The sequence below is a fragment of the Hippocampus zosterae genome, chromosome 11 (assembly GCF_025434085.1).
Source record: "Hippocampus zosterae strain Florida chromosome 11, ASM2543408v3, whole genome shotgun sequence".
Classification (NCBI taxonomy): domain Eukaryota; kingdom Metazoa; phylum Chordata; class Actinopteri; order Syngnathiformes; family Syngnathidae; genus Hippocampus; species Hippocampus zosterae.
The window spans coordinates 17512148-17583753 of NC_067461.1; positions in this window are offsets into that span (position 1 = coordinate 17512148).

The window sequence follows — 71606 nt, forward strand, 5'->3', positions numbered from 1 at the left end:
GGACCGGGCCTTCACTCCGTCTCCCGGATCCCCAGACCCCCCTCCGCCGCCCAGCGGGCGAGCAGGGCCGCCACTCCGCTTGGGTTTCGCCAGAGGTCCTCCGGAGTCAGTGTGGTGGGTATGTTTGTGCAGGTGAACAGGTGTTGTGTGTCGTGCACTTGCGTGCCGCATAGCGCACAGAGTGGTGTTGGGTGTGTGTCCGGTGTAATGTTGTGTAGGTAGGAGTGGAGGGCTGGTGATTTGTTGGTTCGGAGTTGTGCTAGGAGTTGTCTGGTTCTGTGTGGTAGGTCTTGCTCTGATGGGTCTATTTCTGGTGCTGGTGCATGTATTACTTTGTTGTGTTGTCTGGTGTCCAAGTGTGTTTGTACAAAGTGGGTGTGTATGTCTTTCATGTTCTGTTTTATGGTGTCGTTGTTGGTGTCCTGTGGTGCTGTGTCTTTGTTGTGTGTGTAGTTGTTGTTGTGGAAGATTGTTTGTTTCTTTTGTCTGGGTGGTGGTGGTTGTTGAGTGAGTGGGTGTAGTGGGTGGGTTGGGTGTTGGGCTTTTTGTCTGATTTGCGATGCGTGTAGTTTTAGATGGGTGTTCAGTGGGAGAGTTTTTGTTTCCTCATGCAAGTGTTGTATGTTTGTGTCTTGTGTGCATCCTGTTGCTATTCTGAGTGCTGTGTTCTGTGTGGTCTGGAGTTTTGTCTTGTTTGTGTCCGATAGTGTTGGTGACCATATAGTGTTTGCGTATTCGAGGCGTGTGAGTGTGGTTGCTTTGTATGTGGTGAGTATAGTTTCTTTGGATTTTCCCCAGTGAGTGGTTGTTAAGGCTTTAAGTATTTTGTTTGATTGCTTGGCGCGGGTTAGAGTGTGTTGTGTGTGTTTTGAGAAGGTGAGTTTGGGGTCCCATGTTAATCCCAGTATTTTGGGTTCGCGGACTGTGGGTAGGGTGGTGTTATCTATTTGTAAAGTGAGTCTGTTGCTGTATTCTGCCGGATCCGGTGTGAACAGAGTGGTGGTGGTTTTGTCTGCGTTGAGTGTGAGTTGGTTCTGTTTTGTCCAGTTGTATATGTCGTGGAGATATTTTTGTACTTGTTGTTGTGCCTGTTGTGGTTTGACATGTGTGGATAGAATGGTGATGTCGTCTGCATATGTAACTGTGTGTACATTTGGAGGTGGTTGTGGTAAGTCTGCCATGTATATGTTGAATAGTGTTGGTGAAAGTACTCCCCCCTGTGGTACCCCCGTTTTCGTGTTTCTGTGTTCTGATGTTTCCCCCCGGTATTGAGTGTATTGTCTGCGTCCCCTTATGTAGTTGAAGATGTATTTGATGATGATGTTTGGGGTGTTAGTGTTGTTGAGTTTGTTTGTGAGTGTGTGTAGGTTTACCGTGTCAAAGGCTTTGGACATGTCTAGGGCTATGGCAACTGTTCGTTGTGGTGGTTTTTGTTGATTGAAACCTGTGGCTATGATGTTGTGTATGTGGTGTAGTGCTGTGGTTGTGGAGTGTTGTTTTCGGAAGCCGTGTTGGTGAGAGGGTAGTTGAGTGTTGTTGGTAATGAAGGGTAGTATTACCTTTTCCATTGTTTTGGCTATTGGGCTGAGTAGTGCTATTGGTCTGTAGGATGGGCCGAGTGCGTGGTTTTTGTTGGGTTTTGGTATTGGGATTATTTTTGCAGTCTTCCATATTGCGGGGATGGTGTTGGTGTTGAGTGATGTGTTGTAAGTGTGTGTGAGTAGTGTTATTGCTTTGGGGCCTAGGTGTTTCAGATGTCTGATGTTTATGTTGTCTGGGCCTGTGGAGTTGTTGCTTTTGGAGCGTTGTAGTGCTTGTTTGACTTGTTGTTCTGTGATGGTTATGGGCGTGGTGTTGAGTTTTCGTATTTTGCGTTGTAGTTGTCTGTATGTTCTGTTGGTTTTGTGTTGTATTATGTTGGTGAATTGTTTGTTGAATGCTCGTGCTTTCTGTTTGTTGGATATTGCCGTGTGTTGTCCGAACTGTATTGTGGTGTTTTCTGGTGCTTTTTGTTCTTTGTTTGATAGTCTTGTTACTGTGTTCCAGAGTATGTGTTGTTTGTGTCTGTGGTTCCATGCATCCGTTAAGTGTTCTTTCCATAGCTCTTGTTTGTGTTTTTGGATTTGTGTGTCTATTTCTTTGTTTAGGTCTGTGATGCGTGGGTCTTGGTGGTTTTGTTGTCTGATGTCGTTTCTTTGGCTGATGAGTGTTCTGATGTGTTGTGGTAGGAGAAGTGATTTGCTTTTTATTTTTCCGTGGGGTATGTGGTGTTTGTCTGCTGTAAGTATGAGGTTTGTGAGCATGGTGTTGGCTGTGTGGATGTTGTCAGGTATGGTTAAGTTCTCCAGTGCTGATTCTATTTCAGAGGTGTATCCTTCCCAGTCTGCTTTCCTGTAATTTGTGTAAGTTTGAAGGTGCTGTTGTAGGCGGAAAGGAGCACGCGTGTTGTGTGTGATTTTGATAGGAAGGTGGTCTGAACTGAGTGCGTGTATTGTGGTCCATGTTGTTCTGTTTGTGATGCTGTTGCTGGCTGTTGTGATGTCCGGTGATGTTGGTTGTTGGTTGATGTTTGTAGGTTTTCTGGTAGGTGTGTTTGCGTTTAGAGTGATTTGTTGGGAGTTCTGTAGTATGTCTGCAATGAGGGTGCCTCTGTGGTCGTCGTAGGGAGAGTGCCATTGTGTTGAGTGAGCGTTGATGTCTGCGGTTAGAAAGGTGTTGTTCAGCGAGTTTATGTATTGGAAGGTGTTGGTGATGTCTGTGTCTTCTGTGGCGTGGTCTGGTCGGGTGGTATCTCTGTGGGGTATATACATGTTGCATATGTGTAGTCTTTTGTGGTTGGTTATGTGAATCTTTACGGTTTGAATTTCTGTAGTGTTGGTGTTAATGTTGTTGGGGATGTTCATGGGAGTGAATGTGACTGATTTGTGAATGTATGTGAGCAGTCCTCCTCCTCCCTTGTGTTCTCTGTCTTTCCTAATGCTGGTGTAGTTGGTGAGACGAGGTGTGTTGTGTTGTTTTTCTAGTTTGGTTTCTTGTATGGTGATGATGTCTGCGTGCTGTTGTGAGGCGAGTTCTTCTAGTTCTGTTTTCTTGTTTTGGATGCCGTTGATGTTTATTTGTAGTATGGTCAGTGTGTGTTTGTTGTTTTTGTTGGTGGGTGTTGTTCTTTGTGGGTTGTTCGGGGGTTGTGGTGTTGGGGTGTTTGTTGTTTGCGTGTGTGTTCTGCATGTCCACGTGTTTGTGTATTGGCGGGTGGTGATGCCGGAGCAATGTCTTTGTATCCAGTGTGGGTGTGTTGAGTTGCATCTGAGTGAGGTTTGTCTGCGTGTGATGATTCTATTGCAGCTATTGCAGGTCCAGGTTTGGGGGGGTGGTCTTGTGTTTGTTGTATCTCTGTTGGAGTTGTCTGTCCGTGTTGCGTTTGAGGGTAGTGTTGGTGAGGCGCGTGTGTTGTTTTGGTCTGTTTGTGCTCTGCTGCCTGTTGGTGTCCTACGAGGTGTTGTTGTTCGTGGTGGTGTTTTGGGATGTAGTCTGCATTTCCATGTTATGTTGTATTGTCTAGTTTTTATGTTTGTGCAATGTTTGTGTACCCAGTGTGGTGTGTGGTGGTTGCATCTGAAGGATGTCTGTCTTCTTGTAATCTGTTGTGTGCAAATGTCGCATGTCCAGGTAGTTTGTTGTGTGTGTGTTTGTTGCGTGCGTGAGAGTGTCTGTGTGGGCCCCGGATTTGTCTCTATGTCCCCCGCCTGGAGCAAAAGGTCCGCCCGCCACCCTGCCAGGTTCAGGGGGCGGTTAGCCGAAAAAAAAAAAAAAACGGCCGTAAGGGCACCCCGTTCGGGGTGCAGGGATTGGTTCCTTGATTTGTCCCCCCGTTCGGGGGGAACCCTCCAACTGCGAGTAAGCCAAGGAGTTTGGAGGTACAGCAGGTTGACAGCAGTGTGATCGAGCAGATTAGATAGAGTAGAATTTGAATGGGGCTTCACTGATTTATTTCATACAATTCATATCTAAAACACAGTTGAAAAATATTTGATTGTTAAAATATTTAAATACAAGAACAATATCAAGAAATTAACAAAACATAGTTTTTTTAGTTAGGAGAAAAGTCTAAAAACATATCACAAATGACAAACGTTGTGCCTCTCCTCCTCCTGTTCTTCAATGAAGCTGATAACCCTCCAGCTCCCGTTAGAAACATCGTGCTGCTGAAGGTGTGCCGGCAGAATGGTTGTGATACAGGAGGTGCTGTGGACTCTCCCAGAAACGAGGACCTAGTTTAGTTGTAGATCCAGTAAAACATAGTGCAAATGTGACATTATTTATAATGCACAGTTACAGTCTTGTGAATATTAAAAAATGTACTTCATGTAATGCAGGAAGCGAATATTTCAAACGAACTAAGGCAGCAAACAGTAAGAGCAAAATCGTGTTCCAAACATTAACTCTTTTTTTAAATGTCAATTAGCTTGTGAGTAATAAGACAAAATGTGACTGTCAGACAGAGAACTGTCAGAGCAAACGGCAGATTTTAGAAAGTCCTGCCGAAATAAATCTGCACCCGACTGCGACTGTCAGCGTTGAACTGCCGCCATTGCTGTCAAAGTCAGACACATCTCCAAAATTGTTGGAGCAAATTTTTAAGCAGGCTTCATCTTGATAAATTGACCACGTATTTGACATTAACACCATAACGTTACCGCCTAAAATAATCGTAAAACAAAATTTTGTGTAACAGCAAGAGTAATATGTACCCCAAAAGCTTTCAAAGCGTCTGAAAGTTTTCTCCTCCGTTTTTGTTGGGGCTTGGCTCGAAATGCATCATGATTGGCCGCCCGAAGTCCACGTGTCTGTCGGACGTGCTCTCATTGGTCTACAATACCATCACGGATGAATAAATACTCAAAGGGCTTGCCAGGCAAGCCCTTTGAACCCTTTAAATACTCAATGGGCTTGCCTGGCAAGCCCTTTGAGTATTTATTCCATATTGCCCACTAGTTCACTAGTAAGGTCATTTTGACGCTTACTAGTGAACATGTAAGGCCATAAATGTGCCCACTAGTTCACTAGTAAGATCATTTTGAGGCTTACTAGTTGACATGTAAGCCACAAAACGCCCGCTAGTTCACTAGTAAGATAATTTTGAGGCTTCTAGTGAACATGTAAGCCACAGAACGCCCACTAGTTCACTAGTAAGATCATTTTGACGCTTACTAGTGAACATGTAAGCCACAAAACGCTCACTAGTTCACTAGTAAGGTCATTTTGACGCTTACTAGTGAACATGTAAACCACAAAACGCTCACTGGTTCACTAGTAAGGTAATTTTGACGCTTACTAGTGAACATGTAAGCCACAAAACGCCCACTAGTTCCCTAGTAAGATCATTTTGATGCTTATTTATGAACATGTCAGCCACAAAACGCTCACTCGTTCACTAGTAAGATCATTTTGACGCTTACTAGTGAACATGTAAGCCACAAAACGCCCACTAGTTCACTAGTAAGGTCATTCTGACGCTTACTAGTGAACATGTAAGCCACAAAACGCCCACTAGTTCACTAGTAAGATCATTTTGACGCTTACTAGTGAACATGTAAGGCCATAAATGTGCCCACTAGTTCACTAGTAAGTTCATTTTGAGGTTTACTAGTTGACATGTAAGCCACACATCGCCTACTAGTTCACTAGTAAGATCATTTTGAGGCTTACTAGTGAACATGTAAGCCACAAAACGCCCAATAGTTCACTAGTAAGATCATTTTGACGCTTACTAGTGAACATGTAAGCCACAAAACGCTCACTAGTTTACTAGTAAGGTCATTTTGACGCTTACTAGTGAACATGTAAGCCACAAAACGCTCACTAGTTCACTAGTAAGGTCATTTTGACGCTTACTAGTGAACATGTAAGCCGCAAAACGCCCACTAGTTCACTAATAAGATTATTTTGACGCTTACTACTGAACATTTAAGGCCATAAATGTGCCCACTAGTTCACTGGTAAGATGATTTTGACGCTTACTAGTGAACATGTAAGGCCATAAATGTGCCCACTTGTAGTGCTAGTGACATTACACTGTACTTGCATTAAATGCAAATAAGGATGATTACGAAAACATGTAACGGTATCCTATTGGCTGTACGTTTCAAAATAGTGTCATCCCACCAGTCAGGGCTCATGATTTTGGAAATTCTGTGCCCACTTAGTTTTTTAAAACAACAATGGCGGACAGTGTCCTGAGACGTATTCGGCGAAGGTGCAGGGCAATAGAGAGTGCCTGTCATCAAGGGTCTGCCGGTGAAAGTGAAGCACGCGCGATAAACATTTCAATTGCTAATTTAAGAAGAGTTAGTGACCAGTTTAGCGCTGATACTATTCAAAGTTTGATTCAAAGTCCAATAGATCTCCGATCTGTCATCATTGCGGGACCCACTCCTAATGGTGGACGTGTTTGTTCCCATGTGGCACATCGTTTGCACACAGGTAAAATGGCTACCATTTTTTGTCATTGGTTTTTCGTATGTATTTTTATTCAAACTACACACGGGTTTTACTGACGACTTGCTGTGACTTACCTTCTATCACCCTGTCAAACGTCGTTTTATACCAGTGGTTTTCCTGCAAATCAGTAGACTATTAAGTAACGCAATGGCTGTACACTTTTAAGCAATAACTAGTGATCTTTTAGTTATTCAATTATAAGTTTGAATTATTTTTTTCTTGAGTAAAATGGTTAGAGAAAATAGCTGCTCGTGGTTTTGAAGCTGCATATACTTTTATGTACATCTGTGTCTATATGCCTGTACTGTATACAGTATATAAAAAACACGTAGTGATTCGTTTGCTTGAATTCCTTAATCCTTTTATTTCCATACTTTAGGTAGACGAGGAAGACCAGCACTTGACATTACAAGTGATCAAATTGAACTGCTCCCCACTCAGGGCTTTACAGTGAGAGCCATCACTGAGATGTTGTGTTGTTCCTCTTCATACCTGCATAAAAAAATGAAGTTTTTTCAGATTTCAGCCAGAAATAGATTTACTCCCATTCATGATGTTGACCTGGAAGAGCATGTCAGAAGATTGCACAGCCAATTTCCCAGATCAGGCTCGGAAGCAAGTGTTCTGCTACATACTCTTGTCCCTTCATGTATATATCATTATATTCATTGTGAAAGTGTACTTTCTTTATTGTGTTGTTTTATGAACCTGTTGCAGATGATGAGGGCATACCTGCGTGCTGATGGTATTGTAGTACAAAGAAAAAGAGTTCGAGAAATCCTCAACCGTATTGAGCCAGCTGCTGCAGCCCAGAGATGGAGCCAGACTGTGGCTAGAAGAACATACTATGTGCCATTCCCCAATAGTTTATGGCACATAGATGGGCATATGCGTCTCATTCGGTAATAAGGGATCATCTTATATTTGTACTCGTGGGAGCATTAGAAAGCCATATTGTATGGACAGCACAGATTAAATTGAATTTTATCATTTGTATATCCAAGTTACACAAACTCCAAATTGCCTCCATGTAGTCTTAAGTGCACAGCAATACCTTCTCTACCGAGATGATATTTCAAACAAGATATGAAACTTGATTGTTTTCTTGTATTTAATCATTATTCTTTTCATGTTTGTTTTACAGGTGGGTGTTTGTGACACATGCCGGCATTGATGGGAATTCCAGGCTAATAACGTACCTTCAACTGGAGCACAGACAACACAGCTTTGACGGTGTTGAAATATTTTGTCCAAGCCACCTGCCTGTATGGGTTACCCTCCAGAGTAAGATCCGACCATGGTGGTGAAAACACTGGTTGCTCTTTTAATGAACCTACTGCAGGGACAAGACACCAAAATTATTTCTAGCTCCAGCCAACACCCCCTCACAATTTACTCACACCTCCCATGGCCTGATTATCCACCAACAGGGGCCCTTTTTGGATTATCATTTTGGCATAGGAACTTTCCTTTCCTATCCTAACCGAGTGAGATGAGCCGGTAGCACCTGGAGCAAAGATCGTCTAAATTTTAATAATGCTTAGGAAAGGTTCTGACCATCCTTTACGAAAGGAAAGGAGATATATTATGCAGCAGGAATATTTAAAGGGGAAGTCTTTTTTTATGTTGTTGTTGTTGTTGTTGTCGACCCCACCCGTGCCCCGACATTGGGGGACCGGGCCCTCACTCCGTCTCCCGGATCCCCAGACCCCCCTCCGCCGCCCAGCGGGCGAGCAGGGCCGCCACTCCGCTTGGGTTTCGCCAGAGGTCCTCCGGAGTCAGTGTGGTGGGTATGTTTGTGCAGGTGAACAGGTGTTGTGTGTCGTGCACTTGCGTGCCGCATAGCGCACAGAGTGGTGTTGGGTGTGTGTCCGGTGTAATGTTGTGTAGGTAGGAGTGGAGGGCTGGTGATTTGTTGGTTCGGAGTTGTGCTAGGAGTTGTCTGGTTCTGTGTGGTAGGTCTTGCTCTGATGGGTCTATTTCTGGTGCTGGTGCATGTATTACTTTGTTGTGTTGTCTGGTGTCCAAGTGTGTTTGTACAAAGTGGGTGTGTATGTCTTTCATGTTCTGTTTTATGGTGTCGTTGTTGGTGTCCTGTGGTGCTGTGTCTTTGTTGTGTGTCTAGTTGTTGTTGTGGAAGATTGTTTGTTTCTTTTGTCTGGGTGGTGGTGGTTGTTGAGTGAGTGGGTGTAGTGGGTGGGTTGGGTGTTGGGCTTTTTGTCTGATTTGCGATGCGTGTAGTTTTAGATGGGTGTTCAGTGGGAGAGTTTTTGTTTCCTCATGCAAGTGTTGTATGTTTGTGTCTTGTGTGCATCCTGTTGCTATTCTGAGTGCTGTGTTCTGTGTGGTCTGGAGTTTTGTCTTGTTTGTGTCCGATAGTGTTGGTGACCATATAGTGTTTGCGTATTCGAGGCGTGTGAGTGTGGTTGCTTTGTATGTGGTGAGTATAGTTTCTTTGGATTTTCCCCAGTGAGTGGTTGTTAAGGCTTTAAGTATTTTGTTTGATTGCTTGGCGCGGGTTAGAGTGTGTTGTGTGTGTTTTGAGAAGGTGAGTTTGGGGTCCCATGTTAATCCCAGTATTTTGGGTTCGCGGACTGTGGGTAGGGTGGTGTTATCTATTTGTAAAGTGAGTCTGTTGCTGTATTCTGCCGGATCCGGTGTGAACAGAGTGGTGGTGGTTTTGTCTGCGTTGAGTGTGAGTTGGTTCTGTTTTGTCCAGTTGTATATGTCGTGGAGATATTTTTGTACTTGTTGTTGTGCCTGTTGTGGTTTGACATGTGTGGATAGAATGGTGATGTCGTCTGCATATGTAACTGTGTGTACATTTGTAGGTGGTTGTGGTAAGTCTGCCATGTATATGTTGAATAGTGTTGGTGAAAGTACTCCCCCCTGTGGTACCCCCGTTTTCGTGTTTCTGTGTTCTGATGTTTCCCCCCGGTATTGAGTGTATTGTCTGCGTCCCCTTATGTAGTTGAAGATGTATTTGATGATGATGTTTGGGGTGTTAGTGTTGTTGAGTTTGTTTGTGAGTGTGTGTAGGTTTACCGTGTCAAAGGCTTTGGACATGTCTAGGGCTATGGCAACTGTTCGTTGTGGTGGTTTTTGTTGATTGAAACCTGTGGCTATGATGTTGTGTATGTGGTGTAGTGCTGTGGTTGTGGAGTGTTGTTTTCGGAAGCCGTGTTGGTGAGAGGGTAGTTGAGTGTTGTTGGTAATGAAGGGTAGTATTACCTTTTCCATTGTTTTGGCTATTGGGCTGAGTAGTGCTATTGGTCTGTAAGATGGGCCGAGTGCGTGGTTTTTGTTGGGTTTTGGTATTGGGATTATTTTTGCAGTCTTCCATATTGCGGGGATGGTGTTGGTGTTGAGTGATGTGTTGTAAGTGTGTGTGAGTAGTGTTATTGCTTTGGGGCCTAGGTGTTTCAGATGTCTGATGTTTATGTTGTCTGGGCCTGTGGAGTTGTTGCTTTTGGAGCGTTGTAGTGCTTGTTTGACTTGTTGTTCTGTGATGGTTATGGGCGTGGTGTTGAGTTTTCGTATTTTGCGTTGTAGTTGTCTGTATGTTCTGTTGGTTTTGTGTTGTATTATGTTGGTGAATTGTTTGTTGAATGCTCGTGCTTTCTGTTTGTTGGATATTGCCATGTGTTGTCCGAACTGTATTGTGGTGTTTTCTGGTGCTTTTTGTTCTTTGTTTGATAGTCTTGTTACTGTGTTCCAGAGTATGTGTTGTTTGTGTCTGTGGTTCCATGCATCCGTTACGTGTTCTTTCCATAACTCTTGTTTGTGTTTTTGGATTTGTGTGTCTATTTCTTTGTTTAGGTCTGTGATGCGTGGGTCTTGGTGGTTTTGTTGTCTGATGTCGTTTCTTTGGCTGATGAGTGTTCTGATGTGTTGTGGTAGGAGAAGTGATTTGCTTTTTATTTTTCCGTGGGGTATGTGGTGTTTGTCTGCTGTAAGTATGAGGTTTGTGAGCATGGTGTTGGCTGTGTGGATGTTGTCAGGTATGGTTAAGTTCTCCAGTGCTGATTCTATTTCAGAGGTGTATCCTTCCCAGTCTGCTTTCCTGTAATTTGTGTAAGTTTGAAGGTGCTGTTGTAGGCGGAAAGGAGCACGCGTGTTGTGTGTGATTTTGATAGGAAGGTGGTCTGAACTGAGTGCGTGTATTGTGGTCCATGTTGTTCTGTTTGTGATGCTGTTGCTGGCTGTTGTGATGTCCGGTGATGTTGGTTGTTGGTTGATGTTTGTAGGTTTTCTGGTAGGTGTGTTTGCGTTTAGAGTGATTTGTTGGGAGTTCTGTAGTATGTCTGCAATGAGGGTGCCTCTGTGGTCGTCGTAGGGAGAGTGCCATTGTGTTGAGTGAGCGTTGATGTCTGCGGTTAGAAAGGTGTTGTTCAGCGAGTTTATGTATTGGAAGGTGTTGGTGATGTCTGTGTCTTCTGTGGCGTGGTCTGGTCGGGTGGTATCTCTGTGGGGTATATACATGTTGCATATGTGTAGTCTTTTGTGGTTGGTTATGTGAATCTTTACGGTTTGAATTTCTGTAGTGTTGGTGTTAATGTTGTTGGGGATGTTCATGGGAGTGAATGTGACTGATTTGTGAATGTATGTGAGCAGTCCTCCTCCTCCCTTGTGTTCTCTGTCTTTCCTAATGCTGGTGTAGTTGGTGAGACGAGGTGTGTTGTGTTGTTTTTCTAGTTTGGTTTCTTGTATGGTGATGATGTCTGCGTGCTGTTGTGAGGCGAGTTCTTCTAGTTCTGTTTTCTTGTTTTGGATGCCGTTGATGTTTATTTGTAGTATGGTCAGTGTGTGTTTGTTGTTTTTGTTGGTGGGTGTTGTTCTTTGTGGGTTGTTCGGGGGTTGTGGTGTTGGGGTGTTTGTTGTTTGCGTGTGTGTTCTGCATGTCCACGTGTTTGTGTATTGGCGGTTGGTGATGCCGGAGCAATGTCTGTGTATCCAGTGTGGGTGTGTTGAGTTGCATCTGAGTGAGGTTTGTCTGCGTGTGATGATTCTATTGCAGCTATTGCAGGTCCAGGTTTGGGGGGGTGGTCTTGTGTTTGTTGTATCTCTGTTGGAGTTGTCTGTCCGTGTTGCGTTTGAGGGTAGTGTTGGTGAGGCGAGTGTGTTGTTTTGGTCTGTTTGTGCTCTGCTGCCTGTTGGTGTCCTACGATGTGTTGTTGTTCGTGGTGGTGTTTTGGGATGTAGTCTGCATTTCCATGTTATGTTGTATTGTCTAGTGTTTATGTTTGTGCAATGTTTGTGTACCCAGTGTGGTGTGTGGTGGTTGCATCTGAAGGATGTCTGTCTTCTTGTAATCTGTTGTGTGCAAATGTCGCATGTCCAGGTAGTTTGTTGTGTGTGTGTTTGTTGCGTGCGTGAGAGTGTCTGTGTGGGCCCCGGATTTGTCTCTATGTCCCCCGCCTGGAGCAAAAGGTCCGCCCGCCACCCTGCCAGGTTCAGGGGGCGGTTAGCCGAAAAAAAAAAAAAAAAACGGCCGTAAGGGCACCCCGTTCGGGGTGCAGGGATTGGTTCCTTGATTTGTCCCCCCGTTCGGGGGGAACCCTCCAACCGCGAGTAAGCCAAGGAGTTTGGAGGTACAGCAGGTTGACAGCAGTGTGATCGAGCAGATTAGATAGAGTAGAATTTGAATGGGGCTTCACTGATTTATTTCATACAATTCATATCTAAAACACAGTTGAAAAATATTTGATTGTTAAAATATTTAAATACAAGAACTATATCAAGAAATTAACAAAACATAGTTTTTTTAGTTAGGAGAAAAGTCTAAAAACATATCACAAATGACAAACGTTGTGCCTCTCCTCCTCCTGTTCTTCAATGAAGCTGATCAGCCTCCAGCTCCCGTTAGAAACATCGTGCTGCTGAAGGTGTGCCGGCAGAATGGTTGTGATACAGGAGGTGCTGTGGACTCTCCCAGAAACGAGGACCTAGTTTAGTTGTAGATCCAGTAAAACATAGTGCAAATGTGACATTATTTATAATGCACAGTTACAGTCTTGTGAATATTAAAAAATGTACTTCATGTAATGCAGGAAGCGAATATTTCAAACGAACTAAGGCAGCAAACAGTAAGAGCAAAATCGTGTTCCAAACATTAACTCTTTTTTTAAATGTCAATTAGCTTGTGAGTAATAAGACAAAATGTGACTGTCAGACAGAGAACTGTCAGAGCAAACGGCAGATTTTAGAAAGTCCTGCCGAAATAAATCTGCACCCGACTGCGACTGTCAGCGTTGAACTGCCGCCATTGCTGTCAAAGTCAGACACATCTCCAAAATTGTTGGAGCAAATTTTTAAGCAGGCTTCATCTTGATAAATTGACCACGTATTTGACATTTACACCATAACGTTACCGCCTAAAATAATCGTAAAACAAAATTTTGTGTAACAACAAGAGTAATATGTACCCCAAAAGCTTTCAAAGCGTCTGAAAGTTTTCTCCTCCGTTTTTGTTGGGGCTTGGCTCGAAATGCATCATGATTGGCCGCCCGAAGTCCACGTGTCTGTCGGACGTGCTCTCATTGGTCTACAATACCATCACGGATGAATAAATACTCAAAGGGCTTGCCAGGCAAGCCCTTTGAACCCTTTAAATACTCAATGGGCTTGCCTGGCAAGCCCTTTGAGTATTTATTCCATATTGCCCACTAGTTCACTAGTAAGGTCATTTTGACGCTTACTAGTGAACATGTAAGGCCATAAATGTGCCCACTAGTTCACTAGTAAGATCATTTTGAGGCTTACTAGTTGACATGTAAGCCACAAAACGCCCGCTAGTTCACTAGTAAGATAATTTTGAGGCTTCTAGTGAACATGTAAGCCACAGAACGCCCACTAGTTCACTAGTAAGATCATTTTGACGCTTACTAGTGAACATGTAAGCCACAAAACGCTCACTAGTTCACTAGTAAGGTCATTTTGACGCTTACTAGTGAACATGTAAGCCACAAAACGCTCACTGGTTCACTAGTAAGGTAATTTTGACGCTTACTAGTGAACATGTAAGCCACAAAACGCCCACTAGTTCCCTAGTAAGATCATTTTGACGCTTATTTATGAACATGTCAGCCACAAAACGCTCACTCGTTCACTAGTAAGATCATTTTGACACTTACTAGTGAACATGTAAGCCACAAAACGCCCACTAGTTCACTAGTAAGGTCATTTTGACGCTTACTAGTGCACATGTAAGCCACAAAACGCCCACTAGTTCACTAGTAAGATCATTTTGACGCTTACTAGTGAACATGTAAGGCCATAAATGTGCCCACTAGTTCACTAGTAAGTTCATTTTGAGGCTTACTAGTTGACATGTAAGCCACACATCGCCTACTAGTTCACTAGTAAGATCATTTTGAGGCTTACTAGTGAACATGTAAGCCACAAAACGCCCAATAGTTCACTAATAAGATTATTTTGACGCTTACTACTGAACATTTAAGGCCATAAATGTGCCCACTAGTTCACTGGTAAGATGATTTTGACGCTTACTAGTGAACATGTAAGGCCATAAATGTGCCCACTTGTAGTGCTAGTGACATTACACTGTACTTGCATTAAATGCAAATAAGGATGATTACGAAAACATGTAACGGTATCCTATTGGCTGTACGTTTCAAAATAGTGTCATCCCACCAGTCAGGGCTCATGATTTTGGAAATTCTGTGCCCACTTAGTTTTTTAAAACAACAATGGCGGACAGTGTCCTGAGACGTATTCGGCGAAGGTGCAGGGCAATAGAGAGTGCCTGTCATCAAGGGTCTGCCGGTGAAAGTGAAGCACGCGCGATAAACATTTCAATTGCTAATTTAAGAAGAGTTAGTGACCAGTTTAGCGCTGATACTATTCAAAGTTTGATTCAAAGTCCAATAGATCTCCGATCTGTTATCATTGCGGGACCCACTCCTAATGGTGGACGTGTTTGTTCCCATGTGGCACATCGTTTGCACACAGGTAAAATGGCTACCATTTTTTGTCATTGGTTTTTCGTATGTATTTTTATTCGAACTACACACGGGTTTTACTGACGACTTGCTGTGACTTACCTTCTATCACCCTGTCAAACGTCGTTTTATACCAGTGGTTTTCCTGCAAATCAGTAGACTATTAAGTAACGCGATGGCTGTACACTTTTAAGCAATAACTAGTGATCTTTTAGTTATTCAATTATAAGTTTGAATTATTTTTTTCTTGAGTAAAATGGTTAGAGAAAATAGCTGCTCGTGGTTTTGAAGCTGCATATACTTTTATGTACATCTGTGTCTATATGCCTGTACTGTATACAGTATATAAAAAACACGTAGTGATTCGTTTGCTTGAATTCCTTAATCCTTTTATTTCCATACTTTAGGTAGACGAGGAAGACCAGCACTTGACATTACAAGTGATCAAATTGAACTGCTCCCCACTCAGGGCTTTACAGTGAGAGCCATCACTGAGATGTTGTGTTGTTCCTCTTCATACCTGCATAAAAAAATGAAGTTTTTTTCAGATTTCAGCCAGAAATAGATTTACTCCCATTCATGATGTTGACCTGGAAGAGCATGTCAGAAGATTGCACAGCCAATTTCCCAGATCAGGCTCGGAAGCAAGTGTTCTGCTACATACTCTTGTCCCTTCATGTATATATCATTATATTCATTGTGAAAGTGTACTTTCTTTATTGTGTTGTTTTATGAACCTGTTGCAGATGATGAGGGCATACCTGCGTGCTGATGGTATTGTAGTACAAAGAAAAAGAGTTTGAGAAATCCTCAACCGTATTGAGCCAGCTGCTGCAGCCCAGAGATGGAGCCAGACTGTGGCTAGAAGAACATACTATGTGCCATTCCCCAATAGTTTATGGCACATAGATGGGCATATGCGTCTCATTCGGTAATAAGGGATCATCTTATATTTGTACTCGTGGGAGCATTAGAAAGCCATATTGTATGGACAGCACAGATTAAATTGAATTTTATCATTTGTATATCCAAGTTACACAAACTCCAAATTGCCTCCATGTAGTCTTAAGTGCACAGCAATACCTTCTCTACCGAGATGATATTTCAAACAAGATATGAAACTTGATTGTTTTCTTGTATTTAATCATTATTCTTTTCATGTTTGTTTTACAGGTGGGTGTTTGTGACACATGCCGGCATTGATGGGAATTCCAGGCTAATAACGTACCTTCAACTGGAGCACAGACAACACAGCTTTGACGGTGTTGAAATATTTTGTCCAAGCCACCTGCCTGTATGGGTTACCCTCCAGAGTAAGATCCGACCATGGTGGTGAAAACACTGGTTGCTCTTTTAATGAACCTACTGCAGGGACAAGACACCAAAATTATTTCTAGCTCCAGCCAACACCCCCTCACAATTTACTCACACCTCCCATGGCCTGATTATCCACCAACAGGGGCCCTTTTTGGATTATCATTTTGGCATAGGAACTTTCCTTTCCTATCCTAACCGAGTGAGATGAGCCGGTAGCACCTGGAGCAAAGATCGTCTAAATTTTAATAATGCTTAGGAAAGGTTCTGACCATCCTTTACGAAAGGAAAGGAGATATATTATGCAGCAGGAATATTTAAAGGGGAAGTCTTTTTTTATGTTGTTGTTGTTGTTGTTGTCGACCCCACCCGTGCCCCGACATTGGGGGACCGGGCCCTCACTCCGTCTCCCGGATCCCCAGACCCCCCTCCTCCGCCCAGCGGGCGAGCAGGGCCGCCACTCCGCTTGGGTTTCGCCAGAGGTCCTCCGGAGTCAGTGTGGTGGGTATGTTTGTGCAGGTGAACAGGTGTTGTGTGTCGTGCACTTGCGTGCCGCATAGCGCACAGAGTGGTGTTGGGTGTGTGTCCGGTGTAATGTTGTGTAGGTAGGAGTGGAGGGCTGGTGATTTGTTGGTTTGGAGTTGTGCTAGGAGTTGTCTGGTTCTGTGTGGTAGGTCTTGCTCTGATGGGTCTATTTCTGGTGCTGGTGCATGTATTACTTTGTTGTGTTGTCTGGTGTCCAAGTGTGTTTGTACAAAGTGGGTGTGTATGTCTTTCATGTTCTGTTTTATGGTGTCGTTGTTGGTGTCCTGTGGTGCTGTGTCTTTGTTGTGTGTGTAGTTGTTGTTGTGGAAGATTGTTTGTTTCTTTTGTCTGGGTGGTGGTGGTTGTTGAGTGAGTGGGTGTAGTGGGTGGGTTGGGTGTTGGGCTTTTTGTCTGATTTGCGATGCGTGTAGTTTTAGATGGGTGTTCAGTGGGAGAGTTTTTGTTTCCTCATGCAAGTGTTGTATGTTTGTGTCTTGTGTGCATCCTGTTGCTATTCTGAGTGCTGTGTTCTGTGTGGTCTGGAGTTTTGTCTTGTTTGTGTCCGATAGTGTTGGTGACCATATAGTGTTTGCGTATTCGAGGCGTGTGAGTGTGGTTGCTTTGTATGTGGTGAGTATAGTTTCTTTGGATTTTCCCCAGTGAGTGGTTGTTAAGGCTTTAAGTATTTTGTTTGATTGCTTGGCGCGGGTTAGAGTGTGTTGTGTGTGTTTTGAGAAGGTGAGTTTGGGGTCCCATGTTAATCCCAGTATTTTGGGTTCACGGACTGTGGGTAGGGTGGTGTTATCTATTTGTAAAGTGAGCCTGTTGCTGTATTCTGCCGGATCCGGTGTGAACAGAGTGGTGGTGGTTTTGTCTGCGTTGAGTGTGAGTTGGTTCTGTTTTGTCCAGTTGTATATGTCGTGGAGATATTTTTGTACTTGTTGTTGTGCCTGTTGTGGTTTGACATGTGTGGATAGAATGGTGATGTCGTCTGCATATGTAACTGTGTGTACATTTGGAGGTGGTTGTGGTAAGTCTGCCATGTATATGTTGAATAGTGTTGGTGAAAGTACTCCCCCCTGTGGTACCCCCGTTTTCGTGTTTCTGTGTTCTGATGTTTCCCCCCGGTATTGAGTGTATTGTCTGCGTCCCCTTATGTAGTTGAAGATGTATTTGATGATGATGTTTGGGGTGTTAGTGTTGTTGAGTTTGTTTGTGAGTGTGTGTAGGTTTACCGTGTCAAAGGCTTTGGACATGTCTAGGGCTATGGCAACTGTTCGTTGTGGTGGTTTTTGTTGATTGAAACCTGTGGCTATGATGTTGTGTATGTGGTGTAGTGCTGTGGTTGTGGAGTGTTGTTTTCGGAAGCCGTGTTGGTGAGAGGGTAGTTGAGTGTTGTTGGTAATGAAGGGTAGTATTACCTTTTCCATTGTTTTGGCTATTGGGCTGAGTAGTGCTATTGGTCTGTAAGATGGGCCGAGTGCGTGGTTTTTGTTGGGTTTTGGTATTGGGATTATTTTTGCAGTCTTCCATATTGCGGGGATGGTGTTGGTGTTGAGTGATGTGTTGTAAGTGTGTGTGAGTAGTGTTATTGCTTTGGGGCCTAGGTGTTTCAGATGTCTGATGTTTATGTTGTCTGGGCCTGTGGAGTTGTTGCTTTTGGAGCGTTGTAGTGCTTGTTTGACTTGTTGTTCTGTGATGGTTATGGGCGTGGTGTTGAGTTTTCGTATTTTGCGTTGTAGTTGTCTGTATGTTCTGTTGGTTTTGTGTTGTATTATGTTGGTGAATTGTTTGTTGAATGCTCGTGCTTTCTGTTTGTTGGATATTGCCGTGTGTTGTCCGAACTGTATTGTGGTGTTTTCTGGTGCTTTTTGTTCTTTGTTTGATAGTCTTGTTACTGTGTTCCAGAGTATGTGTTGTTTGTGTCTGTGGTTCCATGCATCCGTTAAGTGTTCTTTCCATAGCTCTTGTTTGTGTTTTTGGATTTGTGTGTCTATTTCTTTGTTTAGGTCTGTGATGCGTGGGTCTTGGTGGTTTTGTTGTCTGATGTCGTTTCTTTGGCTGATGAGTGTTCTGATGTGTTGTGGTAGGAGAAGTGATTTGCTTTTTATTTTTCCGTGGGGTATGTGGTGTTTGTCTGCTGTAAGTATGAGGTTTGTGAGCATGGTGTTGGCTGTGTGGATGTTGTCAGGTATGGTTATGTTCTCCAGTGCTGATTCTATTTCAGAGGTGTATCCTTCCCAGTCTGCTTTCCTGTAATTTGTGTAAGTTTGAAGGTGTTGTTGTAGGCGGAAAGGAGCACGCGTGTTGTGTGTGATTTTGATAGGAAGGTGGTCTGAACTGAGTGCGTGTATTGTGGTCCATGTTGTTCTGTTTGTGATGCTGTTGCTGGCTGTTGTGATGTCCGGTGATGTTGGTTGTTGGTTGATGTTTGTAGGTTTTCTGGTAGGTGTGTTTGCGTTTAGAGTGATTTGTTGGGAGTTCTGTAGTATGTCTGCAATGAGGGTGCCTCTGTGGTCGTCGTAGGGAGAGTGCCATTGTGTTGAGTGAGCGTTGATGTCTGCGGTTAGAAAGGTGTTGTTCAGCGAGTTTATGTATTGGAAGGTGTTGGTGATGTCTGTGTCTTCTGTGGCGTGGTCTGGTCGGGTGGTATCTCTGTGGGGTATATACATGTTGCATATGTGTAGTCTTTTGTGGTTGGTTATGTGAATCTTTACGGTTTGAATTTCTGTAGTGTTGGTGTTAATGTTGTTGGGGATGTTCATGGCAGTGAATGTGACTGATTTGTGAATGTATGTGAGCAGTCCTCCTCCTCCCTTGTGTTCTCTGTCTTTCCTAATGCTGGTGTAGTTGGTGAGACGAGGTGTGTTGTGTTGTTTTTCTAGTTTGGTTTCTTGTATGGTGATGATGTCTGCGTGCTGTTGTGAGGCGAGTTCTTCTAGTTCTGTTTTCTTGTTTTGGATGCCGTTGATGTTTATTTGTAGTATGGTCAGTGTGTGTTTGTTGTTTTTGTTGGTGGGTGTTGTTCTTTGTGGGTTGTTCGGGGGTTGTGGTGTTGGGGTGTTTGTTGTTTGCGTGTGTGTTCTGCATGTCCACGTGTTTGTGTATTGGCGGGTGGTGATGCCGGAGCAATGTCTGTGTATCCAGTGTGGGTGTGTTGAGTTGCATCTGAGTGAGGTTTGTCTGCGTGTGATGATTCTATTGCAGCTATTGCAGGTCCAGGTTTGGGGGGGTGGTCTTGTGTTTGTTGTATCTCTGTTGGAGTTGTCTGTCCGTGTTGCGTTTGAGGGTAGTGTTGGTGAGGCGAGTGTGTTGTTTTGGTCTGTTTGTGCTCTGCTGCCTGTTGGTGTCCTACGATGTGTTGTTGTTCGTGGTGGTGTTTTGGGATGTAGTCTGCATTTCCATGTTATGTTGTATTGTCTAGTGTTTATGTTTGTGCAATGTTTGTGTACCCAGTGTGGTGTGTGGTGGTTGCATCTGAAGGATGTCTGTCTTCTTGTAATCTGTTGTGTGCAAATGTCGCATGTCCAGGTAGTTTGTTGTGTGTGTGTTTGTTGCGTGCGTGAGAGTGTCTGTGTGGGCCCCGGATTTGTCTCTATGTCCCCCGCCTGGAGCAAAAGGTCCGCCCGCCACCCTGCCAGGTTCAGGGGGCGGTTAGCCGAAAAAAAAAAAAAAAACGGCCGTAAGGGCACCCCGTTCGGGGTGCAGGGATTGGTTCCTTGATTTGTCCCCCCGTTCGGGGGGAACCCTCCAACCGCGAGTAAGCCAAGGAGTTTGGAGGTACAGCAGGTTGACAGCAGTGTGATCGAGCAGATTAGATAGAGTAGAATTTGAATGGGGCTTCACTGATTTATTTCATACAATTCATATCTAAAACACAGTTGAAAAATATTTGATTGTTAAAATATTTAAATACAAGAACTATATCAAGAAATTAACAAAACATAGTTTTTTTAGTTAGGAGAAAAGTCTAAAAACATATCACAAATGACAAACGTTGTGCCTCTCCTCCTCCTGTTCTTCAATGAAGCTGATCACCCTCCAGCTCCCGTTAGAAACATCGTGCTGCTGAAGGTGTGCCGGCAGAATGGTTGTGATACAGGAGGTGCTGTGGACTCTCCCAGAAACGAGGACCTAGTTTAGTTGTAGATCCAGTAAAACATAGTGCAAATGTGACATTATTTATAATGCACAGTTACAGTCTTGTGAATATTAAAAAATGTACTTCATGTAATGCAGGAAGCGAATATTTCAAACGAACTAAGGCAGCAAACAGTAAGAGCAAAATCGTGTTCCAAACATTAACTCTTTTTTTAAATGTCAATTAGCTTGTGAGTAATAAGACAAAATGTGACTGTCAGACAGAGAACTGTCAGAGCAAACGGCAGATTTTAGAAAGTCCTGCCGAAATAAATCTGCACCCGACTGCGACTGTCAGCGTTGAACTGCCGCCATTGCTGTCAAAGTCAGACACATCTCCAAAATTGTTGGAGCAAATTTTTAAGCAGGCTTCATCTTGATAAATTGACCACGTATTTGACATTTACACCATAACGTTACCGCCTAAAATAATCGTAAAACAAAATTTTGTGTAACAACAAGAGTAATATGTACCCCAAAAGCTTTCAAAGCGTCTGAAAGTTTTCTCCTCCGTTTTTGTTGGGGCTTGGCTCGAAATGCATCATGATTGGCCGCCCGAAGTCCACGTGTCTGTCGGACGTGCTCTCATTGGTCTACAATACCATCACGGATGAATAAATACTCAAAGGGCTTGCCAGGCAAGCCCTTTGAACCCTTTAAATACTCAATGGGCTTGCCTGGCAAGCCCTTTGAGTATTTATTCCATATTGCCCACTAGTTCACTAGTAAGGTCATTTTGACGCTTACTAGTGAACATGTAAGGCCATAAATGTGCCCACTAGTTCACTAGTAAGATCATTTTGAGGCTTACTAGTTGACATGTAAGCCACAAAACGCCCGCTAGTTCACTAGTAAGATAATTTTGAGGCTTCTAGTGAACATGTAAGCCACAGAACGCCCACTAGTTCACTAGTAAGATCATTTTGACGCTTACTAGTGAACATGTAAGCCACAAAACGCTCACTAGTTCACTAGTAAGGTCATTTTGACGCTTACTAGTGAACATGTAAGCCACAAAACGCTCACTGGTTCACTAGTAAGGTAATTTTGACGCTTACTAGTGAACATGTAAGCCACAAAACGCCCACTAGTTCCCTAGTAAGATCATTTTGACGCTTATTTATGAACATGTCAGCCACAAAACGCTCACTCGTTCACTAGTAAGATCATTTTGACACTTACTAGTGAACATGTAAGCCACAAAACGCCCACTAGTTCACTAGTAAGGTCATTTTGACGCTTACTAGTGAACATGTAAGCCACAAAACGCCCACTAGTTCACTAGTAAGATCATTTTGATGCTTACTAGTGAACATGTAAGGCCATAAATGTGCCCACTAGTTCACTAGTAAGTTCATTTTGAGGCTTACTAGTTGACATGTAAGCCACACATCGCCTACTAGTTCACTAGTAAGATCATTTTGAGGCTTACTAGTGAACATGTAAGCCACAAAACGCCCAATAGTTCACTAGTAAGATCATTTTGACGCTTACTAGTGAACATGTAAGCCACAAAACGCTCACTAGTTTACTAGTAAGGTCATTTTGACGCTTACTAGTGAACATGTAAGCCACAAAACGCTCACTAGTTCACTAGTAAGGTCATTTTGACGCTTACTAGTGAACATGTAAGCCGCAAAACGCCCACTAGTTCACTAATAAGATTATTTTGACGCTTACTACTGAACATTTAAGGCCATAAATGTGCCCACTAGTTCACTGGTAAGATGATTTTGACGCTTACTAGTGAACATGTAAGGCCATAAATGTGCCCACTTGTAGTGCTAGTGACATTACACTGTACTTGCATTAAATGCAAATAAATATGATTACGAAAACATGTAACGGTATCCTATTGGCTGTACGTTTCAAAATAGTGTCATCCCACCAGTCAGGGCTCATGATTTTGGAAATTCTGTGCCCACTTAGTTTTTTAAAACAACAATGGTGGACAGTGTCCTGAGACGTATTCGGCGAAGGTGCAGGGCAATAGAGAGTGCCTGTCATCAAGGGTCTGCCGGTGAAAGTGAAGCACGCGCGATAAACATTTCAATTGCTAATTTAAGAAGAGTTAGTGACCAGTTTAGCGCTGATACTATTCAAAGTTTGATTCAAAGTCCAATAGATCTCCGATCTGTCATCATTGCGGGACCCACTCCTAATGGTGGACGTGTTTGTTCCCATGTGGCACATCGTTTGCACACAGGTAAAATGGCTACCATTTTTTGTCATTGGTTTTTCGTATGTATTTTTATTCAAACTACACACGGGTTTTACTGACGACTTGCTGTGACTTACCTTCTATCACCCTGTCAAACGTCGTTTTATACCAGTGGTTTTCCTGCAAATCAGTAGACTATTAAGTAACGCGATGGCTGTACACTTTTAAGCAATAACTAGTGATCTTTTAGTTATTCAATTATAAGTTTGAATTATTTTTTTCTTGAGTAAAATGGTTAGAGAAAATAGCTGCTCGTGGTTTTGAAGCTGCATATACTTTTATGTACATCTGTGTCTATATGCCTTTACTGTATACAGTATATAAAAAACACGTAGTGATTCGTTTGCTTGAATTCCTTAATCCTTTTATTTCCATACTTTAGGTAGACGAGGAAGACCAGCACTTGACATTACAAGTGATCAAATTGAACTGCTCCCCACTCAGGGCTTTACAGTGAGAGCCATCACTGAGATGTTGTGTTGTTCCTCTTCATACCTGCATAAAAAAATGAAGTTTTTTTCAGATTTCAGCCAGAAATAGATTTACTCCCATTCATGATGTTGACCTGGAAGAGCATGTCAGAAGATTGCACAGCCAATTTCCCAGATCAGGCTCGGAAGCAAGTGTTCTGCTACATACTCTTGTCCCTTAATGTATATATCATTATATTCATTGTGAAAGTGTACTTTCTTTATTGTGTTGTTTTATGAACCTGTTGCAGATGATGAGGGCATACCTGCGTGCTGATGGTATTGTAGTACAAAGAAAAAGAGTTCGAGAAATCCTCAACCGTATTGAGCCAGCTGCTGCAGCCCAGAGATGGAGCCAGACTGTGGCTAGAAGAACATACTATGTGCCATTCCCCAATAGTTTATGGCACATAGATGGGCATATGCGTCTCATTCGGTAATAAGGGATCATCTTATATTTGTACTCGTGGGAGCATTAGAAAGCCATATTGTATGGACAGCACAGATTAAATTGAATTTTATCATTTGTATATCTAAGTTACACAAACTCCAAATTGCCTCCATGTAGTCTTAAGTGCACAGCAATACCTTCTCTACCGAGATGATATTTCAAACAAGATATGAAACTTGATTGTTTTCTTGTATTTAATCATTATTCTTTTCATGTTTGTTTTACAGGTGGGTGTTTGTGACACATGCCGGCATTGATGGGAATTCCAGGCTAATAACGTACCTTCAACTGGAGCACAGACAACACAGCTTTGACAGTGTTGAAATATTTTGTCCAAGCCACCTGCCTGTATGGGTTACCCTCCAGAGTAAGATCCGACCATGGTGGTGAAAACACTGGTTGCTCTTTTAATGAACCTACTGCAGGGACAAGACACCAAAATTATTTCTAGCTCCAGCCAACACCCCCTCACAATTTACTCACACCTCCCATGGCCTGATTATCCACCAACAGGGGCCCTTTTTGGATTATCATTTTGGCATAGGAACTTTCCTTTCCTATCCTAACCGAGTGAGATGAGCCGGTAGCACCTGGAGCAAAGATCGTCTAAATTTTAATAATGCTTAGGAAAGGTTCTGACCATCCTTTACGAAAGGAAAGGAGATATATTATGCAGCAGGAATATTTAAAGGGGAAGTCTTTTTTTATGTTGTTGTTGTTGTTGTTGTCGACCCCACCCGTGCCCCGACATTGGGGGACCGGGCCCTCACTCCGTCTCCCGGATCCCCAGACCCCCCTCCTCCGCCCAGCGGGCGAGCAGGGCCGCCACTCCGCTTGGGTTTCGCCAGAGATCCTCCGGAGTCAGTGTGGTGGGTATGTTTGTGCAGGTGAACAGGTGTTGTGTGTCGTGCACTTGCGTGCCGCATAGCGCACAGAGTGGTGTTGGGTGTGTGTCCGGTGTAATGTTGTGTAGGTAGGAGTGGAGGGCTGGTGATTTGTTGGTTCGGAGTTGTGCTAGGAGTTGTCTGGTTCTGTGTGGTAGGTCTTGCTCTGATGGGTCTATTTCTGGTGCTGGTGCATGTATTACTTTGTTGTGTTGTCTGGTGTCCAAGTGTGTTTGTACAAAGTGGGTGTGTATGTCTTTCATGTTCTGTTTTATGGTGTCGTTGTTGGTGTCCTGTGGTGCTGTGTCTTTGTTGTGTGTGTAGTTGTTGTTGTGGAAGATTGTTTGTTTCTTTTGTCTGGGTGGTGGTGGTTGTTGAGTGAGTGGGTGTAGTGGGTGGGTTGGGTGTTGGGCTTTTTGTCTGATTTGCGATGCGTGTAGTTTTAGATGGGTGTTCAGTGGGAGAGTTTTTGTTTCCTCATGCAACTGTTGTATGTTTGTGTCTTGTGTGCATCCTGTTGCTATTCTGAGTGCTGTGTTCTGTGTGGTCTGGAGTTTTGTTTTGTTTGTGTCCGATAGTGTTGGTGACCATATAGTGTTTGCGTATTCGAGGCGTGTGAGTGTGGTTGCTTTGTATGTGGTGAGTATAGTTTCTTTGGATTTTCCCCAGTGAGTGGTTGTTAAGGCTTTAAGTATTTTGTTTGATTGCTTGGCGCGGGTTAGAGTGTGTTGTGTGTGTTTTGAGAAGGTGAGTTTGGGGTCCCATGTTAATCCCAGTATTTTGGGTTCGCGGACTGTGGGTAGGGTGGTGTTATCTATTTGTAAAGTGAGTCTGTTGCTGTATTCTGCCGGATCCGGTGTGAACAGAGTGGTGGTGGTTTTGTCTGCGTTGAGTGTGAGTTGGTTCTGTTTTGTCCAGTTGTATATGTCGTGGAGATATTTTTGTACTTGTTGTTGTGCCTGTTGTGGTTTGACATGTGTGGATAGAATGGTGATGTCGTCTGCATATGTAACTGTGTGTACATTTGGAGGTGGTTGTGGTAAGTCTGCCATGTATATGTTGAATAGTGTTGGTGAAAGTACTCCCCCCTGTGGTACCCCCGTTTTCGTGTTTCTGTGTTCTGATGTTTCCCCCCGGTATTGAGTGTATTGTCTGCGTCCCCTTATGTAGTTGAAGATGTATTTGATGATGATGTTTGGGGTGTTAGTGTTGTTGAGTTTGTTTGTGAGTGTGTGTAGGTTTACCGTGTCAAAGGCTTTGGACATGTCTAGGGCTATGGCAACTGTTCGTTGTGGTGGTTTTTGTTGATTGAAACCTGTGGCTATGATGTTGTGTATGTGGTGTAGTGCTGTGGTTGTGGAGTGTTGTTTTCGGAAGCCGTGTTGGTGAGAGGGTAGTTGAGTGTTGTTGGTAATGAAGGGTAGTATTACCTTTTCCATTGTTTTGGCTATTGGGCTGAGTAGTGCTATTGGTCTGTAGGATGGGCCGAGTGCGTGGTTTTTGTTGGGTTTTGGTATTGGGATTATTTTTGCAGTCTTCCATATTGCGGGGATGGTGTTGGTGTTGAGTGATGTGTTGTAAGTGTGTGTGAGTAGTGTTATTGCTTTGGGGCCTAGGTGTTTCAGATGTCTGATGTTTATGTTGTCTGGGCCTGTGGAGTTGTTGCTTTTGGAGCGTTGTAGTGCTTGTTTGACTTGTTGTTCTGTGATGGTTATTGGCGTGGTGTTGAGTTTTCGTATTTTGCGTTGTAGTTGTCTGTATGTTCTGTTGGTTTTGTGTTGTATTATGTTGGTGAATTGTTTGTTGAATGCTCGTGCTTTCTGTTTGTTGGATATTGCCGTGTGTTGTCCGAACTGTATTGTGGTGTTTTCTGGTGCTTTTTGTTCTTTGTTAGATAGTCTTGTTACTGTGTTCCAGAGTATGTATTGTTTGTGTCTGTGGTTCCATGCATCCGTTAAGTGTTCTTTCCATAGCTCTTGTTTGTGTTTTTGGATTTGTTTGTCTATTTCTTTGTTTAGGTCTGTGATGCGTGGGTCTTGGTGGTTTTGTTGTCTGATGTCGTTTCTTTGGCTGATGAGTGTTCTGATGTGTTGTGGTAGGAGAAGTGATTTGCTTTTTATTTTTCCGTGGGGTATGTGGTGTTTGTCTGCTGTAAGTATGAGGTTTGTGAGCATGGTGTTGGCTGTGTGGATGTTGTCAGGTATGGTTAAGTTCTCCAGTGCTGATTCTATTTCAGAGGTGTATCCTTCCCAGTCTGCTTTCCTGTAATTTGTGTAAGTTTGAAGGTGTTGTTGTAGGCGGAAAGGAGCACGCGTGTTGTGTGTGATTTTGATAGGAAGGTGGTCTGAACTGAGTGCGTGTATTGTGGTCCATGTTGTTCTGTTTGTGATGCTGTTGCTGGCTGTTGTGATGTCCGGTGATGTTGGTTGTTGGTTGATGTTTGTAGGTTTTCTGGTAGGTGTGTTTGCGTTTAGAGTGATTTGTTGGGAGTTCTGTAGTATGTCTGCAATGAGGGTGCCTCTGTGGTCGTCGTAGGGAGAGTGCCATTGTGTTGAGTGAGCGTTGATGTCTGCGGTTAGAATGGTGTTGTTCAGCGAGTTTATGTATTGGAAGGTGTTGGTGATGTCTGTGTCTTCTGTGGCGTGGTCTGGTCGGGTGGTATCTCTGTGGGGTATATACATGTTGCATATGTGTAGTCTTTTGTGGTTGGTTATGTGAATCTTTACGGTTTGAATTTCTGTAGTGTTGGTGTTAATGTTGTTGGGGATGTTCATGGGAGTGAATGTGACTGATTTGTGAATGTATGTGAGCAGTCCTCCTCCTCCCTTGTGTTCTCTGTCTTTCCTAATGCTGGTGTAGTTGGTGAGACGAGGTGTGTTGTGTTGTTTTTCTAGTTTGGTTTCTTGTATGGTGATGATGTCTGCGTGCTGTTGTGAGGCGAGTTCTTCTAGTTCTGTTTTCTTGTTTTGGATGCCGTTGATGTTTATTTGTAGTATGGTCAGTGTGTGTTTGTTGTTTTTGTTGGTGGGTGTTGTTCTTTGTGGGTTGTTCGGGGGTTGTGGTGTTGGGGTGTTTGTTGTTTGCGTGTGTGTTCTGCATGTCCACGTGTTTGTGTATTGGCGGGTGGTGATGCCGGAGCAATGTCTGTGTATCCAGTGTGGGTGTGTTGAGTTGCATCTGAGTGAGGTTTGTCTGCGTGTGATGATTCTATTGCAGCTATTGCAGGTCCAGGTTTGGGGGGTATTTAAAATATTTAAATACAAGAACTATATCAAGAAATTAACAAAACATAGTTTTTTTAGTTAGGAGAAAAGTCTAAAAACATATCACAAATGACAAACGTTGTGCCTCTCCTCCTCCTGTTCTTCAATGAAGCTGATCACCCTCCAGCTCCCGTTAGAAACATCGTGCTGCTGAAGGTGTGCCGGCAGAATGGTTGTGATACAGGAGGTGCTGTGGACTCTCCCAGAAACGAGGACCTAGTTTAGTTGTAGATCCAGTAAAACATAGTGCAAATGTGACATTATTTATAATGCACAGTTACAGTCTTGTGAATATTAAAAAATGTACTTCATGTAATGCAGGAAGCGAATATTTCAAACGAACTAAGGCAGCAAACAGTAAGAGCAAAATCGTGTTCCAAACATTAACTCTTTTTTTAAATGTCAATTAGCTTGTGAGTAATAAGACAAAATGTGACTGTCAGACAGAGAACTGTCAGAGCAAACGGCAGATTTTAGAAAGTCCTGCCGAAATAAATCTGCACCCGACTGCGACTGTCAGCGTTGAACTGCCGCCATTGCTGTCAAAGTCAGACACATCTCCAAAATTGTTGGAGCAAATTTTTAAGCAGGCTTCATCTTGATAAATTGACCACGTATTTGACATTTACACCATAACGTTACCGCCTAAAATAATCGTAAAACAAAATTTTGTGTAACAACAAGAGTAATATGTACCCCAAAAGCTTTCAAAGCGTCTGAAAGTTTTCTCCTCCGTTTTTGTTGGGGCTTGGCTCGAAATGCATCATGATTGGCCGCCCGAAGTCCACGTGTCTGTCGGACGTGCTCTCATTGGTCTACAATACCATCACGGATGAATAAATACTCAAAGGGCTTGCCAGGCAAGCCCTTTGAACCCTTTAAATACTCAATGGGCTTGCCTGGCAAGCCCTTTGAGTATTTATTCCATATTGCCCACTAGTTCACTAGTAAGGTCATTTTGACGCTTACTAGTGAACATGTAAGGCCATAAATGTGCCCACTAGTTCACTAGTAAGATCATTTTGAGGCTTACTAGTTGACATGTAAGCCACAAAACGCCCGCTAGTTCACTAGTAAGATAATTTTGAGGCTTCTAGTGAACATGTAAGCCACAGAACGCCCACTAGTTCACTAGTAAGATCATTTTGACACTTACTAGTGAACATGTAAGCCACAAAACGCTCACTAGTTCACTAGTAAGGTCATTTTGACGCTTACTAGTGAACATGTAAGCCACAAAACGCTCACTGGTTCACTAGTAAGGTAATTTTGACGCTTACTAGTGAACATGTAAGCCACAAAACGCCCACTAGTTCCCTAGTAAGATCATTTTGACGCTTATTTATGAACATGTCAGCCACAAAACGCTCACTCGTTCACTAGTAAGATCATTTTGACGCTTACTAGTGAACATGTAAGCCACAAAACGCCCACTAGTTCACTAGTAAGATCATTTTGACGCTTACTAGTGAACATGTAAGGCCATAAATGTGCCCACTAGTTCACTAGTAAGTTCATTTTGAGGCTTACTAGTTGACATGTAAGCCACACATCGCCTACTAGTTCACTAGTAAGATCATTTTGAGGCTTACTAGTGAACATGTAAGCCACAAAACGCCCAATAGTTCACTAGTAAGATCATTTTGACGCTTACTAGTGAACATGTAAGCCACAAAACGCTCAGTAGTTTACTAGTAAGGTCATTTTGACGCTTACTAGTGAACATGTAAGCCACAAAACGCTCACTAGTTCACTAGTAAGGTCATTTTGACGCTTACTAGTGAACATGTAAGCCGCAAAACGCCCACTAGTTCACTAATAAGATTATTTTGACGCTTACTACTGAACATTTAAGGCCATAAATGTGCCCACTAGTTCACTGGTAAGATGATTTTGACGCTTACTAGTGAACATGTAAGGCCATAAATGTGCCCACTTGTAGTGCTAGTGACATTACACTGTACTTGCATTAAATGCAAATAAGGATGATTACGAAAACATGTAACGGTATCCTATTGGCTGTACGTTTCAAAATAGTGTCATCCCACCAGTCAGGGCTCATGATTTTGGAAATTCTGTGCCCACTTAGTTTTTTAAAACAACAATGGCGGACAGTGTCCTGAGACGTATTCGGCGAAGGTGCAGGGCAATAGAGAGTGCCTGTCATCAAGGGTCTGCCGGTGAAAGTGAAGCACGCGCGATAAACATTTCAATTGCTAATTTAAGAAGAGTTAGTGACCAGTTTAGCGCTGATACTATTCAAAGTTTGATTCAAAGTCCAATAGATCTCCGATCTGTCATCATTGCGGGACCCACTCCTAATGGTGGACGTGTTTGTTCCCATGTGGCACATCGTTTGCACACAGGTAAAATGGCTACCATTTTTTGTCATTGGTTTTTCGTATGTATTTTTATTCAAACTACACACGGGTTTTACTGACGACTTGCTGTGACTTACCTTCTATCACCCTGTCAAACGTCGTTTTATACCAGTGGTTTTCCTGCAAATCAGTAGACTATTAAGTAACGCGATGGCTGTACACTTTTAAGCAATAACTAGTGATCTTTTAGTTATTCAATTATAAGTTTGAATTATTTTTTTCTTGAGTAAAATGGTTAGAGAAAATAGCTGCTCGTGGTTTTGAAGCTGCATATACTTTTATGTACATCTGTGTCTATATGCCTGTACTGTATACAGTATATAAAAAACACGTAGTGATTCGTTTGCTTGAATTCCTTAATCCTTTTATTTCCATACTTTAGGTAGACGAGGAAGACCAGCACTTGACATTACAAGTGATCAAATTGAACTGCTCCCCACTCAGGGCTTTACAGTGAGAGCCATCACTGAGATGTTGTGTTGTTCCTCTTCATACCTGCATAAAAAAATGAAGTTTTTTCAGATTTCAGCCAGAAATAGATTTACTCCCATTCATGATGTTGACCTGGAAGAGCATGTCAGAAGATTGCACAGCCAATTTCCCAGATCAGGCTCGGAAGCAAGTGTTCTGCTACATACTCTTGTCCCTTCATGTATATATCATTATATTCATTGTGAAAGTGTACTTTCTTTATTGTGTTGTTTTATGAACCTGTTGCAGATGATGAGGGCATACCTGCGTGCTGATGGTATTGTAGTACAAAGAAAAAGAGTTTGAGAAATCCTCAACCGTATTGAGCCAGCTGCTGCAGCCCAGAGATGGAGCCAGACTGTGGCTAGAAGAACATACTATGTGCCATTCCCCAATAGTTTATGGCACATAGATGGGCATATGCGTCTCATTCGGTAATAAGGGATCATCTTATATTTGTACTCGTGGGAGCATTAGAAAGCCATATTGTATGGACAGCACAGATTAAATTGAATTTTATCATTTGTATATCCAAGTTACACAAACTCCAAATTGCCTCCATGTAGTCTTAAGTGCACAGCAATACCTTCTCTACCGAGATGATATTTCAAACAAGATATGAAACTTGATTGTTTTCTTGTATTTAATCATTATTCTTTTCATGTTTGTTTTACAGGTGGGTGTTTGTGACACATGCCGGCATTGATGGGAATTCCAGGCTAATAACGTACCTTCAACTGGAGCACAGACAACACAGCTTTGACGGTGTTGAAATATTTTGTCCAAGCCACCTGCCTGTATGGGTTACCCTCCAGAGTAAGATCCGACCATGGTGGTGAAAACACTGGTTGCTCTTTTAATGAACCTACTGCAGGGACAAGACACCAAAATTATTTCTAGCTCCAGCCAACACCCCCTCACAATTTACTCACACCTCCCATGGCCTGATTATCCACCAACAGGGGCCCTTTTTGGATTATCATTTTGGCATAGGAACTTTCCTTTCCTATCCTAACCGAGTGAGATGAGCCGGTAGCACCTGGAGCAAAGATCGTCTAAATTTTAATAATGCTTAGGAAAGGTTCTGACCATCCTTTACGAAAGGAAAGGAGATATATTATGCAGCAGGAATATTTAAAGGGGAAGTCTTTTTTTATGTTGTTGTTGTTGTTGTTGTCGACCCCACCCGTGCCCCGACATTGGGGGACCGGGCCCTCACTCCGTCTCCCGGATCCCCAGACCCCCCTCCGCCGCCCAGCGGGCGAGCAGGGCCGCCACTCCGCTTGGGTTTCGCCAGAGGTCCTCCGGAGTCAGTGTGGTGGGTATGTTTGTGCAGGTGAACAGGTGTTGTGTGTCGTGCACTTGCGTGCCGCATAGCGCACAGAGTGGTGTTGGGTGTGTGTCCGGTGTAATGTTGTGTAGGTAGGAGTGGAGGGCTGGTGATTTGTTGGTTCGGAGTTGTGCTAGGAGTTGTCTGGTTCTGTGTGGTAGGTCTTGCTCTGATGGGTCTATTTCTGGTGCTGGTGCATGTATTACTTTGTTGTGTTGTCTGGTGTCCAAGTGTGTTTGTACAAAGTGGGTGTGTATGTCTTTCATGTTCTGTTTTATGGTGTCGTTGTTGGTGTCCTGTGGTGCTGTGTCTTTGTTGTGTGTGTAGTTGTTGTTGTGGAAGATTGTTTGTTTCTTTTGTCTGGGTGGTGGTGGTTGTTGAGTGAGTGGGTGTAGTGGGTGGGTTGGGTGTTGGGCTTTTTGTCTGATTTGCGATGCGTGTAGTTTTAGATGGGTGTTCAGTGGGAGAGTTTTTGTTTCCTCATGCAAGTGTTGTATGTTTGTGTCTTGTGTGCATCCTGTTGCTATTCTGAGTGCTGTGTTCTGTGTGGTCTGGAGTTTTGTCTTGTTTGTGTCCGATAGTGTTGGTGACCATATAGTGTTTGCGTATTCGAGGCGTGTGAGTGTGGTTGCTTTGTATGTGGTGAGTATAGTTTCTTTGGATTTTCCCCAGTGAGTGGTTGTTAAGGCTTTAAGTATTTTGTTTGATTGCTTGGCGCGGGTTAGAGTGTGTTGTGTGTGTTTTGAGAAGGTGAGTTTGGGGTCCCATGTTAATCCCAGTATTTTGGGTTCGCGGACTGTGGGTAGGGTGGTGTTATCTATTTGTAAAGTGAGTCTGTTGCTGTATTCTGCCGGATCCGGTGTGAACAGAGTGGTGGTGGTTTTGTCTGCGTTGAGTGTGAGTTGGTTCTGTTTTGTCCAGTTGTATATGTCGTGGAGATATTTTTGTACTTGTTGTTGTGCCTGTTGTGGTTTGACATGTGTGGATAGAATGGTGATGTCGTCTGCATATGTAACTGTGTGTACATTTGGAGGTGGTTGTGGTAAGTCTGCCATGTATATGTTGAATAGTGTTGGTGAAAGTACTCCCCCCTGTGGTACCCCCGTTTTCGTGTTTCTGTGTTCTGATGTTTCCCCCCGGTATTGAGTGTATTGTCTGCGTCCCCTTATGTAGTTGAAGATGTATTTGATGATGATGTTTGGGGTGTTAGTGTTGTTGAGTTTGTTTGTGAGTGTGTGTAGGTTTACCGTGTCAAAGGCTTTGGACATGTCTAGGGCTATGGCAACTGTTCGTTGTGGTGGTTTTTGTTGATTGAAACCTGTGGCTATGATGTTGTGTATGTGGTGTAGTGCTGTGGTTGTGGAGTGTTGTTTTCGGAAGCCGTGTTGGTGAGAGGGTAGTTGAGTGTTGTTGGTAATGAAGGGTAGTATTACCTTTTCCATTGTTTTGGCTATTGGGCTGAGTAGTGCTATTGGTCTGTAGGATGGGCCGAGTGCGTGGTTTTTGTTGGGTTTTGGTATTGGGATTATTTTTGCAGTCTTCCATATTGCGGGGATGGTGTTGGTGTTGAGTGATGTGTTGTAAGTGTGTGTGAGTAGTGTTATTGCTTTGGGGCCTAGGTGTTTCAGATGTCTGATGTTTATGTTGTCTGGGCCTGTGGAGTTGTTGCTTTTGGAGCGTTGTAGTGCTTGTTTGACTTGTTGTTCTGTGATGGTTATTGGCGTGGTGTTGAGTTTTCGTATTTTGCGTTGTAGTTGTCTGTATGTTCTGTTGGTTTTGTGTTGTATTATGTTGGTGAATTGTTTGTTGAATGCTCGTGCTTTCTGTTTGTTGGATATTGCCGTGTGTTGTCCGAACTGTATTGTGGTGTTTTCTGGTGCTTTTTGTTCTTTGTTAGATAGTCTTGTTACTGTGTTCCAGAGTATGTATTGTTTGTGTCTGTGGTTCCATGCATCCGTTAAGTGTTCTTTCCATAGCTCTTGTTTGTGTTTTTGGATTTGTTTGTCTATTTCTTTGTTTAGGTCTGTGATGCGTGGGTCTTGGTGGTTTTGTTGTCTGATGTCGTTTCTTTGGCTGATGAGTGTTCTGATGTGTTGTGGTAGGAGAAGTGATTTGCTTTTTATTTTTCCGTGGGGTATGTGGTGTTTGTCTGCTGTAAGTATGAGGTTTGTGAGCATGGTGTTGGCTGTGTGGATGTTGTCAGGTATGGTTAAGTTCTCCAGTGCTGATTCTATTTCAGAGGTGTATCCTTCCCAGTCTGCTTTCCTGTAATTTGTGTAAGTTTGAAGGTGTTGTTGTAGGCGGAAAGGAGCACGCGTGTTGTGTGTGATTTTGATAGGAAGGTGGTCTGAACTGAGTGCGTGTATTGTGGTCCATGTTGTTCTGTTTGTGATGCTGTTGCTGGCTGTTGTGATGTCCGGTGATGTTGGTTGTTGGTTGATGTTTGTAGGTTTTCTGGTAGGTGTGTTTGCGTTTAGAGTGATTTGTTGGGAGTTCTGTAGTATGTCTGCAATGAGGGTGCCTCTGTGGTCGTCGTAGGGAGAGTGCCATTGTGTTGAGTGAGCGTTGATGTCTGCGGTTAGAATGGTGTTGTTCAGCGAGTTTATGTATTGGAAGGTGTTGGTGATGTCTGTGTCTTCTGTGGCGTGGTCTGGTCGGGTGGTATCTCTGTGGGGTATATACATGTTGCATATGTGTAGTCTTTTGTGGTTGGTTATGTGAATCTTTACGGTTTGAATTTCTGTAGTGTTGGTGTTAATGTTGTTGGGGATGTTCATGGGAGTGAATGTGTATCTACTGTATATCTATAAAAAAAAATCCTCGTCTCACCCCTCAGGTGGTGTCCATCCCTCATTCAGCTGGGGTCCTCTACCAGAGGCCAGGAAGCTTGAGGGTTCTGCGCAGTATCCTTGCCGTTCCCAGCACTGCACATTTCTGGACTGAGATGTCCGATGTTGTTCCCGGGATCTGTTGCAACCACTCATCATCTAGTTTGGGGGTCACTGCCCCGAGTGCTCCGACCACCACAGGCACGACTGTCCCCTTTACCTTCCAGGCTCTCTCCAGCTCCTCTCTGAGCCCTTGGGATTTCTCGAGTTTCTCGTGTTCCTTCTTTCTGATGTTTCCAGCACTTGGGACCGCTACATCCACTACAACGGCTTTCCTCTGCCCTTTATCTATCATCAGGATATCTGGTTGGTTCGCCATTACCATCTTGTCAGTCTGGATCTGGAAGTCCCATAGGATCTTCGCTCTGTCATTCTCCACCACCTTCGGAGGTGTTTCCCATTTTGACCTTGGGGTTTCCAGTCCGTACTCCGCACAGATGTTTCGGTAGACTATGCCAGCCACCTGGTTATGGCGTTCCATATAGGCTTTCCCTGCCAGCACCTTACACCCTGCAGTTATGTGTTAGATCGTCTCAGGTGCCTCTTTGCACAACCTACACCTTGGGTCTTGTCTGGTGTGGTATATCTGGGCCTCAATGGCTCTAGTGCTCAGGGCCTGCTCCTGAGCAGCCAGGATGAGTGCCTCTGTACTGTCCTTCAGGCCAGCCCTCTCTAGCCACTGATGGGAATTCTTGAGATCGGCCACTTCAGTTATGGTCCGGTGGTACATCCCGTGTAGGGGCTTGTCCTCCGATGATGGTCCCTCTTCCAGCGCCTCATCCTCTGTTGCCCATTGTCTGAGACATTCTCTGAGTACGTCATCCGTTGGAGCCTTCTCCTTGATGTATTCATGGAGCTTGGATGTTTCATCCTGGACAGTGACTCTCACACTCACTAGTCCCCAGCCGCTTTCCTTGTTGCCAGTTCAAGGTTGCCATTGGCTTGTGGTACACCGAGGTACTTGTAGCTGTCCTCAATGTCTGCTATTGTTCCTTCGGGGAGTGAGACCCCTTCAGTCCGGACTACCGTTCCTCTCTTAGTCACCATCCGACTATCACATCCCGATGTCGCTGCTGTAGATCCTGGTTGTGTGGATCAGGGAGTCTATGTCCCTTTCACTCTTAGCTTTATGTCATCCATGTAGAGGAGGTGACTGATCGTAGCTTCATTTCTGAGGCTGTATCCATAGCCTGTCTTGGTGATTACTTGGCTTGGGGAGTTCAGTCCTATGCAGAACAGCAATGGGGAGAGTGCATCACCTTGGTATATGCCACATTTGATGGACACTTGGGTAAGTGGCTTGCCATTGGCTTCAAGTGTGGTTTTCCACATCCTCATCAAGTTCGCAACGAAGGCTCTTAGGGTCCTGTTCACCTTATACACATCCAAGCATTCAGTGATCCATGTATGTGGCATCGAGTCATAGGCTTTCTTTTAATCAATCCAGGCTGTGCACAGGTTGGTACATCGGGACCTGCAGTCTTGTGCGACTGTTCTGTCAACCAGGAGCTGATGTTTGGCTCCCCTGGTATCTCTACCAATGCCCTTCCGTGCTTCGCTCATGTATTGATCCATGTGTGCACTTATCTTAGCCGCAACATGAGCTTCCAAAATTGTGGAGGGACAGGTTATTGGCCGATAGTTGGATGCGACTGCACCCTTTGAGGGATCTTTCATGATAAGGATCGTTCGCCCTTCGGTTAGCCATCCTGGGTGAGTCCCATCCCTAGGCAGCTGGTTCATTTGTGCTGCTGGGCGCTCATGGAGTGCTGTGAGTCTCTTTAGCCAGTAAGTGTGGACCATGTCCGGGCCTGGTGCTGTCCAGTTCTTCATATTTGAGACTATTTCCTTTATGTCTGCCACTGTTATGGTAATTGGGTTCTGTTCAGGGAGGTGTCTGTGCTCCTCTCTTTGGGTGACCAGCCATTGTGCACTGCTGTTATGTGCAACCTCCTTCTCCCATCTGCCTCCCCAGTACCTTTCAGTTTCCAGTCTTGGTGGATCAGCTCTGTTGTTAGGACCCTGCCACTGAGCGTACACTTTCGCAGGTTGTGTTGCAAACAGCCTGTTTATTCGTCTGGCCTCATTCTCTTTCGTGTACCGCTTTAGGCGGCTGGACAAGGCTTGGAGCCTTTGTTTCGAGTGCTTCATATATGGTCATCTGGATGTACCTCTCAGGATCGGCCTTTTCATCACACCTCTCTGGACCTCAGTCAATTGACTCACAACTTTCCAAGCCGCCTTGATCTTAGCCTCCAACCGTCTTTTCCATGGTCGGTAATGTATCTCATGGCTTCCATGGTTGCTCTTATAGCCAAGCATCTCAAGGATCACTGATGCTGAAGCGTATATCAGTTCATTTCCGTGATCGTTACGGTAAGGATCGCCCTCAGTGCTGAATTCACACTTTCCAAGAGACTTTCAGGTGGTACTTCACATAGCCGTTGTAATCGGATTCTAGGTTTCCCAGCTTTCATTCTTGCCATGATCTTAGCTTTCAGGTCAGTTGCTGCCTCGCTCAGCATTTCATTCATTGGGGCTGGCCTCCCAATCTCATCATCTGCATTCACTCTGGTATGAACTCCTCCTCTGATCTGGCAGCCTGGGGCCCCTCACCATGGAACCTGCGTTGTACCTCATCAATCTCAAGTTGTGACAGCAGTTGCCGTTTGTGGATGTTGGAACACTGAGTTACGAGTTGTTTCGTGGCCACCCGTGACTGTGGGTTTCGAAGTAACCATTTAGCCCACATTCTCTCCATGTAACCTCTCTGACTAGGCTTGCTTGAGTAGTAGCATTCCAACAGAGCCATGTTATTGCATCTTGCCCATCTCTGCTCCATTTTTCATCAAGGTGCTTTGGTTCCCCAGCACCTGACGCAGACCTTGTTTGGCCGGGCGACGTCTGAGCTGGCATGTCATTCATTTTATTGTCTCTAATCATTGTATGAGGTACGCATTAGCGTGAAGGCTCTTGCCCAAGGACCCACACTGGATGGTGTTATGTGCTCATTTTTTGCCCCAAGTGGGGAGCGGAGGGACGGGCGCTGGGGGGGGACCATCGTGGTGGGGCGGGCCCCTACGCGGGATGTGCCACCGGACCGTGGCTGAGGTGGCTGATCTCAAGAAGTCCTATCGGTGGCTGGAGGGGACTGGCCTGGGGGACAGCGCAGGGGCGCTCATCCTGGCTGCTCAGGAGCGGGCCTTGGGCGCCGGAGCCGTCGAGGCCCGGATGTGCCGCGCCGGACAGGACCCGGGGTGTGGGTTGTGCGGGGAGGCGCCTGGGACGATCCGGCACGTGGCTGCGGGGTGTGGGATGCTGGCAGGGGGGGCCTGCGTGGAGCGCCATGGCCAGGTGGCTGGCGTGGTCTGCCGAGGCATCTGTGCGGAGTGTGGACTGGGGGCCCCGGGGTCGGAGTGGGGGGCACCTCCGAGGGTGGTGGAGGGTGGCGGAGCGGGGATCCTGTGGGACTTCCGGATCCAGACTGGCGGGATGGTGGTGGCGAGCCAGCCAGATGTCGTGGTCGTGGATGGGGGGCGGAGGAGGGCCGTTGTGGTGGATGTGGCGGTCCCAGGTGGTGGAGGCATCGGGAGGGGGGAGCATGGGGGGCTCGGGGGGTACCAGGGGCTCGGGGAGGGGCTGGGGAGGGCCTGGGGGGTGGGGGTGGCGGTCGTGCCTGTGGTGGTCGGGGCGCTCGGGGCAGTGACCCCCGGACTGGATGGGTGGTTGCGACAGATCCCGGGACCAGCGTCGGACATCTCGGTCCGGAGGTGTGCGGTGCTGGGAGCGGCGGGGGTACTGCGCGGGGCCCTCGGGCTTCCTGGCCTCTGGTGGAGGACCCGAGCTGAATGAGGGACGGACACCACCCGAGGACACCTCCTATTGGCTCCATGATAAGAGCTCCACCCAGCAAAGAATTAACCCTTTAAAACCTGATTCTGAGCTTTCACAATTATTTACCGCCATTTGCGTAATATCTACAGTATACAGAAGGAATCAAGCAATTTTTACCAATGTATCTGTAGGTGATGTTTATTTATTATGTACACAGAGATAAAGAGTAATGGCACAGCTCTGCAGTATCTTTCCACTTTTATATATGTATGCTATACTAAATAAAATGAATAGGGCACCATATAATGCAACAGTTATGCAACTCCCTAAATAATGATGTGAATTTTCAGTTGTTGCTAAATCAGTTAGGATGTTATAATTTGTGGTGTAGATGCGAAATTAGGAGAGCAGGACAATATATCGCATTGCAATTGGAGCAGCAGCTTGGTTGATGATGTCCCCAAACCGGCTCATCTATTATATTTGTCGTGCAATACAATGAAAATGAGCACAATTGCAAAACATAGGCTTCTTATATTTTAAAATAAAATAATCACATGTTTACCGTTCTGGGGTTTCTACAATCATGAATGAGGCATTATTTACAGCAGGTTGATGTTGTTGTTGTTGTTGTCGACCCCACCCGTGCCCCGACATTGGGGGACCGGGCCCTCACTCCGTCTCCCGGATCCTCAGACCCCCCTCCGCCGCCCAGCGGGCGAGCAGGGCCGCCACTCCGCTTGGGTTTCGCCAGAGGTCCTCCGGAGTCAGTGTGGTGGGTATGTTTGTGCAGGTGAACAGGTGTTGTGTGTCGTGCACTTGCGTGCCGCATAGCGCACAGAGTGGTGTTGGGTGTGTGTCCGGTGTAATGTTGTGTAGGTAGGAGTGGAGGGCTGGTGATTTGTTGGTTCGGAGTTGTGCTAGGAGTTGTCTGGTTCTGTGTGGTAGGTCTTGCTCTGATGGGTCTATTTCTGGTGCTGGTGCATGTATTACTTTGTTGTGTTGTCTGGTGTCCAAGTGTGTTTGTACAAAGTGGGTGTGTATGTCTTTCATGTTCTGTTTTATGGTGTCGTTGTTGGTGTCCTGTGGTGCTGTGTCTTTGTTGTGTGTGTAGTTGTTGTGGAAGATTGTTTGTTTCTTTTGTCTGGGTGGTGGTGGTTGTTGAGTGAGTGGGTGTAGTGGGTGGGTTGGGTGTTGGGCTTTTTGTCTGATTTGCGATGCGTGTAGTTTTAGATGGGTGTTCAGTGGGAGAGTTTTTGTTTCCTCATGCAAGTGTTGTATGTTTGTGTCTTGTGTGCATCCTGTTGCTATTCTGAGTGCGGTGTTCTGTGTGGTCTGGAGTTTTGTCTTGTTTGTGTCCGATAGTGTTGGTGACCATATAGTGTTTGCGTATTCGAGGCGTGTGAGTGTGGTTGCTTTGTATGTGGTGAGTATAGTTTCTTTGGATTTTCCCCAGTGAGTGGTTGTTAAGGCTTTAAGTATTTTGTTTGATTGCTTGGCGCCGGTTAGAGTGTGTTGTGTGTGTTTTGAGAAGGTGAGTTTGGGGTCCCATGTTAATCCCAGTATTTTGCGTTCGCGGACTGTGGGTAGGGTGGTGTTATCTATTTGTAAAGTGAGCCTGTTGCTGTATTCTGCCGGATCCGGTGTGAACAGAGTGGTGGTGGTTTTGTCTGCGTTGAGTGTGAGTTGGTTCTGTTTTGTCCAGTTGTATATGTCGTGGAGATATTTTTGTACTTGTTGTTGTGCCTGTTGTGGTTTGACATGTGTGGATAGAATGGTGATGTCGTCTGCATATGTAACTGTGTGTACATTTGGAGGTGGTTGTGGTAAGTCTGCCATGTATATGTTGAATAGTGTTGGTGAAAGTACTCCCCCCTGTGGTACCCCCGTTTTCGTGTTTCTGTGTTCTGATGTTTCCCCCCGGTATTGAGTGTATTGTCTGCGTCCCCTTATGTAGTTGAAGATGTATTTGATGATGATGTTTGGGGTGTTAGTGTTGTTGAGTTTGTTTGTGAGTGTGTGTAGGTTTACCGTGTCAAAGGCTTTGGACATGTCTAGGGCTATGGCAACTGTTCGTTGTGGTGGTTTTTGTTGATTGAAACCTGTGGCTATGATGTTGTGTATGTGGTGTAGTGCTGTGGTTGTGGAGTGTTGTTTTCGGAAGCCGTGTTGGTGAGAGGGTAGTTGAGTGTTGTTGGTAATGAAGGGTAGTATTACCTTTTCCATTGTTTTGGCTATTGGGCTGAGTAGTGCTATTGGTCTGTAGGATGGGCCGAGTGCGTGGTTTTTGTTGGGTTTTGGTATTGGGATTATTTTTGCAGTCTTCCATATTGCGGGGATGGTGTTGGTGTTGAGTGATGTGTTGTAAGTGTGTGTGAGTAGTGTTATTGCTTTGGGGCCTAGGTGTTTCAGATGTCTGATGTTTATGTTGTCTGGGCCTGTGGAGTTGTTGCTTTTGGAGCGTTGTAGTGCTTGTTTGACTTGTTGTTCTGTGATGGTTATTGGCGTGGTGTTGAGTTTTCGTATTTTGCGTTGTAGTTGTCTGTATGTTCTGTTGGTTTTGTGTTGTATTATGTTGGTGAATTGTTTGTTGAATGCTCGTGCTTTCTGTTTGTTGGATATTGCCGTGTGTTGTCCGAACTGTATTGTGGTGTTTTCTGGTGCTTTTTGTTCTTTGTTAGATAGTCTTGTTACTGTGTTCCAGAGTATGTATTGTTTGTGTCTGTGGTTCCATGCATCCGTTAAGTGTTCTTTCCATAGCTCTTGTTTGTGTTTTTGGATTTGTTTGTCTATTTCTTTGTTTAGGTCTGTGATGCGTGGGTCTTGGTGGTTTTGTTGTCTGATGTCGTTTCTTTGGCTGATGAGTGTTCTGATGTGTTGTGGTAGGAGAAGTGATTTGCTTTTTATTTTTCCGTGGGGTATGTGGTGTTTGTCTGCTGTAAGTATGAGGTTTGTGAGCATGGTGTTGGCTGTGTGGATGTTGTCAGGTATGGTTAAGTTCTCCAGTGCTGATTCTATTTCAGAGGTGTATCCTTCCCAGTCTGCTTTCCTGTAATTTGTGTAAGTTTGAAGGTGTTGTTGTAGGCGGAAAGGAGCACGCGTGTTGTGTGTGATTTTGATAGGAAGGTGGTCTGAACTGAGTGCGTGTATTGTGGTCCATGTTGTTCTGTTTGTGATGCTGTTGCTGGCTGTTGTGATGTCCGGTGATGTTGGTTGTTGGTTGATGTTTGTAGGTTTTCTGGTAGGTGTGTTTGCGTTTAGAGTGATTTGTTGGGAGTTCTGTAGTATGTCTGCAATGAGGGTGCCTCTGTGGTCGTCGTAGGGAGAGTGCCATTGTGTTGAGTGAGCGTTGATGTCTGCGGTTAGAATGGTGTTGTTCAGCGAGTTTATGTATTGGAAGGTGTTGGTGATGTCTGTGTCTTCTGTGGCGTGGTCTGGTCGGGTGGTATCTCTGTGGGGTATATACATGTTGCATACAGTATGTGTAGTCTTTTGTGGTTGGTTATGTGAATCTTTACGGTTTGAATTTCTGTAGTGTTGGTGTTAATGTTGTTGGGGATGTTCATGGGAGTGAATGTGACTGATTTGTGAATGTATGTGAGCAGTCCTCCTCCTCCCTTGTGTTCTCTGTCTTTCCTAATGCTGGTGTAGTTGGTGAGACGAGGTGTGTTGTGTTGTTTTTCTAGTTTGGTTTCTTGTATGGTGATGATGTCTGCGTGCTGTTGTGAGGCGAGTTCTTCTAGTTCTGTTTTCTTGTTTTGGATGCCGTTGATGTTTATTTGTAGTATGGTCAGTGTGTGTTTGTTGTTTTTGTTGGTGGGTGTTGTTCTTTGTGGGTTGTTCGGGGGTTGTGGTGTTGGGGTGTTTGTTGTTTGCGTGTGTGTTCTGCATGTCCACGTGTTTGTGTATTGGCGGGTGGTGATGCCGGAGCAATGTCTGTGTATCCAGTGTGGGTGTGTTGAGTTGCATCTGAGTGAGGTTTGTCTGCGTGTGATGATTCTATTGCAGCTATTGCAGGTCCAGGTTTGGGGGGTATTTAAAATATTTAAATACAAGAACTATATCAAGAAATTAACAAAACATAGTTTTTTTAGTTAGGAGAAAAGTCTAAAAACATATCACAAATGACAAACGTTGTGCCTCTCCTCCTCCTGTTCTTCAATGAAGCTGATCACCCTCCAGCTCCCGTTAGAAACATCGTGCTGCTGAAGGTGTGCCGGCAGAATGGTTGTGATACAGGAGGTGCTGTGGACTCTCCCAGAAACGAGGACCTAGTTTAGTTGTAGATCCAGTAAAACATAGTGCAAATGTGACATTATTTATAATGCACAGTTACAGTCTTGTGAATATTAAAAAATGTACTTCATGTAATGCAGGAAGCGAATATTTCAAACGAACTAAGGCAGCAAACAGTAAGAGCAAAATCGTGTTCCAAACATTAACTCTTTTTTTAAATGTCAATTAGCTTGTGAGTAATAAGACAAAATGTGACTGTCAGACAGAGAACTGTCAGAGCAAACGGCAGATTTTAGAAAGTCCTGCCGAAATAAATCTGCACCCGACTGCGACTGTCAGCGTTGAACTGCCGCCATTGCTGTCAAAGTCAGACACATCTCCAAAATTGTTGGAGCAAATTTTTAAGCAGGCTTCATCTTGATAAATTGACCACGTATTTGACATTTACACCATAACGTTACCGCCTAAAATAATCGTAAAACAAAATTTTGTGTAACAACAAGAGTAATATGTACCCCAAAAGCTTTCAAAGCGTCTGAAAGTTTTCTCCTCCGTTTTTGTTGGGGCTTGGCTCGAAATGCATCATGATTGGCCGCCCGAAGTCCACGTGTCTGTCGGACGTGCTCTCATTGGTCTACAATACCATCACGGATGAATAAATACTCAAAGGGCTTGCCAGGCAAGCCCTTTGAACCCTTTAAATACTCAATGGGCTTGCCTGGCAAGCCCTTTGAGTATTTATTCCATATTGCCCACTAGTTCACTAGTAAGGTCATTTTGACGCTTACTAGTGAACATGTAAGGCCATAAATGTGCCCACTAGTTCACTAGTAAGATCATTTTGAGGCTTACTAGTTGACATGTAAGCCACAAAACGCCCGCTAGTTCACTAGTAAGATAATTTTGAGGCTTCTAGTGAACATGTAAGCCACAGAACGCCCACTAGTTCACTAGTAAGATCATTTTGACACTTACTAGTGAACATGTAAGCCACAAAACGCTCACTAGTTCACTAGTAAGGTCATTTTGACGCTTACTAGTGAACATGTAAGCCACAAAACGCTCACTGGTTCACTAGTAAGGTAATTTTGACGCTTACTAGTGAACATGTAAGCCACAAAACGCCCACTAGTTCCCTAGTAAGATCATTTTGACGCTTATTTATGAACATGTCAGCCACAAAACGCTCACTCGTTCACTAGTAAGATCATTTTGACGCTTACTAGTGAACATGTAAGCCACAAAACGCCCACTAGTTCACTAGTAAGATCATTTTGACGCTTACTAGTGAACATGTAAGGCCATAAATGTGCCCACTAGTTCACTAGTAAGTTCATTTTGAGGCTTACTAGTTGACATGTAAGCCACACATCGCCTACTAGTTCACTAGTAAGATCATTTTGAGGCTTACTAGTGAACATGTAAGCCACAAAACGCCCAATAGTTCACTAGTAAGATCATTTTGACGCTTACTAGTGAACATGTAAGCCACAAAACGCTCAGTAGTTTACTAGTAAGGTCATTTTGACGCTTACTAGTGAACATGTAAGCCACAAAACGCTCACTAGTTCACTAGTAAGGTCATTTTGACGCTTACTAGTGAACATGTAAGCCGCAAAACGCCCACTAGTTCACTAATAAGATTATTTTGACGCTTACTACTGAACATTTAAGGCCATAAATGTGCCCACTAGTTCACTGGTAAGATGATTTTGACGCTTACTAGTGAACATGTAAGGCCATAAATGTGCCCACTTGTAGTGCTAGTGACATTACACTGTACTTGCATTAAATGCAAATAAGGATGATTACGAAAACATGTAACGGTATCCTATTGGCTGTACGTTTCAAAATAGTGTCATCCCACCAGTCAGGGCTCATGATTTTGGAAATTCTGTGCCCACTTAGTTTTTTAAAACAACAATGGCGGACAGTGTCCTGAGACGTATTCGGCGAAGGTGCAGGGCAATAGAGAGTGCCTGTCATCAAGGGTCTGCCGGTGAAAGTGAAGCACGCGCGATAAACATTTCAATTGCTAATTTAAGAAGAGTTAGTGACCAGTTTAGCGCTGATACTATTCAAAGTTTGATTCAAAGTCCAATAGATCTCCGATCTGTCATCATTGCGGGACCCACTCCTAATGGTGGACGTGTTTGTTCCCATGTGGCACATCGTTTGCACACAGGTAAAATGGCTACCATTTTTTGTCATTGGTTTTTCGTATGTATTTTTATTCAAACTACACACGGGTTTTACTGACGACTTGCTGTGACTTACCTTCTATCACCCTGTCAAACGTCGTTTTATACCAGTGGTTTTCCTGCAAATCAGTAGACTATTAAGTAACGCGATGGCTGTACACTTTTAAGCAATAACTAGTGATCTTTTAGTTATTCAATTATAAGTTTGAATTATTTTTTTCTTGAGTAAAATGGTTAGATAAAATAGCTGCTCGTGGTTTTGAAGCTGCATATACTTTTATGTACATCTGTGTCTATATGCCTGTACTGTATACAGTATATAAAAAACACGTAGTGATTCGTTTGCTTGAATTCCTTAATCCTTTTTTTTCCATACTTTAGGTAGACGAGGAAGACCAGCACTTGACATTACAAGTGATCAAATTGAACTGCTCCCCACTCAGGGCTTTACAGTGAGAGCCATCACTGAGATGTTGTGTTGTTCCTCTTCATACCTGCATAAAAAAATGAAGTTTTTTCAGATTTCAGCCAGAAATAGATTTACTCCCATTCATGATGTTGACCTGGAAGAGCATGTCAGAAGATTGCACAGCCAATTTCCCAGATCAGGCTCGGAAGCAAGTGTTCTGCTACATACTCTTGTCCCTTCATGTATATATCATTATATTCATTGTGAAAGTGTACTTTCTTTATTGTGTTGTTTTATGAACCTGTTGCAGATGATGAGGGCATACCTGCGTGCTGATGGTATTGTAGTACAAAGAAAAAGAGTTTGAGAAATCCTCAACCGTATTGAGCCAGCTGCTGCAGCCCAGAGATGGAGCCAGACTGTGGCTAGAAGAACATACTATGTGCCATTCCCCAATAGTTTATGGCACATAGATGGGCATATGCGTCTCATTCGGTAATAAGGGATCATCTTATATTTGTACTCGTGGGAGCATTAGAAAGCCATATTGTATGGACAGCACAGATTAAATTGAATTTTATCATTTGTATATCCAAGTTACACAAACTCCAAATTGCCTCCATGTAGTCTTAAGTGCACAGCAATACCTTCTCTACCGAGATGATATTTCAAACAAGATATGAAACTTGATTGTTTTCTTGTATTTAATCATTATTCTTTTCATGTTTGTTTTACAGGTGGGTGTTTGTGACACATGCCGGCATTGATGGGAATTCCAGGCTAATAACGTACCTTCAACTGGAGCACAGACAACACAGCTTTGACGGTGTTGAAATATTTTGTCCAAGCCACCTGCCTGTATGGGTTACCCTCCAGAGTAAGATCCGACCATGGTGGTGAAAACACTGGTTGCTCTTTTAATGAACCTACTGCAGGGACAAGACACCAAAATTATTTCTAGCTCCAGCCAACACCCCCTCACAATTTACTCACACCTCCCATGGCCTGATTATCCACCAACAGGGGCCCTTTTTGGATTATCATTTTGGCATAGGAACTTTCCTTTCCTATCCTAACCGAGTGAGATGAGCCGGTAGCACCTGGAGCAAAGATCGTCTAAATTTTAATAATGCTTAGGAAAGGTTCTGACCATCCTTTACGAAAGGAAAGGAGATATATTATGCAGCAGGAATATTTAAAGGGGAAGTCTTTTTTTATGTTGTTGTTGTTGTTGTTGTCGACCCCACCCGTGCCCCGACATTGGGGGACCGGGCCCTCACTCCGTCTCCCGGATCCCCAGACCCCCCTCCGCCGCCCAGCGGGCGAGCAGGGCCGCCACTCCGCTTGGGTTTCGCCAGAGGTCCTCCGGAGTCAGTGTGGTGGGTATGTTTGTGCAGGTGAACAGGTGTTGTGTGTCGTGCACTTGCGTGCCGCATAGCGCACAGAGTGGTGTTGGGTGTGTGTCCGGTGTAATGTTGTGTAGGTAGGAGTGGAGGGCTGGTGATTTGTTGGTTCGGAGTTGTGCTAGGAGTTGTCTGGTTCTGTGTGGTAGGTCTTGCTCTGATGGGTCTATTTCTGGTGCTGGTGCATGTATTACTTTGTTGTGTTGTCTGGTGTCCAAGTGTGTTTGTACAAAGTGGGTGTGTATGTCTTTCATGTTCTGTTTTATGGTGTCGTTGTTGGTGTCCTGTGGTGCTGTGTCTTTGTTGTGTGTGTAGTTGTTGTTGTGGAAGATTGTTTGTTTCTTTTGTCTGGGTGGTGGTGGTTGTTGAGTGAGTGGGTGTAGTGGGTGGGTTGGGTGTTGGGCTTTTTGTCTGATTTGCGATGCGTGTAGTTTTAGATGGGTGTTCAGTGGGAGAGTTTTTGTTTCCTCATGCAAGTGTTGTATGTTTGTGTCTTGTGTGCATCCTGTTGCTATTCTGAGTGCTGTGTTCTGTGTGGTCTGGAGTTTTGTCTTGTTTGTGTCCGATAGTGTTGGTGACCATATAGTGTTTGCGTATTCGAGGCGTGTGAGTGTGGTTGCTTTGTATGTGGTGAGTATAGTTTCTTTGGATTTTCCCCAGTGAGTGGTTGTTAAGGCTTTAAGTATTTTGTTTGATTGCTTGGCGCGGGTTAGAGTGTGTTGTGTGTGTTTTGAGAAGGTGAGTTTGGGGTCCCATGTTAATCCCAGTATTTTGGGTTCGCGGACTGTGGGTAGGGTGGTGTTATCTATTTGTAAAGTGAGTCTGTTGCTGTATTCTGCCGGATCCGGTGTGAACAGAGTGGTGGTGGTTTTGTCTGCGTTGAGTGTGAGTTGGTTCTGTTTTGTCCAGTTGTATATGTCGTGGAGATATTTTTGTACTTGTTGTTTTGCCTGTTGTGGTTTGACATGTGTGGATAGAATGGTGATGTCGTCTGCATATGTAACTGTGTGTACATTTGGAGGTGGTTGTGGTAAGTCTGCCATGTATATGTTGAATAGTGTTGGTGAAAGTACTCCCCCCTGTGGTACCCCCGTTTTCGTGTTTCTATGTTCTGATGTTTCCCCCCGGTATTGAGTGTATTGTCTGCGTCCCCTTATGTAGTTGAAGATGTATTTGATGATGATGTTTGGGGTGTTAGTGTTGTTGAGTTTGTTTGTGAGTGTGTGTAGGTTTACCGTGTCAAAGGCTTTGGACATGTCTAGGGCTATGGCAACTGTTCGTTGTGGTGGTTTTTGTTGATTGAAACCTGTGGCTATGATGTTGTGTATGTGGTGTAGTGCTGTGGTTGTGGAGTGTTGTTTTCGGAAGCCGTGTTGGTGAGAGGGTAGTTGAGTGTTGTTGGTAATGAAGGGTAGTATTACCTTTTCCATTGTTTTGGCTATTGGGCTGAGTAGTGCTATTGGTCTGTAAGATGGGCCGAGTGCGTGGTTTTTGTTGGGTTTTGGTATTGGGATTATTTTTGCAGTCTTCCATATTGCGGGGATGGTGTTGGTGTTGAGTGATGTGTTGTAAGTGTGTGTGAGTAGTGTTATTGCTTTGGGGCCTAGGTGTTTCAGATGTCTGATGTTTATGTTGTCTGGGCCTGTGGAGTTGTTGCTTTTGGAGCGTTGTAGTGCTTGTTTGACTTGTTGTTCTGTGATGGTTATGGGCGTGGTGTTGAGTTTTCGTATTTTGCGTTGTGGTTGTCTGTATGTTCTGTTGGTTTTGTGTTGTATTATGTTGGTGAATTGTTTGTTGAATGCTCGTGCTTTCTGTTTGTTGGATATTGCCGTGTGTTGTCCGAACTGTATTGTGGTGTTTTCTGGTGCTTTTTGTTCTTTGTTTGATAGTCTTGTTACTGTGTTCCAGAGTATGTGTTGTTTGTGTCTGTGGTTCCATGCATCCGTTAAGTGTTCTTTCCATAGCTCTTGTTTGTGTTTTTGGATTTGTGTGTCTATTTCTTTGTTTAGGTCTGTGATGCGTGGGTCTTGGTGGTTTTGTTGTCTGATGTCGTTTCTTTGGCTGATGAGTGTTCTGATGTGTTGTGGTAGGAGAAGTGATTTGCTTTTTATTTTTCCGTGGGGTATGTGGTGTTTGTCTGCTGTAAGTATGAGGTTTGTGAGCATGGTGTTGGCTGTGTGGATGTTGTCAGGTATGGTTAAGTTCTCCAGTGCTGATTCTATTTCAGAGGTGTATCCTTCCCAGTCTGCTTTCCTGTAATTTGTGTAAGTTTGAAGGTGTTGTTGTAGGCGGAAAGGAGCACGCGTGTTGTGTGTGATTTTGATAGGAAGGTGGTCTGAACTGAGTGCGTGTATTGTGGTCCATGTTGTTCTGTTTGTGATGCTGTTGCTGGCTGTTGTGATGTCCGGTGATGTTGGTTGTTGGTTGATGTTTGTAGGTTTTCTGGTAGGTGTGTTTGCGTTTAGAGTGATTTGTTGGGAGTTCTGTAGTATGTCTGCAATGAGGGTGCCTCTGTGGTCGTCGTAGGGAGAGTGCCATTGTGTTGAGTGAGCGTTGATGTCTGCGGTTAGAATGGTGTTGTTCAGCGAGTTTATGTATTGGAAGGTGTTGGTGATGTCTGTGTCTTCTGTGGCGTGGTCTGGTCGGGTGGTATCTCTGTGGGGTATATACATGTTGCATATGTGTAGTCTTTTGTGGTTGGTTATGTGAATCTTTACGGTTTGAATTTCTGTAGTGTTGGTGTTAATGTTGTTGGGGATGTTCATGGGAGTGAATGTGACTGATTTGTGAATGTATGTGAGCAGTCCTCCTCCTCCCTTGTGTTCTCTGTCTTTCCTAATGCTGGTGTAGTTGGTGAGACGAGGTGTGTTGTGTTGTTTTTCTAGTTTGGTTTCTTGTATGGTGATGATGTCTGCGTGCTGTTGTGAGGCGAGTTCTTCTAGTTCTGTTTTCTTGTTTTGGATGCCGTTGATGTTTATTTGTAGTATGGTCAGTGTGTGTTTGTTGTTTTTGTTGGTGGGTGTTGTTCTTTGTGGGTTGTTCGGGGGTTGTGGTGTTGGGGTGTTTGTTGTTTGCGTGTGTGTTCTGCATGTCCACGTGTTTGTGTATTGGCGGGTGGTGATGCCGGAGCAATGTCTGTGTATCCAGTGTGGGTGTGTTGAGTTGCATCTGAGTGAGGTTTGTCTGCGTGTGATGATTCTATTGCAGCTATTGCAGGTCCAGGTTTGGGGGGGTGGTCTTGTGTTTGTTGTATCTCTGTTGGAGTTGTCTGTCCGTGTTGCCTTTGAGGGTAGTGTTGGTGAGGCGAGTGTGTTGTTTTGGTCTGTTTGTGCTCTGCTGCCTGTTGGTGTCCTACGAGGTGTTGTTGTTCGTGGTGGTGTTTTGGGATGTAGTCTGCATTTCCATGTTATGTTGTATTGTCTAGTGTTTATGTTTGTGCAATGTTTGTGTACCCAGTGTGGTGTGTGGTGGTTGCATCTGAAGGATGTCTGTCTTCTTGTAATCTGTTGTGTGCAAATGTCGCATGTCCAGGTAGTTTGTTGTGTGTGTGTTTGTTGCGTGCGTGAGAGTGTCTGTGTGGGCCCCGGATTTGTCTCTATGTCCCCCGCCTGGAGCAAAAGGTCCGCCCGCCACCCTGCCAGGTTCAGGGGGCGGTTAGCCGAAAAAAAAAAAAACGGCCGTAAGGGCACCCCGTTCGGGGTGCAGGGATTGGTTCCTTGATTTGTCCCCCCGTTCGGGGGGAACCCTCCAACTGCGAGTAAGCCAAGGCGTTTGGAGGTACAGCAGGTTGACAGCAGTGTGATCGAGCAGATTAGATAGAGTAGAATTTGAATGGGGCTTCACTGATTTATTTCATACAATTCATATCTAAAACACAGTTGAAAAATATTTGATTGTTAAAATATTTAAATACAAGAACTATATCAAGAAATTAACAAAACATAGTTTTTTTAGTTAGGAGAAAAGTCTAAAAACATATCACAAATGACAAACGTTGTGCCTCTCCTCCTCCTGTTCTTCAATGAAGCTGATCACCCTCCAGCTCCCGTTAGAAACATCGTGCTGCTGAAGGTGTGCCGGCAGAATGGTTGTGATACAGGAGGTGCTGTGGACTCTCCCAGAAACGAGGACCTAGTTTAGTTGTAGATCCAGTAAAACATAGTGCAAATGTGACATTATTTATAATGCACAGTTACAGTCTTGTGAATATTAAAAAATGTACTTCATGTAATGCAGGAAGCGAATATTTCAAACGAACTAAGGCAGCAAACAGTAAGAGCAAAATCGTTTTCCAAACATTAACTCTTTTTTTAAATGTCAATTAGCTTGTGAGTAATGAGACAAAATGTGACTGTCAGACAGAGAACTGTCAGAGCAAACGGCAGATTTTAGAAAGTCCTGCCGAAATAAATCTGCACCCGACTGCGACTGTCAGCGTTGAACTGCCGCCATTGCTGTCAAAGTCAGACACATCTCCAAAATTGTTGGAGCAAATTTTTAAGCAGGCTTCATCTTGATAAATTGACCACGTATTTGACATTTACACCATAACGTTACCGCCTAAAATAATCGTAAAACAAAATTTTGTGTAACAACAAGAGTAATATGTACCCCAAAAGCTTTCAAAGCGTCTGAAAGTTTTCTCCTCCGTTTTTGTTGGGGCTTGGCTCGAAATGCATCATGATTGGCCGCCCGAAGTCCACGTGTCTGTCGGACGTGCTCTCATTGGTCTACAATACCATCACGGATGAATAAATACTCAAAGGGCTTGCCAGGCAAGCCCTTTGAACCCTTTAAATACTCAATGGGCTTGCCTGGCAAGCCCTTTGAGTATTTATTCCATATTGCCCACTAGTTCACTAGTAAGGTCATTTTGACGCTTACTAGTGAACATGTAAGGCCATAAATGTGCCCACTAGTTCACTAGTAAGATCATTTTGAGGCTTACTAGTTGACATGTAAGCCACAAAACGCCCGCTAGTTCACTAGTAAGATAATTTTGAGGCTTCTAGTGAACATGTAAGCCACAGAACGCCCACTAGTTCACTAGTAAGATCATTTTGACGCTTACTAGTGAACATGTAAGCCACAAAACGCTCACTAGTTCACTAGTAAGGTCATTTTGACGCTTACTAGTGAACATGTAAGCCACAAAACGCTCACTGGTTCACTAGTAAGGTAATTTTGACGCTTACTAGTGAACATGTAAGCCACAAAACGCCCACTAGTTCCCTAGTAAGATCATTTTGACGCTTATTTATGAACATGTCAGCCACAAAACGCTCACTCGTTCACTAGTAAGATCATTTTGACACTTACTAGTGAACATGTAAGCCACAAAACGCCCACTAGTTCACTAGTAAGGTCATTTTGACGCTTACTAGTGAACATGTAAGCCACAAAACGCCCACTAGTTCACTAGTAAGATCATTTTGACGCTTACTAGTGAACATGTAAGGCCATAAATGTGCCCACTAGTTCACTAGTAAGTTCATTTTGAGGCTTACTAGTTGACATGTAAGCCACACATCGCCTACTAGTTCACTAGTAAGATCATTTTGAGGCTTACTAGTGAACATGTAAGCCACAAAGCGCCCAATAGTTCACTAGTAAGATCATTTTGACGCTTACTAGTGAACATGTAAGCCACAAAACGCTCACTAGTTTACTAGTAAGGTCATTTTGACGCTTACTAGTGAACATGTAAGCCACAAAACGCTCACTAGTTCACTAGTAAGGTCATTTTGACGCTTACTAGTGAACATGTAAGCCGCAAAACGCCCACTAGTTCACTAATAAGATTATTTTGACGCTTACTACTGAACATTTAAGGCCATAAATGTGCCCACTAGTTCACTGGTAAGATGATTTTGACGCTTACTAGTGAACATGTAAGGCCATAAATGTGCCCACTTGTAGTGCTAGTGACATTACACTGTACTTGCATTAAATGCAAATAAATATGATTACGAAAACATGTAACGGTATCCTATTGGCTGTACGTTTCAAAATAGTGTCATCCCACCAGTCAGGGCTCATGATTTTGGAAATTCTGTGCCCACTTAGTTTTTTAAAACAACAATGGCGGACAGTGTCCTGAGACGTATTCGGCGAAGGTGCAGGGCAATAGAGAGTGCCTGTCATCAAGGGTCTGCCGGTGAAAGTGAAGCACGCGCGATAAACATTTCAATTGCTAATTTAAGAAGAGTTAGTGACCAGTTTAGCGCTGATACTATTCAAAGTTTGATTCAAAGTCCAATAGATCTCCGATCTGTCATCATTGCGGGACCCACTCCTAATGGTGGACGTGTTTGTTCCCATGTGGCACATCGTTTGCACACAGGTAAAATGGCTACCATTTTTTGTCATTGGTTTTTCGTATGTATTTTTATTCGAACTACACACGGGTTTTACTGACGACTTGCTGTGACTTACCTTCTATCACCCTGTCAAACGTCGTTTTATACCAGTGGTTTTCCTGCAAATCAGTAGACTATTAAGTAACGCGATGGCTGTACACTTTTAAGCAATAACTAGTGATCTTTTAGTTATTCAATTATAAGTTTGAATTATTTTTTTCTTGAGTAAAATGGTTAGAGAAAATAGCTGCTCGTGGTTTTGAAGCTGCATATACTTTTATGTACATCTGTGTCTATATGCCTGTACTGTATACAGTATATAAAAAACACGTAGTGATTCGTTTGCTTGAATTCCTTAATCCTTTTATTTCCATACTTTAGGTAGACGAGGAAGACCAGCACTTGACATTACAAGTGATCAAATTGAACTGCTCCCCACTCAGGGCTTTACAGTGAGAGCCATCACTGAGATGTTGTGTTGTTCCTCTTCATACCTGCATAAAAAAATGAAGTTTTTTTCAGATTTCAGCCAGAAATAGATTTACTCCCATTCATGATGTTGACCTGGAAGAGCATGTCAGAAGATTGCACAGCCAATTTCCCAGATCAGGCTCGGAAGCAAGTGTTCTGCTACATACTCTTGTCCCTTAATGTATATATCATTATATTCATTGTGAAAGTGTACTTTCTTTATTGTGTTGTTTTATGAACCTGTTGCAGATGATGAGGGCATACCTGCGTGCTGATGGTATTGTAGTACAAAGAAAAAGAGTTCGAGAAATCCTCAACCGTATTGAGCCAGCTGCTGCAGCCCAGAGATGGAGCCAGACTGTGGCTAGAAGAACATACTATGTGCCATTCCCCAATAGTTTATGGCACATAGATGGGCATATGCGTCTCATTCGGTAATAAGGGATCATCTTATATTTGTACTCGTGGGAGCATTAGAAAGCCATATTGTATGGACAGCACAGATTAAATTGAATTTTATCATTTGTATATCCAAGTTACACAAACTCCAAATTGCCTCCATGTAGTCTTAAGTGCACAGCAATACCTTCTCTACCGAGATGATATTTCAAACAAGATATGAAACTTGATTGTTTTCTTGTATTTAATCATTATTCTTTTCATGTTTGTTTTACAGGTGGGTGTTTGTGACACATGCCGGCATTGATGGGAATTCCAGGCTAATAACGTACCTTCAACTGGAGCACAGACAACACAGCTTTGACAGTGTTGAAATATTTTGTCCAAGCCACCTGCCTGTATGGGTTACCCTCCAGAGTAAGATCCGACCATGGTGGTGAAAACACTGGTTGCTCTTTTAATGAACCTACTGCAGGGACAAGACACCAAAATTATTTCTAGCTCCAGCCAACACCCCCTCACAATTTACTCACACCTCCCATGGCCTGATTATCCACCAACAGGGGCCCTTTTTGGATTATCATTTTGGCATAGGAACTTTCCTTTCCTATCCTAACCGAGTGAGATGAGCCGGTAGCACCTGGAGCAAAGATCGTCTAAATTTTAATAATGCTTAGGAAAGGTTCTGACCATCCTTTACGAAAGGAAAGGAGATATATTATGCAGCAGGAATATTTAAAGGGGAAGTCTTTTTTTATGTTGTTGTTGTTGTTGTTGTCGACCCCACCCGTGCCCCGACATTGGGGGACCGGGCCCTCACTCCGTCTCCCGGATCCCCAGACCCCCCTCCTCCGCCCAGCGGGCGAGCAGGGCCGCCACTCCGCTTGGGTTTCGCCAGAGGTCCTCCGGAGTCAGTGTGGTGGGTATGTTTGTGCAGGTGAACAGGTGTTGTGTGTCGTGCACTTGCGTGCCGCATAGCGCACAGAGTGGTGTTGGGTGTGTGTCCGGTGTAATGTTGTGTAGGTAGGAGTGGAGGGCTGGTGATTTGTTGGTTCGGAGTTGTGCTAGGAGTTGTCTGGTTCTGTGTGGTAGGTCTTGCTCTGATGGGTCTATTTCTGGTGCTGGTGCATGTATTACTTTGTTGTGTTGTCTGGTGTCCAAGTGTGTTTGTACAAAGTGGGTGTGTATGTCTTTCATGTTCTGTTTTATGGTGTCGTTGTTGGTGTCCTGTGGTGCTGTGTCTTTGTTGTGTGTGTAGTTGTTGTTGTGGAAGATTGTTTGTTTCTTTTGTCTGGGTGGTGGTGGTTGTTGAGTGAGTGGGTGTAGTGGGTGGGTTGGGTGTTGGGCTTTTTGTCTGATTTGCGATGCGTGTAGTTTTAGATGGGTGTTCAGTGGGAGAGTTTTTGTTTCCTCATGCAAGTGTTGTATGTTTGTGTCTTGTGTGCATCCTGTTGCTATTCTGAGTGCGGTGTTCTGTGTGGTCTGGAGTTTTGTCTTGTGTGTGTCCGATAGTGTTGGTGACCATATAGTGTTTGCGTATTCGAGGCGTGTGAGCGTGGTTGCTTTGTATGTGGTGAGTATAGTTTCTTTGGATTTTCCCCAGTGAGTGGTTGTTAAGGCTTTAAGTATTTTGTTTGATTGCTTGGCGCGGGTTAGAGTGTGTTGTGTGTGTTTTGAGAAGGTGAGTTTGGGGTCCCATGTTAATCCCAGTATTTTGGGTTCGCGGACTGTGGGTAGGGTGGTGTTATCTATTTGTAAAGTGAGTCTGTTGCTGTATTCTGCCGGATCCGGTGTGAACAGAGTGGTGGTGGTTTTGTCTGCGTTGAGTGTGAGTTGGTTCTGTTTTGTCCAGTTGTATATGTCGTGGAGATATTTTTGTACTTGTTGTTGTGCCTGTTGTGGTTTGACATGTGTGGATAGAATGGTGATGTCGTCTGCATATGTAACTGTGTGTACATTTGGAGGTGGTTGTGGTAAGTCTGCCATGTATATGTTGAATAGTGTTGGTGAAAGTACTCCCCCCTGTGGTACCCCCGTTTTCGTGTTTCTGTGTTCTGATGTTTCCCCCCGGTATTGAGTGTATTGTCTGCGTCCTCTTATGTAGTTGAAGATGTATTTGATGATGATGTTTGGGGTGTTAGTGTTGTTGAGTTTGTTTGTGAGTGTGTGTAGGTTTACCGTGTCAAAGGCTTTGGACATGTCTAGGGCTATGGCAACTGTTCGTTGTGGTGGTTTTTGTTGATTGAAACCTGTGGCTATGATGTTGTGTATGTGGTGTAGTGCTGTGGTTGTGGAGTGTTGTTTTCGGAAGCCGTGTTGGTGAGAGGGTAGTTGAGTGTTGTTGGTAATGAAGGGTAGTATTACCTTTTCCATTGTTTTGGCTATTGGGCTGAGTAGTGCTATTGGTCTGTAGGATGGGCCGAGTGCGTGGTTTTTGTTGGGTTTTGGTATTGGGATTATTTTTGCAGTCTTCCATATTGTGGGGATGGTGTTGGTGTTGAGTGATGTGTTGTAAGTGTGTGTGAGTAGTGTTATTGCTTTGGGGCCTAGGTGTTTCAGATGTCTGATGTTTATGTTGTCTGGGCCTGTGGAGTTGTTGTTTTTGGAGCGTTGTAGTGCTTGTTTGACTTGTTGTTCTGTGATGGTTATGGGCGTGGTGTTGAGTTTTCGTATTTTGCGTTGTAGTTGTCTGTATGTTCTGTTGGTTTTGTGTTGTATTATGTTGGTGAATTGTTTGTTGAATGCTCGTGCTTTCTGTTTGTTGGACATTGCCGTGTGTTGTCCGAACTGTATTGTGGTGTTTTCTGGTGCTTTTTGTTCTTTGTTAGATAGTCTTGTTACTGTGTTCCAGAGTATGTATTGTTTGTGTCTGTGGTTCCATGCATCCGTTAAGTGTTCTTTCCATAGCTCTTGTTTGTGTTTTTGGATTTGTTTGTCTATTTCTTTGTTTAGGTCTGTGATGCGTGGGTCTTGGTGGTTTTGTTGTCTGATGTCGTTTCTTTGGCTGATGAGTGTTCTGATGTGTTGTGGTAGGAGAAGTGATTTGCTTTTTATTTTTCCGTGGGGTATGTGGTGTTTGTCTGCTGTAAGTATGAGGTTTGTGAGCATGGTGTTGGCTGTGTGGATGTTGTCAGGTATGGTTAAGTTCTCCAGTGCTGATTCTATTTCAGAGGTGTATCCTTCCCAGTCTGCTTTCCTGTAATTTGTGTAAGTTTGAAGGTGTTGTTGTAGGCGGAAAGGAGCACGCGTGTTGTGTGTGATTTTGATAGGAAGGTGGTCTGAACTGAGTGCGTGTATTGTGGTCCATGTTGTTCTGTTTGTGATGCTGTTGCTGGCTGTTGTGATGTCCGGTGATGTTGGTTGTTGGTTGATGTTTGTAGGTTTTCTGGTAGGTGTGTTTGCGTTTAGAGTGATTTGTTGGGAGTTCTGTAGTATGTCTTCACTAGTAAGATCATTTTGAGGCTTACTAGTGAACATGTAAGCCACAAAACGCCCACTAGTTCCCTAGTAAGATCATTTTGACGCTTATTTATGAACATGTCAGCCACAAAACGCTCACTCGTTCACTAGTAAGATCATTTTGACGCTTACTAGTGAACATGTAAGCCACAAAACGCCCACTAGTTCACTAGTAAGGTCATTTTGACGCTTACTAGTGAACATGTAAGCCACAAAACGCCCACTAGTTCACTAGTAAGATCATTTTGACGCTTACTAGTGAACATGTAAGGCCATAAATGGGCCCACTAGTTCACTAGTAAGTTCATTTTGAGGCTTACTAGTTGACATGTAAGCCACACATCGCCTACTAGTTCACTAGTAAGATCATTTTGAGGCTTACTAGTGAACATGTAAGCCACAAAACGCCCAATAGTTCACTAGTAAGATCATTTTGACGCTTACTAGTGAACATGTAAGCCACAAAACGCTCAGTAGTTTACTAGTAAGGTCATTTTGACGCTTACTAGTGAACATGTAAGCCACAAAACGCTCACTAGTTCACTAGTAAGGTCATTTTGACGCTTACTAGTGAACATGTAAGCCGCAAAACGCCCACTAGTTCACTAATAAGATTATTTTGACGCTTACTACTGAACATTTAAGGCCATAAATGTGCCCACTAGTTCACTGGTAAGATGATTTTGACGCTTACTAGTGAACATGTAAGGCCATAAATGTGCCCACTTGTAGTGCTAGTGACATTACACTGTACTTGCATTAAATGCAAATAAGGATGATTACGAAAACATGTAACGGTATCCTATTGGCTGTACGTTTCAAAATAGTGTCATCCCACCAGTCAGGGCTCATGATTTTGGAAATTCTGTGCCCACTTAGTTTTTTAAAACAACAATGGCGGACAGTGTCCTGAGACGTATTCGGCGAAGGTGCAGGGCAATAGAGAGTGCCTGTCATCAAGGGTCTGCCGGTGAAAGTGAAGCACGCGCGATAAACATTTCAATTGCTAATTTAAGAAGAGTTAGTGACCAGTTTAGCGCTGATACTATTCAAAGTTTGATTCAAAGTCCAATAGATCTCCGATCTGTCATCATTGCGGGACCCACTCCTAATGGTGGACGTGTTTGTTCCCATGTGGCACATCGTTTGCACACAGGTAAAATGGCTACCATTTTTTGTCATTGGTTTTTCGTATGTATTTTTATTCAAACTACACACGGGTTTTACTGACGACTTGCTGTGACTTACCTTCTATCACCCTGTCAAACGTCGTTTTATACCAGTGGTTTTCCTGCAAATCAGTAGACTATTAAGTAACGCGATGGCTGTACACTTTTAAGCAATAACTAGTGATCTTTTAGTTATTCAATTATAAGTTTGAATTATTTTTTTCTTGAGTAAAATGGTTAGATAAAATAGCTGCTCGTGGTTTTGAAGCTGCATATACTTTTATGTACATCTGTGTCTATATGCCTGTACTGTATACAGTATATAAAAAACACGTAGTGATTCGTTTGCTTGAATTCCTTAATCCTTTTTTTTCCATACTTTAGGTAGACGAGGAAGACCAGCACTTGACATTACAAGTGATCAAATTGAACTGCTCCCCACTCAGGGCTTTACAGTGAGAGCCATCACTGAGATGTTGTGTTGTTCCTCTTCATACCTGCATAAAAAAATGAAGTTTTTTCAGATTTCAGCCAGAAATAGATTTACTCCCATTCATGATGTTGACCTGGAAGAGCATGTCAGAAGATTGCACAGCCAATTTCCCAGATCAGGCTCGGAAGCAAGTGTTCTGCTACATACTCTTGTCCCTTCATGTATATATCATTATATTCATTGTGAAAGTGTACTTTCTTTATTGTGTTGTTTTATGAACCTGTTGCAGATGATGAGGGCATACCTGCGTGCTGATGGTATTGTAGTACAAAGAAAAAGAGTTTGAGAAATCCTCAACCGTATTGAGCCAGCTGCTGCAGCCCAGAGATGGAGCCAGACTGTGGCTAGAAGAACATACTATGTGCCATTCCCCAATAGTTTATGGCACATAGATGGGCATATGCGTCTCATTCGGTAATAAGGGATCATCTTATATTTGTACTCGTGGGAGCATTAGAAAGCCATATTGTATGGACAGCACAGATTAAATTGAATTTTATCATTTGTATATCCAAGTTACACAAACTCCAAATTGCCTCCATGTAGTCTTAAGTGCACAGCAATACCTTCTCTACCGAGATGATATTTCAAACAAGATATGAAACTTGATGGTTTTCTTGTATTTAATCATTATTCTTTTCATGTTTGTTTTACAGGTGGGTGTTTGTGACACATGCCGGCATTGATGGGAATTCCAGGCTAATAACGTACCTTCAACTGGAGCACAGACAACACAGCTTTGACGGTGTTGAAATATTTTGTCCAAGCCACCTGCCTGTATGGGTTACCCTCCAGAGTAAGATCCGACCATGGTGGTGAAAACACTGGTTGCTCTTTTAATGAACCTACTGCAGGGACAAGACACCAAAATTATTTCTAGCTCCAGCCAACACCCCCTCACAATTTACTCACACCTCCCATGGCCTGATTATCCACCAACAGGGGCCCTTTTTGGATTATCATTTTGGCATAGGAACTTTCCTTTCCTATCCTAACCGAGTGAGATGAGCCGGTAGCACCTGGAGCAAAGATCGTCTAAATTTTAATAATGCTTAGTAAAGGTTCTGACCATCCTTTACGAAAGGAAAGGAGATATATTATGCAGCAGGAATATTTAAAGGGGAAGTCTTTTTTTATGTTGTTGTTGTTGTTGTTGTCGACCCCACCCGTGCCCCGACATTGGGGGACCGGGCCCTCACTCCGTCTCCCGGATCCCCAGACCCCCCTCCGCCGCCCAGCGGGCGAGCAGGGCCGCCACTCCGCTTGGGTTTCGCCAGAGGTCCTCCGGAGTCAGTGTGGTGGGTATGTTTGTGCAGGTGAACAGGTGTTGTGTGTCGTGCACTTGCGTGCCGCATAGCGCACAGAGTGGTGTTGGGTGTGTGTCCGGTGTAATGTTGTGTAGGTAGGAGTGGAGGGCTGGTGATTTGTTGGTTCGGAGTTGTGCTAGGAGTTGTCTGGTTCTGTGTGGTAGGTCTTGCTCTGATGGGTCTATTTCTGGTGCTGGTGCATGGATTACTTTGTTGTGTTGTCTGGTGTCCAAGTGTGTTTGTACAAAGTGGGTGTGTATGTCTTTCATGTTCTGTTTTATGGTGTCGTTGTTGGTGTCCTGTGGTGCTGTGTCTTTGTTGTGTGTGTAGTTGTTGTTGTGGAAGATTGTTTGTTTCTTTTGTCTGGGTGGTGGTGGTTGTTGAGTGAGTGGGTGTAGTGGGTGGGTTGGGTGTTGGGCTTTTTGTCTGATTTGCGATGCGTGTAGTTTTAGATGGGTGTTCAGTGGGAGAGTTTTTGTTTCCTCATGCAACTGTTGTATGTTTGTGTCTTGTGTGCATCCTGTTGCTATTCTGAGTGCTGTGTTCTGTGTGGTCTGGAGTTTTGTTTTGTTTGTGTCCGATAGTGTTGGTGACCATATAGTGTTTGCGTATTCGAGGCGTATGAGTGTGGTTGCTTTGTATGTGGTGAGTATAGTTTCTTTGGATTTTCCCCAGTGAGTGGTTGTTAAGGCTTTAAGTATTTTGTTTGATTGCTTGGCGCGGGTTAGAGTGTGTTGTGTGTGTTTTGAGAAGGTGAGTTTGGGGTCCCATGTTAATCCCAGTATTTTGGGTTCGCGGACTGTGGGTAGGGTGGTGTTATCTATTTGTAAAGTGAGCCTGTTGCTGTATTCTGCCGGATCCGGTGTGAACAGAGTGGTGGTGGTTTTGTCTGCGTTGAGTGTGAGTTGGTTCTGTTTTGTCCAGTTGTATATGTCGTGGAGATATTTTTGTACTTGTTGTTGTGCCTGTTGTGGTTTGACATGTGTGGATAGAATGGTGATGTCGTCTGCATATGTAACTGTGTGTACATTTGGAGGTGGTTGTGGTAAGTCTGCCATGTATATGTTGAATAGTGTTGGTGAAAGTACTCCCCCCTGTGGTACCCCCGTTTTCGTGTTTCTGTGTTCTGATGTTTCCCCCCGGTATTGAGTGTATTGTCTGCGTCCCCTTATGTAGTTGAAGATGTATTTGATGATGATGTTTGGGGTGTTAGTGTTGTTGAGTTTGTTTGTGAGTGTGTGTAGGTTTACCGTGTCAAAGGCTTTGGACATGTCTAGGGCTATGGCAACTGTTCGTTGTGGTGGTTTTTGTTGATTGAAACCTGTGGCTATGATGTTGTGTATGTGGTGTAGTGCTGTGGTTGTGGAGTGTTGTTTTCGGAAGCCGTGTTGGTGAGAGGGTAGTTGAGTGTTGTTGGTAATGAAGGGTAGTATTACCTTTTCCATTGTTTTGGCTATTGGGCTGAGTAGTGCTATTGGTCTGTAGGATGGGCCGAGTGCGTGGTTTTTGTTGGGTTTTGGTATTGGGATTATTTTTGCAGTCTTCCATATTGCGGGGATGGTGTTGGTGTTGAGTGATGTGTTGTAAGTGTGTGTGAGTAGTGTTATTGCTTTGGGGCCTAGGTGTTTCAGATGTCTGATGTTTATGTTGTCTGGGCCTGTGGAGTTGTTGCTTTTGGAGCGTTGTAGTGCTTGTTTGACTTGTTGTTCTGTGATGGTTATGGGCGTGGTGTTGAGTTTTCGTATTTTGCGTTGTAGTTGTCTGTATGTTCTGTTGGTTTTGTGTTGTATTATGTTGGTGAATTGTTTGTTGAATGCTCGTGCTTTCTGTTTGTTGGATATTGCCGTGTGTTGTCCGAACTGTATTGTGGTGTTTTCTGGTGCTTTTTGTTCTTTGTTTGATAGTCTTGTTACTGTGTTCCAGAGTATGTGTTGTTTGTGTCTGTGGTTCCATGCATCCGTTAAGTGTTCTTTCCATAGCTCTTGTTTGTGTTTTTGGATTTGTGTGTCTATTTCTTTGTTTAGGTCTGTGATGCGTGGGTCTTGGTGGTTTTGTTGTCTGATGTCGTTTCTTTGGCTGATGAGTGTTCTGATGTGTTGTGGTAGGAGAAGTGATTTGCTTTTTATTTTTCCGTGGGGTATGTGGTGTTTGTCTGCTGTAAGTATGAGGTTTGTGAGCATGGTGTTGGCTGTGTGGATGTTGTCAGGTATGGTTAAGTTCTCCAGTGCTGATTCTATTTCAGAGGTGTATCCTTCCCAGTCTGCTTTCCTGTAATTTGTGTAAGTTTGAAGGTGCTGTTGTAGGCGGAAAGGAGCACGCGTGTTGTGTGTGATTTTGATAGGAAGGTGGTCTGAACTGAGTGCGTGTATTGTGGTCCATGTTGTTCTGTTTGTGATGCTGTTGCTGGCTGTTGTGATGTCCGGTGATGTTGGTTGTTGGTTGATGTTTGTAGGTTTTCTGGTAGGTGTGTTTGCGTTTAGAGTGATTTGTTGGGAGTTCTGTAGTATGTCTGCAATGAGGGTGCCTCTGTGGTCGTCGTAGGGAGAGTGCCATTGTGTTGAGTGAGCGTTGATGTCTGCGGTTAGAAAGGTGTTGTTCAGCGAGTTTATGTATTGGAAGGTGTTGGTGATGTCTGTGTCTTCTGTGGCGTGGTCTGGTCGGGTGGTATCTCTGTGGGGTATATACATGTTGCATATGTGTAGTCTTTTGTGGTTGGTTATGTGAATCTTTACGGTTTGAATTTCTGTAGTGTTGGTGTTAATGTTGTTGGGGATGTTCATGGGAGTGAATGTGACTGATTTGTGAATGTATGTGAGCAGTCCTCCTCCTCCCTTGTGTTCTCTGTCTTTCCTAATGCTGGTGTAGTTGGTGAGACGAGGTGTGTTGTGTTGTTTTTCTAGTTTGGTTTCTTGTATGGTGATGATGTCTGCGTGCTGTTGTGAGGCGAGTTCTTCTAGTTCTGTTTTCTTGTTTTGGATGCCGTTGATGTTTATTTGTAGTATGGTCAGTGTGTGTTTGTTGTTTTTGTTGGTGGGTGTTGTTCTTTGTGGGTTGTTCGGGGGTTGTGGTGTTGGGGTGTTTGTTGTTTGCGTGTGTGTTCTGCATGTCCACGTGTTTGTGTATTGGCGGGTGGTGATGCCGGAGCAATGTCTGTGTATCCAGTGTGGGTGTGTTGAGTTGCATCTGAGTGAGGTTTGTCTGCGTGTGATGATTCTATTGCAGCTATTGCAGGTCCAGGTTTGGGGGGGTGGTCTTGTGTTTGTTGTATCTCTGTTGGAGTTGTCTGTCCGTGTTGCGTTTGAGGGTAGTGTTGGTGAGGCGAGTGTGTTGTTTTGGTCTGTTTGTGCTCTGCTGCCTGTTGGTGTCCTACGATGTGTTGTTGTTCGTGGTGGTGTTTTGGGATGTAGTCTGCATTTCCATGTTATGTTGTATTGTCTAGTGTTTATGTTTGTGCAATGTTTGTGTACCCAGTGTGGTGTGTGGTGGTTGCATCTGAAGGATGTCTGTCTTCTTGTAATCTGTTGTGTGCAAATGTCGCATGTCCAGGTAGTTTGTTGTGTGTGTGTTTGTTGCGTGCGTGAGAGTGTCTGTGTGGGCCCCGGATTTGTCTCTATGTCCCCCGCCTGGAGCGAAAGGTCCGCCCGCCACCCTGCCAGGTTCAGGGGGCGGTTAGCCGAAAAAAAAAAAAAAACGGCCGTAAGGGCACCCCGTTCGGGGTGCAGGGATTGGTTCCTTGATTTGTCCCCCCGTTCGGGGGGAACCCTCCAACTGCGAGTAAGCCAAGGAGTTTGGAGGTACAGCAGGTTGACAGCAGTGTGATCGAGCAGATTAGATAGAGTAGAATTTGAATGGGGCTTCACTGATTTATTTCATACAATTCATATCTAAAACACAGTTGAAAAATATTTGATTGTTAAAATATTTAAATACAAGAACAATATCAAGAAATTAACAAAACATAGTTTTTTTAGTTAGGAGAAAAGTCTAAAAACATATCACAAATGACAAACGTTGTGCCTCTCCTCCTCCTGTTCTTCAATGAAGCTGATAACCCTCCAGCTCCCGTTAGAAACATCGTGCTGCTGAAGGTGTGCCGGCAGAATGGTTGTGATACAGGAGGTGCTGTGGACTCTCCCAGAAACGAGGACCTAGTTTAGTTGTAGATCCAGTAAAACATAGTGCAAATGTGACATTATTTATAATGCACAGTTACAGTCTTGTGAATATTAAAAAATGTACTTCATGTAATGCAGGAAGCGAATATTTCAAACGAACTAAGGCAGCAAACAGTAAGAGCAAAATCGTGTTCCAAACATTAACTCTTTTTTTAAATGTCAATTAGCTTGTGAGTAATAAGACAAAATGTGACTGTCAGACAGAGAACTGTCAGAGCAAACGGCAGATTTTAGAAAGTCCTGCCAAAATAAATCTGCACCCGACTGCGACTGTCAGCGTTGAACTGCCGCCATTGCTGTCAAAGTCAGACACATCTCCAAAATTGTTGGAGCAAATTTTTAAGCAGGCTTCATCTTGATAAATTGACCACGTATTTGACATTAACACCATAACGTTACCGCCTAAAATAATCGTAAAACAAAATTTTGTGTAACAGCAAGAGTAATATGTACCCCAAAAGCTTTCAAAGCGTCTGAAAGTTTTCTCCTCCGTTTTTGTTGGGGCTTGGCTCGAAATGCATCATGATTGGCCGCCCGAAGTCCACGTGTCTGTCGGACGTGCTCTCATTGGTCTACAATACCATCACGGATGAATAAATACTCAAAGGGCTTGCCAGGCAAGCCCTTTGAACCCTTTAAATACTCAATGGGCTTGCCTGGCAAGCCCTTTGAGTATTTATTCCATATTGCCCACTAGTTCACTAGTAAGGTCATTTTGACGCTTACTAGTGAACATGTAAGGCCATAAATGTGCCCACTAGTTCACTAGTAAGATCATTTTGAGGCTTACTAGTTGACATGTAAGCCACAAAACGCCCGCTAGTTCACTAGTAAGATAATTTTGAGGCTTCTAGTGAACATGTAAGCCACAGAACGCCCACTAGTTCACTAGTAAGATCATTTTGACGCTTACTAGTGAACATGTAAGCCACAAAACGCTCACTAGTTCACTAGTAAGGTCATTTTGACGCTTACTAGTGAACATGTAAACCACAAAACGCTCACTGGTTCACTAGTAAGGTAATTTTGACGCTTACTAGTGAACATGTAAGCCACAAAACGCCCACTAGTTCCCTAGTAAGATCATTTTGATGCTTATTTATGAACATGTCAGCCACAAAACGCTCACTCGTTCACTAGTAAGATCATTTTGACGCTTACTAGTGAACATGTAAGCCACAAAACGCCCACTAGTTCACTAGTAAGGTCATTCTGACGCTTACTAGTGAACATGTAAGCCACAAAACGCCCACTAGTTCACTAGTAAGATCATTTTGACGCTTACTAGTGAACATGTAAGGCCATAAATGTGCCCACTAGTTCACTAGTAAGTTCATTTTGAGGCTTACTAGTTGACATGTAAGCCACACATCGCCTACTAGTTCACTAGTAAGATCATTTTGAGGCTTACTAGTGAACATGTAAGCCACAAAACGCCCAATAGTTCACTAGTAAGATCATTTTGACGCTTACTAGTGAACATGTAAGCCACAAAACGCTCACTAGTTTACTAGTAAGGTCATTTTGACGCTTACTAGTGAACATGTAAGCCACAAAACGCTCACTAGTTCACTAGTAAGGTCATTTTGACGCTTACTAGTGAACATGTAAGCCGCAAAACGCCCACTAGTTCACTAATAAGATTATTTTGACGCTTACTACTGAACATTTAAGGCCATAAATGTGCCCACTAGTTCACTGGTAAGATGATTTTGACGCTTACTAGTGAACATGTAAGGCCATAAATGTGCCCACTTGTAGTGCTAGTGACATTACACTGTACTTGCATTAAATGCAAATAAGGATGATTACGAAAACATGTAACGGTATCCTATTGGCTGTACGTTTCAAAATAGTGTCATCCCACCAGTCAGGGCTCATGATTTTGGAAATTCTGTGCCCACTTAGTTTTTTAAAACAACAATGGCGGACAGTGTCCTGAGACGTATTCGGCGAAGGTGCAGGGCAATAGAGAGTGCCTGTCATCAAGGGTCTGCCGGTGAAAGTGAAGCACGCGCGATAAACATTTCAATTGCTAATTTAAGAAGAGTTAGTGACCAGTTTAGCGCTGATACTATTCAAAGTTTGATTCAAAGTCCAATAGATCTCCGATCTGTCATCATTGCGGGACCCACTCCTAATGGTGGACGTGTTTGTTCCCATGTGGCACATCGTTTGCACACAGGTAAAATGGCTACCATTTTTTGTCATTGGTTTTTCGTATGTATTTTTATTCAAACTACACACGGGTTTTACTGACGACTTGCTGTGACTTACCTTCTATCACCCTGTCAAACGTCGTTTTATACCAGTGGTTTTCCTGCAAATCAGTAGACTATTAAGTAACGCAATGGCTGTACACTTTTAAGCAATAACTAGTGATCTTTTAGTTATTCAATTATAAGTTTGAATTATTTTTTTCTTGAGTAAAATGGTTAGAGAAAATAGCTGCTCGTGGTTTTGAAGCTGCATATACTTTTATGTACGTACATCTGTGTCTATATGCCTGTACTGTATACAGTATATAAAAAAACACGTAGTGATTCGTTTGCTTGAATTCCTTAATCCTTTTATTTCCATACTTTAGGTAGACGAGGAAGACCAGCACTTGACATTACAAGTGATCAAATTGAACTGCTCCCCACTCAGGGCTTTACAGTGAGAGCCATCACTGAGATGTTGTGTTGTTCCTCTTCATACCTGCATAAAAAAATGAAGTTTTTTCAGATTTCAGCCAGAAATAGATTTACTCCCATTCATGATGTTGACCTGGAAGAGCATGTCAGAAGATTGCACAGCCAATTTCCCAGATCAGGCTCGGAAGCAAGTGTTCTGCTACATACTCTTGTCCCTTCATGTATATATCATTATATTCATTGTGAAAGTCTACTTTCTTTATTGTGTTGTTTTATGAACCTGTTGCAGATGATGAGGGCATACCTGCGTGCTGATGGTATTGTAGTACAAAGAAAAAGAGTTCGAGAAATCCTCAACCGTATTGAGCCAGCTGCTGCAGCCCAGAGATGGAGCCAGACTGTGGCTAGAAGAACATACTATGTGCCATTCCCCAATAGTTTATGGCACATAGATGGGCATATGCGTCTCATTCGGTAATAAGGGATCATCTTATATTTGTACTCGTGGGAGCATTAGAAAGCCATATTGTATGGACAGCACAGATTAAATTAAATTTTATCATTTGTATATCCAAGTTACACAAACTCCAAATTGCCTCCATGTAGTCTTAAGTGCACAGCAATACCTTCTCTACCGAGATGATATTTCAAACAAGATATGAAACTTGATTGTTTTCTTGTATTTAATCATTATTCTTTTCATGTTTGTTTTACAGGTGGGTGTTTGTGACACATGCCGGCATTGATGGGAATTCCAGGCTAATAACGTACCTTCAACTGGAGCACAGACAACACAGCTTTGACGGTGTTGAAATATTTTGTCCAAGCCACCTGCCTGTATGGGTTACCCTCCAGAGTAAGATCCGACCATGGTGGTGAAAACACTGGTTGCTCTTTTAATGAACCTACTGCAGGGACAAGACACCAAAATTATTTCTAGCTCCAGCCAACACCCCCTCACAATTTACTCACACCTCCCATGGCCTGATTATCCACCAACAGGGGCCCTTTTTGGATTATCATTTTGGCATAGGAACTTTCCTTTCCTATCCTAACCGAGTGAGATGAGCCGGTAGCACCTGGAGCAAAGATCGTCTAAATTTTAATAATGCTTAGGAAAGGTTCTGACCATCCTTTACGAAAGGAAAGGAGATATATTATGCAGCAGGAATATTTAAAGGGGAAGTCTTTTTTTATGTTGTTGTTGTTGTTGTTGTCGACCCCACCCGTGCCCCGACATTGGGGGACCGGGCCCTCACTCCGTCTCCCGGATCCCCAGACCCCCCTCCGCCGCCCAGCGGGCGAGCAGGGCCGCCACTCCGCTTGGGTTTCGCCAGAGGTCCTCCGGAGTCAGTGTGGTGGGTATGTTTGTGCAGGTGAACAGGTGTTGTGTGTCGTGCACTTGCGTGCCGCATAGCGCACAGAGTGGTGTTGGGTGTGTGTCCGGTGTAATGTTGTGTAGGTAGGAGTGGAGGGCTGGTGATTTGTTGGTTCGGAGTTGTGCTAGGAGTTGTCTGGTTCTGTGTGGTAGGTCTTGCTCTGATGGGTCTATTTCTGGTGCTGGTGCATGTATTACTTTGTTGTGTTGTCTGGTGTCCAAGTGTGTTTGTACAAAGTGGGTGTGTATGTCTTTCATGTTCTGTTTTATGGTGTCGTTGTTGGTGTCCTGTGGTGCTGTGTCTTTGTTGTGTGTCTAGTTGTTGTTGTGGAAGATTGTTTGTTTCTTTTGTCTGGGTGGTGGTGGTTGTTGAGTGAGTGGGTGTAGTGGGTGGGTTGGGTGTTGGGCTTTTTGTCTGATTTGCGATGCGTGTAGTTTTAGATGGGTGTTCAGTGGGAGAGTTTTTGTTTCCTCATGCAAGTGTTGTATGTTTGTGTCTTGTGTGCATCCTGTTGCTATTCTGAGTGCTGTGTTCTGTGTGGTCTGGAGTTTTGTCTTGTTTGTGTCCGATAGTGTTGGTGACCATATAGTGTTTGCGTATTCGAGGCGTGTGAGTGTGGTTGCTTTGTATGTGGTGAGTATAGTTTCTTTGGATTTTCCCCAGTGAGTGGTTGTTAAGGCTTTAAGTATTTTGTTTGATTGCTTGGCGCGGGTTAGAGTGTGTTGTGTGTGTTTTGAGAAGGTGAGTTTGGGGTCCCATGTTAATCCCAGTATTTTGGGTTCGCGGACTGTGGGTAGGGTGGTGTTATCTATTTGTAAAGTGAGTCTGTTGCTGTATTCTGCCGGATCCGGTGTGAACAGAGTGGTGGTGGTTTTGTCTGCGTTGAGTGTGAGTTGGTTCTGTTTTGTCCAGTTGTATATGTCGTGGAGATATTTTTGTACTTGTTGTTGTGCCTGTTGTGGTTTGACATGTGTGGATAGAATGGTGATGTCGTCTGCATATGTAACTGTGTGTACATTTGGAGGTGGTTGTGGTAAGTCTGCCATGTATATGTTGAATAGTGTTGGTGAAAGTACTCCCCCCTGTGGTACCCCCGTTTTCGTGTTTCTGTGTTCTGATGTTTCCCCCCGGTATTGAGTGTATTGTCTGCGTCCCCTTATGTAGTTGAAGATGTATTTGATGATGATGTTTGGGGTGTTAGTGTTGTTGAGTTTGTTTGTGAGTGTGTGTAGGTTTACCGTGTCAAAGGCTTTGGACATGTCTAGGGCTATGGCAACTGTTCGTTGTGGTGGTTTTTGTTGATTGAAACCTGTGGCTATGATGTTGTGTATGTGGTGTAGTGCTGTGGTTGTGGAGTGTTGTTTTCGGAAGCCGTGTTGGTGAGAGGGTAGTTGAGTGTTGTTGGTAATGAAGGGTAGTATTACCTTTTCCATTGTTTTGGCTATTGGGCTGAGTAGTGCTATTGGTCTGTAAGATGGGCCGAGTGCGTGGTTTTTGTTGGGTTTTGGTATTGGGATTATTTTTGCAGTCTTCCATATTGCGGGGATGGTGTTGGTGTTGAGTGATGTGTTGTAAGTGTGTGTGAGTAGTGTTATTGCTTTGGGGCCTAGGTGTTTCAGATGTCTGATGTTTATGTTGTCTGGGCTTGTGGAGTTGTTGCTTTTGGAGCGTTGTAGTGCTTGTTTGACTTGTTGTTCTGTGATGGTTATGGGCGTGGTGTTGAGTTTTCGTATTTTGCGTTGTAGTTGTCTGTATGTTCTGTTGGTTTTGTGTTGTATTATGTTGGTGAATTGTTTGTTGAATGCTCGTGCTTTCTGTTTGTTGGATATTGCCGTGTGTTGTCCGAACTGTATTGTGGTGTTTTCTGGTGCTTTTTGTTCTTTGTTTGATAGTCTTGTTACTGTGTTCCAGAGTATGTGTTGTTTGTGTCTGTGGTTCCATGCATCCGTTAAGTGTTCTTTCCATAACTCTTGTTTGTGTTTTTGGATTTGTGTGTCTATTTCTTTGTTTAGGTCTGTGATGCGTGGGTCTTGGTGGTTTTGTTGTCTGATGTCGTTTCTTTGGCTGATGAGTGTTCTGATGTGTTGTGGTAGGAGAAGTGATTTGCTTTTTATTTTTCCGTGGGGTATGTGGTGTTTGTCTGCTGTAAGTATGAGGTTTGTGAGCATGGTGTTGGCTGTGTGGATGTTGTCAGGTATGGTTAAGTTCTCCAGTGCTGATTCTATTTCAGAGGTGTATCCTTCCCAGTCTGCTTTCCTGTAATTTGTGTAAGTTTGAAGGTGCTGTTGTAGGCGGAAAGGAGCACGCGTGTTGTGTGTGATTTTGATAGGAAGGTGGTCTGAACTGAGTGCGTGTATTGTGGTCCATGTTGTTCTGTTTGTGATGCTGTTGCTGGCTGTTGTGATGTCCGGTGATGTTGGTTGTTGGTTGATGTTTGTAGGTTTTCTGGTAGGTGTGTTTGCGTTTAGAGTGATTTGTTGGGAGTTCTGTAGTATGTCTGCAATGAGGGTGCCTCTGTGGTCGTCGTAGGGAGAGTGCCATTGTGTTGAGTGAGCGTTGATGTCTGCGGTTAGAAAGGTGTTGTTCAGCGAGTTTATGTATTGGAAGGTGTTGGTGATGTCTGTGTCTTCTGTGGCGTGGTCTGGTCGGGTGGTATCTCTGTGGGGTATATACATGTTGCATATGTGTAGTCTTTTGTGGTTGGTTATGTGAATCTTTACGGTTTGAATTTCTGTAGTGTTGGTGTTAATGTTGTTGGGGATGTTCATGGGAGTGAATGTGACTGATTTGTGAATGTATGTGAGCAGTCCTCCTCCTCCCTTGTGTTCTCTGTCTTTCCTAATGCTGGTGTAGTTGGTGAGACGAGGTGTGTTGTG